At 60.2% G+C, this 55,296-nt stretch overlaps 2 protein-coding genes across 2 annotated transcripts; both read right to left on the minus strand.

Annotated features, from left to right (window-relative positions):
* Window positions 1-7,674: 7,674 nt before the first annotated feature.
* LOC119105770 (serine/threonine-protein kinase tousled-like 2) lies at window positions 7,675-19,393 on the minus strand (the record flags this gene model as incomplete). The annotated part of the gene is given in 11 exon segments (XM_037229272.1): window positions 7,675-8,186; window positions 8,676-8,783; window positions 9,427-9,538; window positions 10,220-10,358; window positions 11,000-11,111; window positions 11,507-11,746; window positions 12,327-12,530; window positions 15,583-15,790; window positions 16,729-16,976; window positions 19,237-19,374; window positions 19,376-19,393. Coding segments are annotated over 11 exon segments (1,782 nt in total), but the record flags the coding sequence as incomplete, so codon positions are not given.
* A 126-nt stretch (window positions 19,394-19,519) lies between these two features.
* LOC119106034 (uncharacterized) lies at window positions 19,520-50,373 on the minus strand (the record flags this gene model as incomplete). The annotated part of the gene is made up of 7 exons (XM_037229627.1): window positions 50,354-50,373; window positions 43,200-43,324; window positions 27,627-27,689; window positions 22,818-22,906; window positions 21,457-21,529; window positions 20,459-20,733; window positions 19,520-19,552 (listed from the first exon to the last, which is right to left on the minus strand). Coding segments are annotated over exons 3-7 (522 nt in total), but the record flags the coding sequence as incomplete, so codon positions are not given.
* Between the last annotated feature and the right edge of the window lie 4,923 nt (window positions 50,374-55,296).

Consider the following 55,296-nt stretch of genomic DNA (forward strand, 5'->3'; position numbering starts at 1 on the left):
GGTCCCTTGGTTGAGCCTGACCGCTGTGTGGCTGTCAGCTACAGCGCGATCAGCTGCATCGGGACCGATCGCATCCGGGTATGCGATACACGTTAGCTGCCAGGGGCGCCTCCAGGAGCAGTAATGGGTGGAGTTTGACCACGCATTGCCAAAGGCCCACGGAGACATTATAATCTTACAAGAAAAAACAATGCAAACCAGTCAATAACGGGGTACATGCAACTCAAAAATATCGTAGGCACTCTAGCAGGAACCCGTGCGCACGGGCGCCGCCAGGTGACAAGATTAGGAGGAGGCAGCGAACATTCACTTCGAGTTCCGACGTCACACGATATGGTGCAACGTCAAAGCTCGCTCTTGACAGTTTGCTAATATATTTTCCTCTTCCCTCTGCGGCTGCTTTTCTTGATGGTTTTTTGCCTTCTCTCCATAGGTTTTTTCATTTCCTCATTTTCTCACATTATGACTGTTGATCATGCAGATCGACGGTCATAATACCTCAGAGGCGAGTGCAGAGACAAACAAGGCTATATGGGCCGGCCGTACCGATGGGAGACAAACATGTTGATGCCGAGTTTTATGGCTTATGCTCTGAGGGTCCGTCCATCATTTCACCGTAATGTTGCGGATGTCCAACAAACCTAACAGGAGCATCACTCACCCTTTCCGGTAACCGATTTCAGAACACTTGAGCGATTTGTTTTGGCAGCAAACCTTGGCCGGATATTGCCTTAATCCCTAAATAAGCACACCTTCGTCCACCATCAGTCAAAACAGCTGACCAGCGTCACCCCCTTTGCGGCATAATAAGCGACAGTATGAGTCATCGCATCCCTGATAACACTTAAATATCAAAACCTCATAACCTGCGCTTCTACTCTCTTATGAACGTGCTTGAATCCACCATTGGCATATTCAGGACGCTAGTGTTTGGTAGGAATTCCATTTATTTACTATTTTCCTCACCTTGCCTCTACTATTCCACCCCTGTCCTGTCAAAGTGAGCGGGAAAGCTCAAGAAACCTTAAGCGAAGGTGAAGTTTGCTCTCTCAACTGTTCATTCCTGCACAGGCCAGGGACATAAAACAACGGATTACGTGCATAGTATGTTGCTCTATATGAATGCCTGAATCCCTTTTCTAGATTGACACGTCGTTTAGATCTGCTTAACAAACGTCATTGCAAAAATAGGTCCGATCGCGCCTTTGACAATACTTATAACCTTTACGTGCCGCGAGAGAGTCCGCGTCCAGAGAGCGTCCAGAGAGTGCTACGAGTTTTATCTCAGCGCCCTGGCTGAGATAAAACCGCAGGACAACAAAACAGGCCGGCAGACTTCGGCACCTCGGCGTCAGAATGATCCTCTCAAGATTCAACTGACCCCGTGTATGACTGAAGCGGAGCTCACCACACATTCGTAAGGTTAAGCTCTCGTACCGACCACCAGGACAGGTTAAGCCCAGCGATACTCGATACGATACGCATCGTAAATGACAGCAGTGAGTTATCGTAGCATAGATGCAGCGCACAGCATGCTTGACTACCAGATCAACATGCCATTTGTCAAGCCTCCGGTTTGACCTCCACATCGGGTCTGATCGTCCGGTTTCCTGTAGCAGTGAAAGGGGGCAAAATCAGTCACTCGTTGCGCCAGTTGTGGTGACACACGGGCCATTTTCGAGGCGCTTTGGATGCCGGGAGCAAACTAGAGGTAAAACCCTGGCCTTAAGAAGAACTATTTTATTCTGATAGCAGATATCATTGCGTGCCGTACTTGCAGACTGGGCTTTTTAAGCAAAACTCAAAGGCCGTTCTAAAGCCTGTTTTGGGTACGGAAGAACTTGAGCTCTCATGGGGGCTGAGCTGTTGCGTTAAAAATTATATCTCCAACAACGGGAAATAGAGTTAATTGCGTTCTCCGCACATTAGACCGATTGCAGTGGCTTCGACGTTCCATTCGCAAAGCTGTTTGGGCACTGTATATCTGTTTGTAAGATATTTATATAAGGCCGCGACCTAGGCTGGAAAGCGATCAGATTTTTCCCTACTTTCACTTGCCTGTATCTAAAAGAACGTGAGGCATTGTCGTCGAACTTAGCGGCCGCGGCAGCACCACGTCAACAGCCAATGAGCATCCACTGGAATACCTTCCATAGCCGTTTTTGACGAGCCTGCTGGCTTACCCATGTGGTCCACGCAGAAATCAGTCGCTCTAGTGCCGAAGAGCTGCGTCTTCACCAGCTGCCCAGAGGCGTTCAGCAGCCTGCTGCCCAGATACCATTTTCAGGGACGATGACAATTTGCATGAGGCGTTGCGCGGCGACCGTCACATCCCACAACTACCTGCAAACCTCACAAGAGCCTTGGGGACTCGCGTTTCCGTTTTCGAATGTTGTAATGTTCACAAAGCCATGATATAACGCAAACGACTGATGTCTGGACATCACCGGTGCTGATAAAGTTCTGACGGGTTCGAAAGAGGTCGCGGCCAAGTATTTCCGGAAATATTCGTTAATATTTCCGACCAGTTGCCCCAAACGGTTTCCATAATACCATTTCAGATCTGAGCAAAACTTGGTCTGTGAGGCTATCTCGTGCATTGACCACGAATCTGAGGTCTTTGTCCCCGCACCCAACCATTTCCCGTCGGTTATGACGTCAGTAATGACGCAATAATGGAAATACCGTAAGCCAAATTATAACTTCGCAACCACAGCAGCTGTTCCATTGGAAATCGGCGATGTGTGGGCAATGCTATGCCCTGAATGGTGACATAAAGGAAAGTTAATTTTTGGCGCCAAGGTTGAATAACTATGCTTTTCTGCCACGACACAATTTCCTACTTTGATCGCACTTTTGATTTGTTAAAAACCTCGATTTTCGGAATTTACGTTAAATTATTTATCGGAATTATCCTTAAAGGAGTAGAGACTCGCCATTCACCCGAACAGTGCGGATGCGATCACAACCGGGCGGACCGGCGCGGCGCGGCGCGGAGCTGCCGTCCGGCCAGCCCCGCGCGCTGCCCGGCCCCTGCCGGCCGGCCGCCCCGCGCTGCCCGGCCCCTGCCGGCCGGCCGGCCCCGCGCTGCCCAGCCCCTGCTGGCCGGCCGGCCCCGCGCTGCCCAGCCCCTGCCGGCAGGCCGGCCCCGCGCGCTGCCCAGCCCCTGCCGGCCGGCGCCGCGCACTGCCCAGCCCCTGCTGGCCGGCCGGCCCCGCGCTGCCCAGCCCCTGCTGGCCGGCCGGCCCGGCGCGCTGCCCAGCCCCTGCCGACCGGCCCCGTGCGCTGCCCAGCTCCTGCCGGCCGGCCGGCCTGGCCCGCGCCGATGCTGCCGGCAGTGGTCGGCCCGCTCCCGCGCTTGTCCAGATGGACGTCTCCAGACGGCTGGAGTCATTGTTTGAAAGGCGATAGCATCACGGTTATCGGCCCTCTCCCTCACAGCCAATGACATCGGTCGTCTCAGCTGTCGCTCAGTTAGCGGCGTGAGCTTCGTCTGGATAGACGGTTCCACGTGGACAGGGATAATGAACCACCAATTTACCGCAGAAGACAGGGTTTGCGTTGACTCGCTTAACCTGAAGCTTAAGGCGGCCAATAAAGAGCTGCAACCTGTCACCAAAAGGGTCATTGTTGGCGACCACCAGCTCCTGAGACTTGCACCAGTCAGTGACAAGGTGTGCGCAGAATGCTGCAAAGGAGGCCCCGATGAAGGGTGCTGAGGTCATTCATCTGCCACATACGACCTCGTCGACCAAAACCGGACCCGTCTCCGTCTGCCCATCTAGCTTGCTTGCACAGCCGGACGCGTCAAATCTGCAGGATCCGTTATACCGGGGCCCAGGGTTAGCTCCATACAGCGGCCTTCCTGAACAACCACCAGCCTCCTCAGCAGCCATGCGTGTGGACCTTCAGCATCGGTCACGCAAATGCTAAATTCATTCGAAGACGCTCTTAACAGCCTGATCGCCGGGGAGGATCTGGGTGTGTCATGACTGACATCGGAGAAACGCCGTTCTGTACTGCTGAACTGACAGCTGGTTTGCATCTGTCTGCTGCAAGGGAAATTCATGAAAAACCGTATCCAAGATTCAAGATTTACTGAAGATTAGACTACGTGATGAGGTATTCTTTTTTAATTGTCGTCTACGTTGAAAGGTTAATGCATCTGTGTCACGTCACTGGTAAGCGCGTAATCAATTTCGCACCAAAGTGACATTGGATAATGAACAAAATCAGAAATGTTGCCAATCGGATCTATAAATGTCCAAATCGAATAGATATCACATGACTGGAAAGGACACCCTGGGTTAAAGAGCGTCCTCCCGAAAATGTGCTGTTTTCTAAGTAACCTCAAACGACGCCAGATAATACAAAGGAAACGAGAGTCGGTGAAAGTAAAACATGGAAACAGCATTCTGTTTCATACGGGGCCGACATCGAGGAAAAAGACATGTAAACACACCTGTACATTGCACTGCACGACAAACTGATGGCGAATATTGTAAGCAAATTTTATCAACCATCCACACCATTCGCGACCAAACAACGCATTCTTTTACTGTGTCCAATGAAATCCAGAAAACTGCCTCCAGGTTTGGTGCCACGATCCACATGAGGAAAAGCACGCAAAACTTTGAATAAATTGACTGAGTTCTGACGGATCCGAAAATACATACGGCCAGCTGTGCATACTGTAAAACTATACGCACAACTTAAGTTGCTGGCATTTGTGTGAGCGATAACGAAGGTTCAGCTTCTCAAATAACTGCTGGGGAGGCTGCTGACTGTTCAGAAGACCGCTGTGCGGAGCTGACCCTGGACCCCGGTGTAACGGACCTGAAGATTTGAGGCACCCGGCGGTGGGAGCAAGCTCGACGGGCAGACGGAGACGGGTCCGGTTTGGTCGGCGAGCTCGTATGTGGCGGATGAATGACCTCGGCACCCTCCATCGGGCCTCCTTTTCTGCATTCTGCACATACCTTTTCACTGACCGGTGCAAGTCTCAGGAGCCGGTGGTCGCCAACAATGACTTTTTTTGGTGACTAGGTCGCAGCTCTCTTTTGGTCGCTTCAATCTTCAGGTTAAGCGGGTTAGCGCAAACCCTACCTTTGAATTGTATTGGCTCTTCATAATCACTGGCCATGTGGAACCATGTATTCGGACAAAGCTCACGCCGTTGACTGAGCCACAGAGACAGCTGGGGTGACCCATGGCACGGGATGTGAGGGAGAAGGCCGATTACCGCTGCGCTCTCATATTTCAGGCAATGAATCAGTCCGTCTGGAGTCGTTCTTCTGGGACGACAACTGACAGCTACCACCGGGAGCCAGCTACCGGCAACCGCCGGCAGCACCGGTGCCGGCCGATCTATGCTGTGACTGCAGAATAAGGGCCATTTGATGTAACAAATGGCATTTCCGCCATGACGTCATTTTCTGCATCATCATCAGCAGAAAACGACTATGCGCAGACGTCTAAAAGCTTTGAATTGGGACCAGAGCACGAAATAACATTCTCGTGATTTTTTTCAAGATATGATACGGTGGTATGCAAAATTACACATTTGGTGGGTGTGGAATGGCCGCGCCACAAATTGCACAAACTCGCAACCATAAGCGTACCAACCAGTACGGTCGATGGGCTCCGGATCCCTGTGGCTTGTGAGCAGACGCAGCTATTTCCGTGTGTTGATCATGTGAAATGGCACGAAAACAGGAGACCCAGTGACATTTGTAGTGTGCTTAGGACAACCATTTTTGTTGAATGGAAGATCAAATTGCACCACCACTTATAATCGGAGCAATATTGCTAGCAGAAGTGGACGTTCGCATCAAAAGTAATCTATGAAGCCAGTCATCTACCAGCCCAGTTTCAAATTACATGGCAACTGCGGCATATATGGGCATCCTTATTGTTTTTAAAATGGACGTTGGTACTTTCAGCCTGCCTGAAACGACGTTTTTCATCTCCTCATATGTGGCTCTCCTTGCATGGTACAAGAAAACCGCGAATTAGCTCCAAATCCATGGATTTTCCAAACTGTGATAAACTTTCAAGAGCAGTGGGGGACAGTACGCGAGTTTCCACAAATTTCCGACGGCTAGCGCCATCACATCCCGAACATACATCGCACCTGTACTTCCAAGCCTCGTTGTGAGATGGCGCTAAACGCGAAACATGGGCGCCGAGACACTCACTGGTGCTAGAGCCACGCCGGAAATCACTGCAGCCCACCCTGCCGCCCCAGTAGGCCCCACGAAAGATCTCCCTTCGACCTCCGGCCCAGACCGGTGTACATAACCATGTCGTAAAACGCGGCGGAGTACAGCGCAATGGAATGCGATGTAGTTCGCCTGCCAGGGCGCTGTAGGCGTCATTTGCACCAGGTGGTTAGCCTTTGCACCCGGACTGCCCTCCCGACGCACCGTCTCATGCTCGGCCCCTGTGGTCCCCATCCGTACTACCATTTAGACACACCGTCTCATCCTCGGCCCTCGCATCCCTCCCCCATCCGTATTGCTCTTCCGACACACTGCCCCATCCTCGGCCCTCGCATCCCTCCCCCATCTGTACTGCTCTTCCGGCACCCTGCCTCATCCTCGGCCCCGCGATCCCCCTCCGTACTACCCTTTAGACACACCGTCTCATCCTCGGTCCTCGCATCCCTCCCCACATCCGTACTGCTCTTCAGACACCCTGCCTCATCCTCGGCCCCTGCATCCCTCCCCCATCAGTACTGCTCTTCCGACACACTGCCTCATCCTCGGCCCCCGCACCCCCCCCCCCCCATCCGCACCGCTCTTCCGGCACACCGCCTCATCCCCGGCCTCGTGGCCCCCATGCGTACCGTTCTCCTGTAAGAGCGCCTAGCATACGTCTCGCACAGAGGTCCTTGGGCGGGGACGGGCAGGGAAATTGGACCTTCAGATCCGTCTGGTTCTGCCCCGCCGGTACCCGCTCCCCTTCATCCCGCATCACTGAAAGTTTCATGATTGCCGAGAGGGCTCTAATCCAAACGACCAAACCGGGCGAAGCCGCCTGCCGGCGCGGCTCGGTAGCGGACGCCTCCCGTGACGACCGCAGTCCTGCCCCGGATCTCATATCTCCCTCATGCCACAGCTCCCAAATGGACACCACTGACCGCAGTGGCTCTAATCGCAACCAACCCAAACCAGTTTTCGTACCGCTGGCTGTGGCATACCTTTCACGTGACGGCAGGAATAGCCCGTGGTTAGTGTAATGCAACGGACGCCGCGCCGCCATGACGTGAGCCCTGCTCCCCTGGCACGGCGCTGCGGCCGGCTGGACACGAGATTTTAATCCCGAGAGTATTATACGGTCTTACAGGGAGGGTCACATGCAAGTTGAGGCAGAACCGAGAGCATTTTTGTACACGTAACGAAGCAACTACTTGAGCGACATTAGCCCTATCCCAGATTCTGTAGACGCATTGTACTTCATTAATACTACCCACTACCTTTACCTGGAAAACGTTCAGTTTTCGTCGCCAGTCCACTGACGAGCAGGATCATCCTGCCACGGCGACGGAGCACGCTTGCATCAGCCAAGAAATGACCGCAGACCGCGGCGGGACAGCTCCACCGGGCGGACGTCACACCAACCTCTCCGCCTTCGGTCGGCGGTCTCGCACCCGCCGCCGCTCAAACGACGCCAACAAACAATTTTGATATATTTGACTGAAACACAACAAGGTCTGGGCCGAATCGGCCGCCAGTCTGTACATTGCATACGACGCCGCGGCCGCCGCCGCGCACACGCGTTAAATAATGAGTAAATTACGTACTTTCCCCGGCGGAGCTTCCGCCGAGCGTCGGCCGCCCCTTCCGACGCTGCGCACGCCGCGGCCGTCCATATCACACTGAAGTCACAGCACAGGGGGGCGCCCGCGCGCGGCGGGCCGCCGGGCCTCGCTACGAGTTGGACGAGGTGCTGACCACACCGGCGCCGCCAGAGTTGTTGGAGTTGCCGGCCGCCGTCTGCACGCTCGAGGCCGTCTGCGAGGGGGTGGAGGTGGAGGAGGCGGCAGCGGCCGCGGCAGCAGCGGCCACGCCGCCGCCGCCGCTCTGTCGCTTGCCGGCCGCCGGCTGCAGGTACGGGTGTTCGGCGAGCGAACGCACGCAGTACCGCTCCTCCTTGCGGTACTGCAGGCAGCAGCGGATGAACGCCTGCCGGGGAGGGCGCCACTGTCAGACCCGCCGGGCGCGCGGTGCGGCAGGGGGGGGGGGAGGGGGGGGGGGACACGGCGGCGGTGCGGGTGCAGACATGATCCCTGGCGAGACGCAGGGAGACGGGAGCGGGGGGGGGGAGGGGGGGACGACGACGACGACACGGCGGCGGTGCGGGTGCAGACATGATCCCTGGCGAGTCGCAGGGAGACGGGAGCGGTGCGCGGGGGACGACACGGCAGCGGTACGGGTGCAGACATGATCCGCGGGTCACGCCCTCACGAGCCGCGGCGAGGCAACAGCGGAGAGCCGCCACCACAGCGGGAATACAATCCCAACAGAGCGCCTGCCGACCGGGGACACCCATTACCAGGTGCGTGCGGCACTTGTGATGGCGAGCCTAAGAAGAGCCACCGCCAGGGCGCGGGGGCGGCACAGCGCGGGCATACGAGACGGACGCTGCCCAGAGCACCCGGCCGCAGCACGCACCTTGGCTTCCGAGTTCACGGTGGGTTTGTTGGGGAAGTGCACGTCCTTGGCCTTCAGAATGATGTTCTCCTCTAGGATGGTTGCCTGAGATTGGTTGTGGCCGAACGGCTGAAAGGCACGCATCGGGTCAGTGGCATGCAAAGGTTCGCCTGAGACGCCCCAAGGCCCGACCGAAGCCCGCTGCATGCATCCGGCCAGCGTCAAGTGAGCGTAAACACATCGGACTTTCCCACCTCAGGCAACCAGAAGACCTTGGGCGCCTATCTCTCCATGTCAGAACTGCGACCACGGACAATGCCGGACGCTTTGAGCACTTCAACACCATATTTGCACGATTTCTCGGCCTTGTTTTAACCCATTACTCCACCTGGCACGTCCAAGGCCGATTATCACCAGCCACAGAGCTCACAACACCCTTCTTGCCCTTTTTATGAGCTGTCCCACTCCGCTGAGAGGTAATGTCCTTTTTCAGAGCTCACAGCGTCCTCTTACTACCCCGGACGTTCACCCCGGCTGCATGCCGGGCTCCGGCGGGCCGACAGCCGTGTTGTACCCGCTTCCCGGCACCCGCCGCCAATCGCCTTAACTTCCCGCCGCAGGCGTCTGCCGCGCGTGCCGAACATTGTGATATCATGCCGGAAATCACGGGCCCTGCCAGCCAGCTACAGCCGCGCGGGGCCGGGTATACCCCGCGACGGCGCCATGGGCAAGCCCCACGGTGGCCGCGGAGAACGCCGGCGCGGAAGCTCACCTTCTTGCCGTACAGACACTGGTAGAAGATGATGCCCACGCTCCAGACGTCCACCTTGCTGGAGATCTTGGGCGGGTTCTTGCCGACGACGAAACACTCGGGCGGCAGGTACCTGCGGACGGCACCGCACCGTCAGAGAGGCGGGGCAGGGGGCGGGAGCGAGAGGCGCCAGAGCGACGCCCGACTGTCAGAGGTGGCCACACCGCCGGCTGGTGATAAGTAGCGCCCAAGGACGCACAGCACGGCTCATGATACACAGAGGCCACCTCTCAAACAAGGGAGCCAGTGGGCAGGAGTTCCGACAGGAGTACCCAGCCGGAGGAGTCCACCGACATGAGTGTCCGACAGGAGTGCCCAGCCGGAGGAGTCCACCGACAGGAGTGTCCGACCACCGGGCCGTGGGTTACAGTGGAGTTCACAACCGCAGCTAGCGACACGGCGCGACCCCGCCGCCGCGCGCTGGCCGGAGGGTCCCCGGTACATCGCCAGGGTGAGTCACGGCATGCGCTGACACATCGGTGGCAGACCAGGACAGCGCGGCGCTGGGATGCAGAGCTGAGGTCTTCGCCATCAGGGCACAGCGCCACGCACGAGACCGCGGTAGCATAAACCAACCGACATGGAGCCCACGGCACCCCGCCACGGTCTGTGGGCGCCGTGCCAGGAGGGCCCGGTGCCATGTCACCAGGCTGGGCCCCACGTCAGAGCCTGGAGGGTCATGTCGCGGGGCCTTGGTGCGCCATGTCGCCGGGCACGGCGCCATGCCAGAGGGTCCAGCCGTGCCGGTACGTACCAGTAGGTGCCGGCGCCCTGCGAGGTCAGGTCCATGCCGTGCTCGGGGTTGTAGTTGTCGTCGTCCATCACCTTGCTGAGCCCGAAGTCGGTGATCTTCACCTCGCCCAGAACGTCGCCGTCCACCAGCAGAATGTTACCTGCGGTCACAGGTCCAGGTCACGCTTGGAGGCAAGGACACGAGATGTGTCAAGGACGAATACCACGCTGAGGAATGGGCCAACGTCACGTCTAGTGCGATGCAACCAAGGAAATTGGTCGGCACCACGTCCCACAAGGAATGACGCAAAAGTCACGGTAATGCCGACGTTTGGCGAATACTACAGCACCGGACCCGGAAGGACATCTGACCCACAAACTAGCGGTCTAGTGCCTCGGAAACTAAACATAGACTTACACCGTGCTTACACATCGAGCCAACCACAAATCCCGACTCAGAACAAACACCTATTGGCGGGCGGCAATAGGCCGTAACGCCGCGTCCCAAGCCAGCGGTGACTCGGTGACGCCACATCCGGGAGCGTGACAAGTGACGCCGTCACGCGCCCGTCACCCCGCCCTTCGCCGAGCAAATCGACGCTTATCACCCCCGCCGTCGGTGCCGACAGGGCTACAGTGGCGGCCGCCGACCGGCCTCCGTCACCGGTCGGCGCCCCCCGCTGTCGGCCTTCGTCGGCGCTCGCCGCCCGCTCCGCCACTAGCGTTACTCCGGCGCGGCCGTGACGGGCGAGGGGTGACGGTTCCCCGCGGCGGTCGCCCGGCGGCGCGCCGCCACGCTCACCGGGCTTCAGGTCGTAGTGGATGACCGGCGGGTGGATGCTGTTGAGGTACTTGAGCGCCGACACCACCTGCATGATGATGGAGCGCGCCTCCCGCTCGCCGATCACCTTGTGCTGCCGGGCAGGGGGAGGGGGAGGGGGCGTCAGGCGACGGCGGACAGCTGGCGTCCACACCTGTACACCTCGCTCTCGGACTGCCCGGCCACGGGGCGGAGACGGTCCGGGAGCGAACGGAACGCGTCGACACCCGCTCCCACACCCTCCCGCCGCGCCAGGTCACCGGGCAGAACTCGTGTCGGGTCAGGGGACTTGCCGGCGCCCGCCGCCGAGCAGAGCTCGTGTCGGGTCAGGGGACCTGCCGGCGCCCGCCGCCGAGCAGAGCTCGTGTCGGGTCCGGGGACCTGCCGGCGCTCGCCGCAGAGCGGAGCTCGTGTCGGGTCCGGGGACCTGCCGGCGCCTGTCGCCCGCCCGCAGCCGGCGCCCCCGTCCGGCCGCGCCGGCTGCCTCACCTGCTTCAGGTAGAAGTCGAGATCGTGGCCCGAGCAGTACTCCATGACCGTGCAGAACGAGTTGGAGTCGATCTCAAAAGCGTCGTAGTGCTCCACCACCCGCGGGTGATTCAGCGTCCGGTGAATGTTGTACTCCCGAAGTGCGTGCTTGATGTAGTTGGCTTTCTTGTCGTCCTTCCAGTCCTTGTTCAGCTGGTGCACCTTACACGCCACGTACCGCTGCTTCTTGAGGTCGAACGCCTGGGGGGAGGGGGACGCGCCGTCAGCACTGTGACGTCATCTGGTGAGCTCCCAGGGGCTTCGACTACGTCTTACCCCCACAGTTAACACCGCCTTGTTCACAGGCTTTTCCCAATGCAGGCGACGCGAAAGCTAACGATGGAAAGTCTGCTGGCCCGATTCCAAGGCCGATTCTTCACGATGCAAAAATGAGCACCTGCCCCGGCGAAGCTCACCCTCCACACTTCACACGTCCCCGAGATGTCTTCGGCAGCGTCGTGACATTCTGTCGACACACGGCGCAGCGCCCCAAACTTGCCGAGTTAAATCCCACATGCCACACAGCCGTCGCAAAAATCTGCCGTTTTTAGGCGACACGACGCATGTAGCGCAACAACTCCAGCTTCCATACAAACACGGCTGACATTTCGCGCTACCACATCGCCGAACCACAGCTGCAGTCGTGAGTCACGGCCCCGAACAAACCGACCAGCCCGCCAGCCGGGCCAGCGGACCGCGACCCCAACACAGCGGGCGGCTAGCGTCGGCTCGGCTCGGCTCGGCGACCCCCTCACTTCCCTCCCCCGCCCCCGCCACGCACCTTGTGCACCTCGGAGAAGCCGCCCTTGCCCAGCAGCTGGATGAAGAGGTAGCGGTCGTGCAGCACCACGTGGTTGTTGAAGCGCGACTGGTCCTCGTTGTGGATGCGCTTCAGCTCGCGGATGTGCAGGTTGCGCTCACGCTCCAGCTTCTCCATCTCCAGCGTCAGGTCCGTGTCCTCCTTCTTGAGCGAGGCCTGCCGCAGCTGGCGGCAAAGGCGAACGACGCCGGTCACTTGATGATTCGGGCTTTAGAGCGCACCGACTACCCCGACTACACAGACGACGTGGGGAGCGACGACGGGCGCCGCAGCGTGTGTGCCGCGTGCGGCGGTCACTCGTTTGGACGTGCGCTTTGGAAACGTGGTCTGTTGGGTTGTGTGGGCAACGCTATACAACGCTCGTCGGAGCTAAGCAGACGGCGTGGACGAGGAGACAGGAGATCGCAGGCAATGCCGGCAACTACAGGACTGCGGTCCACAACTCTCTCGCTCGTCGATTCAGACGGCTCCCTCCCAGCCCAAGTTCTCCCCTGAAGCGAGCCACGCTGACGACTAGCGCCGCTCACCAGCCGTCACCAGCACAGCGGCCGGGGTCGGCGGGCGCCGCTGGGCAGCCCATCTTCGACACGGCGGCAGGCGGCCCGTCACCGCAGGCGAGGCGACATCTGCCGCCGGGCCGTCGGCGCGCGCGCCGGCCGACCTTCGACCTCGGTCGGACCCCGGTCACACGGCCCGCCGTGACCCACATGCAGCCGCTGCGGGCCCCATTCGGCACGCTCTGAAGTCGGGGCGGCGCCGTGACGTCACGCAATCCGATTAGCGGCGGCGCGACTTCGGGCACGGTGCGGACGGACGGCGAGCAAACGGCACGACCAGGGGCGTGCACAGGACCTGCCGGCTGACAGATCGCGCCGACGACGGCGGACGACAGCCATGGGCAGGGGCGTGCACAGGGCGCGTTGATGCGAACGGACGTAACAGAAGTTCCGGTATCTGGTCTTCAAGGAGCTCTATCTTGGTGCTCGGCCCACGCCAGCACCATTCCTGCACAAATCTGACGGCATATCGCAGCTGAGTGGGCAACCCGGACGTGAATGCAGTGCTTGCTGTCCGCTCAAGCAGTCCGGCACAGCTGCGCGATGGCCCAGCGAGCGACGTATCCATAACAACGCCGCACCGGGCCGTTACCATGGCGACACCACGCCCGGCGCAAGTGTGCCGAGCGACTATCATCGTCGTGAGCGCCGGACCGACCGTGATCCGGCCGTGCGGCGCCGGTTCACGGCGTCTGGACACGGCTCTCCGGCGGGCGGCTTTCTCCGCGCGCGGCGTCGGCGGCGCCACGGCCGGCCCTGCCCGAGCGTGGCGCGAGCCCGGCGCCGCCCTCAGCGCCGGGCCCTCACGCGGCCGGGCCGTCAGTGCTGGCGCCGAGCCGGCCGCGGCCCGGCCGCGTCCGGCAGCCGCCAGCACGCCGCCGGCAGCCAGCCGTCTCCGGAGCTGGCACCACGCGGCCCTATTGATCGGCGCTCGGCTGCGCTCAACATTACCCCGACGCCGGCCCAACACCGCCCACCGGCCTGACGTGGCGACGGAGCCGCCAGGGGGGGGGGGGGATGGGAGCGACGCGCCGCCCGGCCACCGTGCAGCGTCCCGGGCGGCGCCGCGGCCTACTCCCAGCCCCTGGCGGCCGTCCCGGGCAGCGCGGCGCTCGTCGTCCGTGGCGTCCGTTGTCCGTCCGACCACTCGTGTCGTCTTTACGGGGGGAGCCGGCCCTGTCGCGCGGCACCGTCCTCACAACAAGCAAGCAGGGATGTTTCCTGCGAGAGGGGACGTCCTCATGACCGCGGTCCGTCCTCACGAGCGAGGACCGTCCTCACGACCGGGGTCCGTCCTCATGAGCGGGGATAGTCCTCACGGAGAGCGGGGACAATCCTTGCAGCGAACAGGGACGGAATCTTACGCAGGGAACGGCGACGCGCCGGCCGAACCGCGGCGGCGGCGGCGGCGGCGGCGGCGGGCCGACCTGGCCGTGAGCCAGCGCTCCGCCGGCCGACGCCGGCCGCCGGTGGGCACCTTGACCCGTTAACACCGTCCGGGTGCATCGAGTGCCGCCGGCCCGGCTGCCCGGCCGCCCGACTCCGGGCCGGCGACGGCACAGGCGCCGCGCTAATTGCAGCCCCGGTCCAGGGACGCCGCCAGCGCTGGCACATGCTGAGTGACGGAGCCTCGACACCGCTCCGTCCCGCGGCCCATGTCTTCACACGGCAGCCTCGCACGCCGGCCGTGACACTGGGCCGCCAGATAATCCGTTCGGCGGACTCGAGCCCCCGCTGATCACTTGGTATGGTAAGCGTGCTGCCACACTGCAGTATTCGGGCCCAGCTTTGCCCGACGTCTATCCCGCCCAGTCGCCGGCCGCCCCGGCGCTACCGACACCTCGCTGTGCGCATTACGCCCTTAGAATCGATGCACCCAAAGGACCGCCAACACCCCGCGCCTTGATGGACGATATGTGAGCGAAGATGTACCTTAAAACACCAAACACTATCATCAGCCTAGGTGTTTATGCTGATGTCATCAGCCTAGGCACAACTCTAGTGACCTCTCTCTGTGTGACACATGACGCGCCCAAAGCAACCACTGACAATGCCGTCTGATAGGCTGTTTTGCTGCGCGTTACGCTGTTGCGGCCACCAGCATCCCCACGTCTGCCCCGAGGTCCGCAGCCGGGGTCCTATCCCGGGCTCCGATGCGTGAAGCACCGCCTACGACCATCACTAAATCACCAAACACGCCCACGCCCCCACCGTGATGGGCACCGCACAATCTTCCACACGTGCCATAAATCACCGCCTGCCGCCGCGACAGCTCGCGCCTGGCTGGGCCCGAGCCGACGCTCGACGCGCCCTCCCAGCACCGCCACCGCCGACGCGGAGGGCGCGGCGCCGCCCACCCCGCGTCACGCGCCCCTCCAGCACCGCCACCGCCGGAGCGGAGGGCGCGGCGCCACCCACCCCGCGTCACGCGCCCTCCCAGCACCGCCACCGCCGGAGCGGAGGGCGCGGCGCCACCCACCCCGCGTCACGCGCCCTCCCAGCACCGCCACAGCACCGCCACCGCCACCGCCGACGCGGAGGGCGCCGCGCCACCCACCCCGCGTCACGCGCCCTCCCGCACCGCCACCGCCGGAGCGGAGGGCACGGTGCCACCCAACCCGCGTCACGCGCCCGCAGCGCCCCAGCACCGGCCGGCGTACCTTGATGATTTCGTCCGCCTCGTAATACTCCTGGCCGCTGAGACGGCCGGGGTCCTCGGGCCGCACGAACTCGCCGCCGTTCTGCTGGGCCGTGCCGGCGCCGCCGCCGCGCTTCCGCGCGCTCTCGGCGCTCGTCGGCTTCCGCTTGGCCAGCAGCTTCTTCTGGCGGTCGAGCTCCTCCCGGGAGGCGGACAGGTCCTCCATCCTCCTGCGGCGACGGCGGCGTCAGACCCGCACCGGGAGCGCGGCGGGGACACGCGCAGCGCGGTGGGGACATGCGCAGCGCGGCGGGGACGTGCGCAGCGCGGCAGGGACGCGCGGTTCAGGTCGGTCGCTGGATTGGTAGGGACGGCGGCGACTCAGGCCATTTGAGGAGAGTGCTTCATTTTACAGCGCCAATGCGGAAGGGGGGGGGGGGGGGTAGCGGCGAAACACCAGGCTACCTTGGCTGTGAGGGATATGGAGACGGGCGTAGAAGAAGGCGGGAGGTGAAGCATTGCACAGCACGGAAAAGGACAGAAATGTAGCGGTCGGGGACGAGTGCGACGCGGTACGAATAGTGCCACATAGGTGACATGATACGGACAATATAGCGGGGAGAGACCGGCACGGACCGTGTGAGATCGATGATGAAGTCAGTACGGGGATGTGCTTCAGTATGTTGGCTACAGGCTGGGCTGTGAATCAGATGATGATAACGCATGCATCGTGCAGAGTGGGCGGCAGATTACCACAGGCCATCATAGAACGAGGAAGCGAATGCCATTCTGAATGTAGCGATATAGCCACATCGCTCGCCTATTATCACTGGGGCCTGGCCGGCCTGAGGGGCATTGACGCCCAAAGACGAAACATGACGAAACAAGTCGCGCGAAACCGGCAACTGAGCAACATATTTGCTCCACGCTGCTGTAACAATCTCACCCAGCCTTCACAGCAATGTCGCATCACAAGCACCACCACCACGCCTCTCGAATCGGATACATCACCGCCCCCCGCTTCAGGAAGCTGGCGCACAGCCACTCCTGTCTACGACACACTCTTCCACCGCGTCTGTGGCGGCCTCCACGCCGGCGCCTGGCACCGGCGCGCCGCAGCAAGCCTCGCACGTGCCCAGCGGCCGCCACGCCGCGACCGGCCACTCACTTGGTCAGCTCCTGGAATGCGTAGCCGTCCGTCCAGTTCTCCTGGAAGCTGGCCCCAACCCGCTGCGTCACAAACTGGCCCAGTCGCAGCCGGTTCTGCATGCACTTCTGGCGGCACTCCTTCTTCTCGATTTTGCTCTTTTCGATGAGCAGTTTTTTCACCATGTCCACACACTTGTCCAGATTGGACTTGTTCTGTTCGACCAGCTTCTGCTGGGCATTCAGCTGACGCCGGAGCTCCTCGTTCGTCTGCGGCAGGGGACGGCCGGTTAACGAGGTGTTAGCGGGCGCTTAAAGGGCGGTTAGCACAGGGCACTCGGCGTGAGCGAAGAGCGGTTGAGGAGTTAAGGTCGTTAACGCCATCTTAACGAGCTACTCCTACGCATTATTTGGCGGCGGGTGAGGCGCGTCACCACGCGGCTGCCGCACGCCTACCAGGCACAGCTCACGGGCCACGACAGCCATTCTCTAGCGTGGACACGGATCCCGACAGGGATATCGTCAGACAACGCTGATCACCAGACGTCACCAGAAGGGCACGACAGTCAGGCGCTCGGGAGGAGGGATGGGAGGGGGGGGGGGGGGCATGGCCGGCGGCAGACGCCAGAGAGCAAGCAGGCGTGACAGACATGACAGGCCCGCGGCTCTGCCGGCCGGTCCAGCTGACGCCGCGTCGACAGACCCGGGCCCGAACACATGACGGGCCTGCGGGTCTGCCGGCCGGTCCAGCTGACACCGCGTCGACAGACCCGGGCCCGAACACATGACGGGCCTGCGGGTCTGCCGGCCGGTCCAGCTGACGCCGCGCCGACAGACCCAGCCCTGACCCGGCCGGCCTCCCGGCGGCAGACGGCGCCAGCAGCGCCACCCAGGACGCACGCTCACAGCCGAGGACGGGGCGTCCCTCGTCTGTGCAGGTCGGAGCCGAGCTCTAGGCAGCGCTTGGGTGTCTGCTGCGCCCTGACTGGCCTGGAGCGGCGACTGACTCACAGCCGGTCTTCCTAGACCCCGTCCGAACCCGACGGCTAGCGTGCAAGGGTCAGGGGCCAGCGGTCCGGCAGCGGGCGCAACGACCCATCTTTTGAAATGACCGGCGGCGGGCGCGGCCTCTCCAACATACGCAAACCGTAAATAACATGAGAGCCCCGCCTGCACTCCTGACAGCTCCGCTGATTAACAGCGCATGGAACATCCTGTCGCGTCAGGTCTGTGGCTGAACAGCTATGACGTCACCACTGGCGTGACGCACTGGACCGTCGTCATGACAACGCCCCAACCGCCTGGCGCGCCGGGACGATTCAAAAGAGCCGCCCGAAGACCGACCGGCGGCGTCTGTGTCCGTGTCTGTGCCTGTCAGTGGCGACTGTGGGCGTCTGGTGGCTTCATGCAAGGCAAAACGATTAGCCCGCTCGCGTCGCGTTTTATGACGACAGTGCACGCTTTTATGATGCATGCGACCGATGGGACGGGCTTGATGCAGTCAAATGGAAACCGCTAGCACATGCCGGTCGAAGTACCTTCGCCATTCAAGGAAATTCTCGCGCAATGAGAAGAACAGTGTGTTGGAGAGCCCTGATGGCAAGGCCGAGGGAGTGCACCGCAGTTTCTAAACAGCCGCCTTCGTAGAACCTGGACCTGTCAAGCTCGATTTGCGTTATGGTTGTGCCGCCAGCCCTGTGGTTGTCCAGATCCACGCCATTGCTTGCGTCATTGTGATATGTTGCAATGACTGGGTCGGGCGGCTGCACCGCTGCCGGTTGGCTGGGCGCAGCGCCGGTCGACGTTACCCTCATAGAGCATCAGCGACACCGAACTACGTTATCAGCAGCGCATCAGAAGTAGCTTGCCATCTTACAAGCACACTCGGCTCACAACCCGGCTCGAGCACTGCCATGATGCCCTTGTGGTCGGGCAGAGACGGTGCGAAGAGCGCGCTTCGAAACATCGCGAGACCAAAACGGAACCGTAGCAGCACTCAGACCACTCCCGCACCGAGCGTTTTTAGCAGAATATGCCGCTGCAGCACCGCAGTGGGTCGTGACATCCAACCCACCTACCATTCACCGCTGGCAAAGAGCCTCGCACGACCGACAACTCCATGGGACCACCACTTTAGTCGGACCGGGCACGCCGCGCCACGCGAGCTCAAGCCCACCACACAACCCGGTGGGCTTCAGCCCCTCCCCCACCTTCACCACGCCGCGCCACACGAGCTCAAGCCCACACCACCCGGCGGGCTTCAGTACCTCCGCAACCTCACCAAGCCGCGCCACGTGAGCTCAGGCCAACCACATCACCCGGTGGGCTTCAGTACATCCCCACCCTCACCGCGCCGCGCCACGCGAGCTCAAGCCCACGACGCCACCCGGCGGGCTTCAGCCCCTCCCCCACCCTCACAGTTGACGAGCGATACTCCGCCGTTATCGACCACGGTTAGCTGGTGTTGTTCGCCTTTCAACACCGGGCAGCGTCCAGCCCGCGCCTGCCCGCGCCGGCTGTAGCCACTCACCCGACCCATCTCCTCTATCTTGTCGCGCCGCGCCTCGTCGTTGGACGCCGCCTGGCTCTCCAGCTCCCGAAAGTCCACGCCAGTCATCGTCGTTTGTACTAGCTTGCTGGTGGCGGGCGCCGTGACAGCGGCGGGTGACGGCGGCCACGGCGGCGGTGCTGGCGGCCGTGGCCAGCGCCGCGGCCGGCGAGGGCGCGCGGGTCGGCACGCCGGCGTGCGGAGCCGGCGCCGGCGCCACCCCGGTGGGTCGCACGAACGGCGACGGCGAGCCGTCCGCCAGGCAGGGCGGCAGCGGCCCGTGTGGGCTGGCCGGGTACTGCGGCGGAGGGTGGCAGTGTCAGCGGACGGCCTGCGGGGGGCTGCCGGGTACTTGCGGCGGAGGGCGGCAGTGTCAGCGGACGGCCTGCGGGACACGGGCGGCAGGGGGCTGGCCGGGGTACTGCGGCGGAGGGTGGCAGTGTCAGCGGACGGCCTGCGGGGGGCTGGCCGGGTACTGCGGCGGAGGGCGGCAGACATCGTGTGGCCTATTTATCAGTAAAACGCTCAATCGACATAGAACGAGCAACGAAGGCAATGCACATCGCCACATGCCATAGCACTACGAATACTCACGTCGTGCGAATAGCAGCCCGGGAGGATCGAGGATCAATCATGCGCGAATCCATGAGAAAACGTCACGCGTCATCCGACGACATAAATCTTAAACAAACAGAAAACCAAGCACCCAGCGCGGCGTAAACGCCGCTGATGCGAGACCAAGACCAGTCACGGCGTGCATCCACCAACTACACGGAGACGGCGACGCGGCCGGCGCAACATCTGCTGGGACTACGGCTCGCTCCGGCCGGGAGAGGCGGACTCGGCTCGCTACACCAGCCCGGACAGACCGGTAACGGAGGAAGGCCGCCGGCGGCCGCGACGGCCCCGAGGTCAGCCCAGGTCAGGCCAGGCCACAACTCCGCCACCCGGGGTGCGCCGATGCCACAACTACCCAACTACGATGGCCGGCCCGTGCGGGGGCCAAAACGGCCCGAACCCCGAGGCCCGAGGCCCGGGCCCGAGCCCGAGCCCGAGCCCAAGCCCGAGTCCGAGCCCGAGCCCGAGCCCGAGCCGAAGCCCGTGCCCGAGCCCAAGCCCCGGCCCGCGTCCGTAGCCGGGCGGGAGAGAGCGTGCTCCGCTCGACAGGGCGGCGGCATGCCGAGAAGGTCGGAGGACGCCTCACCGCCAGGAGCCGCGACGCCGCCGGCTGGTGCGCCCCGACGCTACGCACCGGGAGGGACGGCGCGGCGCGCACCGGCGCCGGGCCCACGGCCGGGCCGCGGAAGTACTCGTTGATCAGCTTGTTGTTCTTGCTGTCGGCGCGCTTGGGGCCGCTGGCACCGCCGTCGTCCGCGGCCGTGTTTTTTCGCTTGCGTTTGGGCGTGCGGGCCTGCGGCGGCGGCGCCGGCGGCACGCCCTTGTCCGGCGAGTTGGCCTCCTCCTTGTCGCTGACCGAGCCTGTAACGCCACCGTCGACATCACAGTCAGCACCATGGTGTCTCACATCTGCAGTGCCGCGATCAAAGCCTTCGCTGCCATCTCCCTCATGATCAATGTCATCATGTTCATCAGTATAACCTGCTCGCCCATCCGTATCACCGCTCAGATTTCACGGGGGCAGTAAGCCTTCTCAAGAACGCCAACATCATCCATATCCGACTAGAGCATCCATACCCGACCGCGCTGGACGCGCTCTGTAACGCCGGATTACGGCGATCACAAACGGCCCCACGCAAGACGCAGAATCATTCATTCATCATCAGAATCATCATTCATGTGAATGCATCTGAAAGGTCATTCGCATACTCGTGCCAGGCCTTGTGCGCGGCTGGTAGACGAAATAACATAGCGTGAGGAGCAACCGAGCACAACATGACCCGTCACACTTATAACCCGCACAGGATACGACTCAATACTCAACGGGATGCTTCTAAACACGGCGGGTCGTGAGCAGATCAGACCGGTACGGCTTAACACGCCTTGGACCGCTGATTGCACACATATCTGGCCGCACACCCAGCATCACCCACAAACTTGCAAGCCTTTCCAAGCCCCGTGGTGGCGATGATTTGACCGCAATCTCGTCAATAATCGCGCCCAACAACCCTTCAGATGGCCCTTCGGAGCCCGTTTATCCGTCCAAGAGTCAGGGAGCGCGCGGCGCGGGCTTGCGCCACTCACCGGTGCTCAGGTTCGAGCCGTCGTTGCCTTGTACGTTGCTGAACGGCCCGAGCGGCGGCGGCGGCGGGCCCACCTGCGGACACAGCGACCGGCCGTCAGTGACGTCAGTGACGCGACGTCCGCGCCGCCATCCGGTGACGCGGCTGCGGCCGGCGGCGCGGCGGCGCTACCGTCAGGACGGGCACTGCGGCCCGGCAGAGAAGCGACCGGCGACCGCGGCAGGCGGGGCCGGCGGCGCGGCGGCGCTACCGTCAGGACGGGCACTGCGGCCCGGCAGAGAAGCGACCAGCGACCGCGGCAGCCGGGGCCGGCGGCGCGGCGGCGCTACCGTCAGGACGGACGCCTGCGGCCCGGCAGAGACGCGACTGGCAACCGCGGCAGCTGCGGCCGGGGACGCGGCGGCGCGGCGGCGCAGCGGCGCCCCCTGGCGGACCTGCAGGAGCTCGCTCCGGCCGGCAGGCCGACAGGCGGCCCGGTACCACAGGCAGGCGGGCCGGGCACCACAGGCAGGCGGGCCGGGCACCACCGGCAGGCGGGCCGGGCACCACAGGCAGGCGGGCCGGGCACCACCGGCAGGCGGGCCGGGCACCACAGGCAGGCGGGCCGGGCACCACAGGCAGGCGGGCCGGGCACCACAGGCAGGCAGCCGGCGGGCGGTGCGGTCCGCTGCCGCGCCCTCGGTCCAGCTCCGGCATGTCGGGCGGGAGGCCGGAGACGGGTGTGAAGCCGCCGCCTCCGCAGCAGCGTCGGACGCGCCAGATGCCGCTCGCTGCTCTTCACGCGTCGCGCGCCGTGTTTACACAGAAGCGCCGGCAGTTCCACGACGACCCGAATAAGCCGCGCTCGCCTGCGGTGAGCCGAACACGCAGACGGCAGAACCGCCTATGATACCCCGCAACACCAGCCGCGCGACTACGGCGGCCGACAGCACCGCGTGGCATGCCGCCCACGCTGCCTGCAGCCCCGCGCTGCGAGGCAGCCGCCACGCGTGCGGCGGACAAGCTCCGCGGCTCCAGCTCGCGCTGCGGTGACGTCACGGGGCGACCCCCGCCAGACCCAGCCCCGCAGCGCGGCGAGCCCGACACGGCCGCGGCGCCGGCGCCCGGGACGGCCGGCACCTGACCGCAGAGCCGGCAGCCGCCAGCGCCGCGTATCGCCACACGGCAGGGTCCGGGCCGCTCGGTCCACCGTCGGCTAGCCGGTGCTCGGTCCACCGTCAGCTAGCCGGCGCTCGGTCCACCGCCAGCTAGCCGGCGCTCGGTCCACCGCCAGCTATCCGGCGCTCCGTCCACCGTCAGCTAGCCGGTGCCCGGTCCACCGTCAGCTATCCGAGGCCGGTGGCAAAATGGCCGCGCACTCACCCGGTTGCCGACGAAGCGGGCTTCGAGCAGCTCGGCTTTCCGGCGGTCCATCGCCTGCAGGGAGTCCATTTTGGCCGCGCTCACGCCACCTGTGGACAGACGTTGCCGGCATGAGCGACCAGTGCGCATGCGCACCCGACCGGCGGGCTCGCGTCGGGCCGGCCGGGCGCCGATCCGCACTCGCACACGCCGCCGCCAAACATGGCCTCCGCCGACACATGACGTCAGCGTGGACACGGGCGGCGGCGGCGGCGGCGGCGGCGGACACGGCGCATCCCGGCTCGGTGAGCGACAATTACCGCCGGCGCCGATCGATGGCGCGGCCTCTCTGGGCGGACGGCGGCGCCGGCCGACGGCCGGGCGGGCCGCAGGCAGGCGCCCCGGCCAACGGGCTGGCCGGACCACAACTCACCACACAGACGTCTTGCACAACCCGGACGGGCGAAGCCGCCGAGCGTGCGGCTCCGGACTGCACACACCGCGGACCCGGCACACTGACACAAACATACACAAACCGTCCGCGACATACACAGACTCACAACACACCCGCCGGCCCACAACGCATCCCCTCGACCAAACAACCCACCCAGACACGGCCGGCGGCCGCGTCCCCGTTGCGGAGCCTGCGCCCAATGGCAGCGGCGGCCGGCAGCGGGCGCCACACATCGTCCCAGCGGCCACGCGCCCAGCAAACCCCTCGGCACACAGCAGCCCAGTCCAGCTGCGCGGGGCGGCGGCGCGCCGGCCGCCATATTTAGCCGTCCGTCACAACACAACTGCGTCTCGCCCGGCACCGTGACGTCACGTGGGCCGGGGCGGCCCGGTCGCCTCCCAGCGCACCGTTCGCTGGCGGGCGGCGCGGCGCCGGCGGCGGGCCGCGCGGAGCAGCGGCGGCGCTCTGTCGTCACGGCGCCGCCGCCGCCGCCCGCGGCCGCCGCCGCGGCGCCCGTCCCGACACGGGTCGCACGGCGCGGGGAGCGGAGCCGGTCCGGGCGCGGCAGCCGTGTCTCCCGGACCCAGGTGCGACCGGCGACAGGCACGTCACCGGGCGGCACGGCGTCGGATCTCCGCCGCAGAGGACGCCCACACGGACTCGATGTCACCCATAGAGAGCTCGCACGCGCGTCCCGTTCGCGCACTCACTAGCCGTGGGACGCTCTGTGCCGGCGGCGCTCCAGGTGACGCCGGCAGGCTGCACCCACCATTGGCTGACGCCTCCGCCCTCCCTGGTCCGCTGCCGTAGCGCCGTCAGTGCCGACGCGTCCGACGGAGCGCTGCTGCTCACAGCGGCGGCGCCGGTATCTAGCCGGGGCCGCGGATCCCGCCACGATAACGCCCCGGCGGCGCCTCGAACTCGACCGCGCCGGGACAGAGTGGCGGCGCGCCGGGACAGAGCGTGCGAACAATGGCAGCACGCCGCGCGCCCGCTGCCGGCAGATGGCCGCGCCACCCCTGGAAGCATCAGCCGTTCGCGCCGAGCTGGCCGGTGACAGCGCTACGCAGTTACCGCCGCCGCCATCGCTGCCGCCCGGTGCCGGGCCGGGCGGCGGCGGCGGCGGCGGCGGCGGCGGCGGGCGGCGCTGGCCGTCGCGTCCACCACCCAGCTGAGCCTGGCCGAGAGCCGCCGCCGCCGCCGGCACGCGTCTGCCAGCTGAGCGCGCCCCAATCAATACCAGGTTAATCATCGAGCGTCGGCGGCGCGCCGCGCCCGTCACGTACCTCGCGCGGAGCCTGCCCCCTCGGACGCCGTCGGCACGGTCACGCCCGTCGCTCGCCGGCGATCGCTGACCTTTCGCCGCACACTGCCGGCCGCGCCGTCCCGCCGGCCTCTAAATTATCGATCGCGGGCGGTGGCGGCGGGCCGGCACTATTTTTCCAAACATGTCGGCCGCTAAACAGCGCGCACCCTGGCGGACCTCAGAAATAGCGAGCCGGCTGCAGGCGGCGGCCGGCCGGCCAGCGGAACGCACGGGCGCCGCCAGCGCACCGTCCCGAGGAAGGCGCCGCGCCTGGTCCGCCACGGCGCCGGGCGCTTCAAGGCCTCGCCGCCGGCGGGCAAGATTCATGGCAACCGGCGCGTCGCCGCGGCCGCTCACCCCCGCGTCACGCGCCTGGCGGCGCCACTGGGCTGCCGTGTTACTGGAACGGCTCCGTGAACACACAAAGGCGAAGCGGCCTCTGATGAATCCGCCGGTCGGCCGCGCGCGACGAGCCGCGTCAGCAGCTGGGCGCGCCGCGGCGCCCGCTCGGACTCCGCATTAACGGAAGCTTATCGCGGCGCGGCGCCGCCGGGGCAGATAATGTAGCGGGCCGCGCCGCCGGAGCGCACGGACGAGCGCCTGCGTCGCGTACGAAATAACCCAGCGATTGCATTTCTTGGGGGTACAAACATCCAAACTCGACCCCGTTCGACGCTTCACAGCTGTATCAGCAAAAGCCCGATGGTAATGGAACTGCGCTTGGAGCCGCCTCTGGTCAGCACCGCCGCAGCCGTCCCGTCGCCGCCCTGGTCACCGACAAAGTGCCGCGGACGCCGGCGGTGACCGCCCGGCGCCCCCGGGGCCGCGCGCCGCTCCTGCGTCTCATTTGCAGAACTGAACCGGATGAAAATCAATACGGCGGCGGCGACGCTCCTGCGACCGCCGCCGGCCGCCGGGCGTACCTGGGGAGGGGCACCGACGGGGCGCGGTGTCGGCACCCGGCCGGCGACGGAGGCGCCGCTCCCCGAACCCGGCGGTAGCGGCGGCGGCGGCGGCGGCGGCGGCGGCGGCGGCGGCGGCGGCGGCGGCGGCGCCCGCCGCGCCCGCCCACCGTGCATCCATTCTCAAGCAGACCGGCCAATCAATACGGGTCGGCAGCGGAGTCGCCGCGGCGGCGGCGGCGGTGGCGGCGGCGGCGGCAGAGACGCCCGTGCCCGCCGGCACTCATTTTTACCTGCCGGTGCCGGTCGCCGCAGCGACACCTGTCGCCGGCCGGGGGCACGCGTACTTGATCCGCGCGCGGCCGAGTGGGACGGCGCGGCGCGGGGGCCGCGCGGCCGGCCGGTCGGCGGTCGGCCGACTCACACAGCTGATCCCAAGGCCGCGCCAGGCGGCTGTTGCCAGAGGCGCGGCGGGCGATCGCGGAGCGCCCCTCCCGCGCCAAGACGACGCACACTGCACAGCGCGAGCGAGCGGGTCACTTCGCCGACGTCAACGGCGCGCAACGTGACGCGAGATGCGCCCGGCACGTCTGACTCGGGTAACTGGTGCATCGGTCACATCGGCTTGGCGGCGTGCCAGCAAATCGGCCGCCGGTTGGCCGGAACTTATTTTGGCGACGGTCACGCAATCACCGCCCACGACCGACGGCCGCGACAAAAGACCAGAGGGGCCACCCGCGGCGGCGGGCGGCGCCGCGCGACGCGTCTGCCGCGGCCGCGGCGGCGTTCGTAGCGCGGCTCGCGCGGCGCCAACGCCCCCGGGCGCTAACAACCGGTAGATGAGGAGAAAACGCATACTACCCGCTCTGCATTGGCATGTTCCAAGCAGCTGATTGCACAGTCGGCGAGACGACCCCAGCGAGCGCCGATCGCGCCGGGTCGCGGCCGCGGACGCATCGGACCCAAATGCGTCAGGCGGCCCGATAGCCGGGCGGTGGCGGCGGCCGCCGCCGCGCCAGATGTCGGAGCCGCCGCCGCGCGCCGCCACCGTACCGTAACACGGCGGTGGCGGCGGCGGCGGCGGCGGAACGGCAATGGCCGCGCCGCGCCGCTTCGACGGCGGCCAGCTAGACCGTGGTGACCGGCCACAGGACCCCGGGCGCCAGGTCGGGTCACCGCCAGAGGGGTGCTGCCGCCGGTCACGACGTTAAATCGTGCCCACGCTCGCAGTGCGACCGGACGGGAAGTCGCACGCCGGCCCGCGCCTTGGAGGCGCCGCGCTGCCGTGTCAACCAGATAAAACCGGCTCGCTGCATTCCGGAACGCAGCGCGCGCAACGCATTCCCGGCTGAGTGACCACCCGGCACGCGGCCACCGCAGAGCGTCGCCGCCATCGTGAAACCATGGGTCTGCTCACCGCGTGGGCGGCTGCTGTGACCGCTGGGTCTGGGCGCCGTCCGATGGACGCCCCAATTCCCGACTGCCTTCGAGCGAACTGGCCGGGCTATAGACTGTCAATGTCAGGCATCGCACCACCGGAAGCCTGCAGCCAAGGCCTGACAGACGTGTGACCTGTCAACGTCAGCTGTGACCGAAGCCCAACTCGGCCTGGCCCCGTCGCCGACGAAGTCTGCCTGTCTTCACGCCACGCGGCGGTTCTCCAGCGGAGACGCCTCCACGACCGTAGCGTCCGATCCAAGCGGGCGAGCCGGCGCGCCGGGCCAGCGGCTCCCTGCCGGCGCCGTGCACAGCCGGCGGCCTCTGCGACAGCAGCGGGGCCCGACACGGGAGCCGCGCCGCTGTCGGCCGGTCTCCGGGCGGCCAGGCCCGGACCAGTCCACCGGCCAGCGGCGGGGGAGGCCGCACCGCGCGCCGATCAAGCCGTGAAAGCTCGTTTGTTTCGAGTTGCGGAGAAAACCCGGCCGGCGCGCGCGCGCGCGGTCGGCGGCGGCGGCGGCGGCGGCGGGCGTGGGGGCACCGGTCGCCGGACCCGCCGCCGACACAACATGGCGGCCGATGACCGGCGCTTGGCAGCGGCCGGCAGCGCCGGTATAAATACGCTTCCGCTCCGCTTGTGTCGGGCACGAAGTGAGCGCGCCCGGGCCGCGGCGCGCGGGTGCGGCGCGTGCAGCGCACAGCAGCCGTGGCCATCGACCGGCGTCACTCACCCGGCGCTGCCATTCCGGCGCTGTTCATGTTGTAGAAGCGGCCCTCACTCATGCTGGGCGAGCCTGCGGACGGAGGAACGACGCGTCAGCACTTGGCGACAGAGAAACTGCGTTGACACGCGCTTCACCGATGCAAAGGTTCATCACACGCGTGAAGCGCGCAGCACAGGCGTCGGAGATGGAGAAACCCCCTTGCAAACCCTCCAGCCAGAGCGCACCATTCCGCGCCTAATCAATGATTCATTCGCACCCGATACAGAGGAGCGGCAGGCGACACAAAATGGCGTCCCAGCCGAGCCCCGGAGCGCGCCGGAAACACGGGGCCGGCATGGCTACCCATCCCCAGCAGCGTCACAACGGCCGCTGGAGGGCGCCGGGAGCGCCCTGGGACGGCCTCAGAAACCGATGTCATCCGCGAGTCACGTCCACTTAAGCCTCGTCTGCATCCGACCACGTAATTCCAAATGGTTTGTCCCCAACTTGCGACACCGGGGTTAATCCCAACTCGCCTGGTTCAGTCTCAGTTTCGAAAACAGCCGCTCGTTGTTACAGTCCATCCCTCCCGTCCACAATCGCCGAGGGTGGGGGTCTGTTCAGGCCCCTGTCGAGTGGCCCAAGGTCACGGCGATACGGACCGACCATGGCCGATGCCATGCAATGGCAGCCCCAGCGCCATGATCAAGGTGATCCTGATCCCTCACCCACGCCCGACCGGTCTTTCATGTGGCGCCAGGACCTCCATGTCACGTTCTCAACAACACCAGCTCTCGCTCACAGCGGCGTTAGCCTCCAGCCGTCGCTCTCGTGGACGGCCTGCGCCCGCCGGCTATACCGCGCCTGGCGGCTTCGTCACGAGGCCGCTGTTCAGCAGGCCCGATGAGAGCGGGACAAGGACAGGGACGGGGACGGGGACAGGGACAGGGGCAAGGGAGGTGAGTCCCAGATCAGTGCGCCGCCCCAGCGGGCCACGGACACAGCGCCGCCGCCGGCCTCTCCCACCACAGGTCAGTGGTCAGGGACACAAGCCGCCCGTCCCGTCCCGTCCCCCGTCCCCCGTCCCCGTCCCCGTCCCCGTCCCCGTCCCCGTCCCCGTCTCCGTTTCCGTTTCCGTCTCCGTCTCCGTCTCCGTCTCCGTCTCCGTCTCCGTCCCCCGTTACCATCCCCGTCCCCCGTTCCGCCCCATTCGCGCGTCACCGCCGGCGCCAGGCGTGTTAACCGGGCTGCGGCGGCGGCGGCCAGCGGCCACCCGGTATTGATCAGCGGCCGGCCTGCTGCCGCGCCGCCATCTGGCCGGATCACACACACACACAAACCTCACACACACACACACATACATACACACGGCCGCACAAGATCTCAGGCCGCCCGTCTCCGGCAAGCCCGGCAGAGGCGACGGCAGCGGCTGACGGGTGGGGCGGAGATGGAGCCGGTGCGCGAGGCCCGGTCCGCCGCCGCCGAACCGGCCCCCGGCCAAAGTCCGGCCCCGCTCCGCCCGACGACGGCACGCGCCAGCAGCGGCCCCCAGCAGCGCGCCCGTCCACCGGCGCCGCCGGAGAGCAGCCGCTCGCGGGCCACGTCACGCGGCACGACAGTCCGTCCGTGACGTGACTCGACACGTCACGAGAGCCGCGCCGGCCGGCCCACCGCTCGACGTCCCGCTTCCGCCGCCGCCGCCGTCGGCGGGGCGGCGGCGCGGCCGACAGGTGACGTCACGCGCCCGCTCGTGATTCGGCCGCCATGTTGGCCAGTGGCCGACACCAGACACGCGGCCGACCATTGTTTCTGGGCGCGCTGCTCGCCGTCGAGAGCGACGCGGGGCCGCTCGCGCTGGCAGGCCCGGTCACGGGGTCAGAGCGCATCACGGGCTCGGCGCGGGCCTTCTCAGAAGCTCCGGAGCGGCGGGTTCATGTCGTGGCGCCGGACGCGACATGAACCCTCGGCGGGTTCGGCGGGTTCATGGGGGGCGCCGGACACCCGAGCTCGAGCGGTCATTGACAGCCAGCGAGTGGCCGACACGGCAGCGCACAGCGTCCAAAACTTCGCCGTAACACGCGCGAAAACAAGCAGCCTCGCGCATGTGAAATGCCTGACACCGCAGTCGGGATCGCAGCCCAGCTCTGGGTGCGTGGTATCATCCGGTCTTGCGAAGCGTTTCGCATCGCGCGGAAGCCCGCGAAACACGACACCCGCGCTCCCCTTTCGTCCCGATAAAGGCGCGGGGCTGAGACTCAAGAAGGGCGAGGGCGGCTGCCGGCTGGTGGGGACGCCCGGCACTGAACTATCCCAATTAGGTTCAAGGCCATCTGGCGGCTCCCAGCCAGCCCCCGCCAGACTATCGCGCTGGTGTGACGTCACCGTGGCGTTGTCAGCGCCTCTGTGGGCCGGCTGCAAGCTTATCTTCTCTTTGCCACCACTTGAGCATCTCCCAATAGTGCTCTAGATAAACCCACTTTGGTTTCGGAAACGCGATAAAAACTTTCATGGTGCGCTATTTTCGTCGAATGGGAATGCTTAAACGGACCAAACCAGTTTGCAAAACCTGTCCGATTCTCGCAAGCGTTATGCTATATCATATGTTATAATGCGTTTATGCTACATGTTATAACGCGTTATGTTATATGCTATAATGCGAACGCCAAGATGGCAGCATCGGCCACGTTTCGTAATAACTGATGTCCTAATGAGTACGCTTCCCGGCAATACGCGGCGTGACCGAATAAAGCACTTGGGACCAGGGTTCGAATTCCCCCCACGACACGAATTTCACCAGTCTCCACGGCATAACCGGGGTGATGCTACTGACGCTTCAAGTGAAACGCAGATATCAACTGTTCATAACATACGGACAAAAGAGCATGCCTTAAAAAGGTCGCTGTGGGCTTGGGAAAAGACGTCAGATGGCGATCGACACTGCACCATCCAAACCCGTGTCCACGAAGCTGGACCGCGAAAACGAACGTTATCAATGGCGGATGCCACAAAGCCCGCGCCCCGGATGACGACATCCGTCAATAAAAACGGCTAGATAAGTACCTGCATCGATAAGGCATTCCAGGTTTATTTTTTTCCGAAGCTTCGCGGGAATAGGACCACAGCTTAATCTTGCATGCCGCACTCATCAGCCTTGGATAAACCTTTGTTCCGGCAATGATCGCAAACCATCCCGCCAACAAACCGAGCGGGGTTCGAGCGGGTTCGAGCGGGGTTCGAGCGGGGTTCGAGCGAAAACAATCGGATCAAAACAGCACCATGACCACCACGACTAACAAGCGCGATCTGCTTAACGCCTCTCCGCACCTAATGTACCTCGACTTGATTTGCCCTCGATGCGCCACTGGAGGCGGAGCGGTGAGCGGCTCCCCATAGCGAGAGCGGCTCCCCACAGCGGGAGCGGCTCCCGACGGCGGGAGCGGCACCTCACAGCAGGGAGCTAATCCCCACTGCGGGGAGCTGATCCCCACAGGCGAGAGCGGCTCCCGACAGCGGGAACGGCTCCCGCAGCGGGGAACTAATCCCCGCAGCGGGAGCGGCCCCCCACAGCGGGAGCAGCTCCCCACAGCGGGGAGCGGTGCCGCAGGACGTCGCCGGTCCTCCTGGCCGGGAGCGCGGACCCGGGTCGCGGTCGGGCTGACGGAGCGCCGCAGGTCACGATAACGAACACGGCGCGGCCGGCACCGGCCGATACGGGCACGGGCGCCGCTGAACGGCTGATGGGCATAGGTCGGCACTGCTCGTCGTCCACGGGCGACGCGAAGGTAAACGAGGAGAGCTCACGAACCGAATCAACTGATCAGTCGGGGGAGGAACAGGATCAGTCAGGGAGAGGGGCTACCAGGCCAAGTCCAGACGACCGACGGCGTCGAGTCGTGAGGCAGAACAAGCGAGTCCGAAGGGTGGGATGTCTGCACACTGCGTGTGTCGCGAGTCAGGGCAGACTCGCGTGATCTCACCGATGCGAGCTGAACGAGCTTCATTCCAAGTTTGGGGCTTCGGAGGGTTAATGGTGCCCTTTCAGGCAAATGGTGGGAAAGGGCGAACTTGACCGGTTCCGCCGTCAATCGCGCCCTCGCCGCTCCCCCTCCTCGCAGAAGAAAAACGCCAAAGTGGAAAACAGCTCTTCCATACTACCACGTGCTTGTATATGCTTCAGATGCTGACCTCACGACTACCATAGCGTAGCTCGTCTCTGGCACCAAACCATGGTCTACCAATTCATGCTATAGGGCACGGAGACCAAACAAGTCCAATGTCAGATGTCCTTTCCTACTAGAATCATCACATCAATCAGTAGCTGCCGAAATCCGGCAGACCTGCAGTTCGCACGCTACCGTGCCGCCGGACGGCGCACACCTGCTGTAGTCTCCAAGGCGAGGCAGACAATAAGACCCAGTCCCAATCTGGGGAGACCAAAGTTTCTGTGGCGCAGACCGTACGTCTGTCGGACCACACAGCTTTGCCAAAGGGATAGATAGGATGTGCGCACACGACGCCTCGGCCTCGGATGTCGCAGGTCCCGAGGCGAGACGGGACAATGACCACGTTAAAAACCCGCCAGTGCCTCGGGCCCGCTCAACCGCCGCGGTAAACAAACACCAGCTCAGCTGGGTCAAGAACAGAGCGTCCCACTCCTCAAGGCTGCCGACGGTCCTTTGGCGTCCCACGGTCCCGCGCGGCGCGTCATGGCACGGGTAGAGGCCACACTCAGCCAACACCTGCATCACGCCACGCTGCGTATTAGGATAAGAGCAGAACATCCTGCGACTTGGTGCGGTGTCGTAAATGAGCGAACCTCCTGGGGATGGGGATCAGAAGAACCATCCGAAAAGATGGCCACAGTGAGAAGACCTGATGACGTCATCCTCTCCCCAGCTTTACAACATAACAAAAACAGGAACTAAAACGCAAAATAAAAAGGCAAGCTTGCAATACGAAGACAGCGTTCACTTCAAGAAAGGAGCAACCGAGACCAACATCCCCACCGAAGCATGTGTTGCTTCGAATCACATACGAGTGCCACTTCAGCAGACCGTGTGCACTGCTATTGTGCGTCTCTCCAAGTCCAGACAGGCAACTGCACCAGCCCAGCATCCGAAGAGACCCGAGTTTCTATGGCGCAGATTGTAGGTCTAGCGGACCACACACGGTCCGCTAGACGGATAGACCGCGCTGCATTGATGCTCGTCGCCTCAAGCGGGCCATTAACGTCACAACATCTGACACCAGCTGCCCGTTCGAAGCATTGGAAATTTAGCCTGGACAATCCCATCGCGCAACAACATGCAACATGTAGCCATATAACCCTTGGCGACGTGGTTGGTAGATTCACATTCCACACGTGAGTTGTGGACCCATGCTACAGCACAGCTCCAGGCACGTCCCATGTACCGGTACGGCGTTCGGTGTGACGGCGGCGCGTCTCGTTAGGCGCGCGGGTACCGCCATCTCCAGGCTGCAGACGAAACATCGCTGCAGCCGAGGCGAAAGCAGGCAGCTACGGGAGACAAGTCCGACGGCATAAAGATCAGATATATGGCTGACGAGGGGTCATGAAGTCTAGTGTGACCCTTTGCATCCGCAATGACCATGAATTCCTCGCTCTTCCGTGCGCACATTGCAGTGAAGTTCCAACTCAAGACAATAATTATTTGCATTTCCTTTCGTGTTTACAGGGGAAAAGCGTTAACAGGTTTTAATGTTTCAATGTTTTTTTTACGTTTTAAGTGTTAAATGTTCACGGGTTTACGTGTTTCAATGTTTTCTCAATGTTTAAAGCGTTCAAGGGTTTTTTGCAGTGTTTTAAGTGCTTACGTGCTTACAGGGAAGTAAAGGGCCATACGTGGCAGCTCTCGGCTACGCCAAGTACCTCTCGGCCGCGATTACAAGGGTGACACTGTATCGTGAGTGCAGTCCAATCCATCATCTTTGCTAAACCGGCTGATCTGGACACACCCCTGCTACATCGCTCGAGTCATCCTTCGTTATGCTTGTGGTCATGAATCATGTAGCTCTCTTCGGACCGGGGCAGGCAACCGCGCCAGTCCCACACCCGAAAAGATCCCTACTTCCGGGGCGCAAACTGTACGCCCGACGGCCCGCACACGGTCCGACAGACGAACAAACTGGGCACCGCGTCTATCCGTCCCGGACGTCACAGACCCGCCGGCAGCGCGGGACGCGCGCCGCGGCGTCGTCGATGGTGGCCACCGGCGAGCCGCGACCGTCCACGCCAGGTGGGCGGAGGTGGTGCCGGGATTCGTGAGGGGGCGATCGGGACGTCAGAGATACGGGCGCGTCCCGTCTGCCGAGCGCCGGCGGACCCGAAGGCGTGGTCCGGCAGGACCGGGTGCCCGGCTCGACGTTGTACTTGTAGGGCGTTCCCGCAAATACGCAATACGTGTTTCAAAATACCGCGCCCGTAACATTTCGTTGGCCCTGCCGCCACTTAGCTGCTTTTCACTCGGCATCGCATGCCAGTGACGGTTACCACACGCGCGTCACCCCTGAAGACCCAATGTTACAGCCACACGCCTAACACCTGGCCGCCCACCCGTTGTGAGTCTGATCCACGCAATGTTGCAACCATGATGATCTAAGCCCAGCCACCTCCAGTGCTGCACCGATTACGCCGCGTGCGTTCGCACATGCAGTACGTCCACCCACGAGCACGTGCAGTGCGTGCGCCTGCGAGCAAGCGCCGCGCGCAGCTGTGTCCGACCAACAGACCGGCTGGGCTCAGTCACACCATACCAGCGGGTCTGTTGGCCGGACTGAGCGGCCCGACTAATAGACCCGCTGGGCTCAGTCACACCATACCAGCGGGTCTGTTGGCCGGACTGAGCGGCCCGACTAATAGACCCGCTGGGCTCAGTCACACCATACCAGCGGGTCTGTTGGCCGGACTGAGCGGCCCGACTAATAGACCCGCTGGGCTCAGTCACACCATACCAGCGGGTCTGTTGGCCGGACTGAGCAGCCCGACTAATAGACCCGCTAGGCTCAGTCACACCAGACCAGCGGGCCTGTTGGTCAGACCGAGCGGCCAAACCAACAGACCCACTGCGCACCGCTCAGCCTCAGCACACAAAGGACCACCGTCGTTATACGAGCACACATCTGTGGGCGACGCCCTTGTTCTTAACGCACCGGGGTAAAGACTACAAGCAAACACGCTGAACTACATGCAGCGTGCCATGCAATCCACACCAGTCAAATGTAAACGTTGAACGATTTGCAGCCGGCATGCATTAAACATGAGCACTACTGACAGGCTGGGATTTGAAAACCCCAGCCCACCCTGCGCCAGCTGTCGACAATACCACCAGTCACTAGTCCACCGGAGCGGAGCATGAATTGCAAACAATGAATGAGCTCTGCAGTCTGACGAAGAGTAAGATCATTGTGGGCCGCTCCGAGTCGGGACAGGCGGCGGTGTCAGCCAGCCCCGCATCCAAAAAGGCCCGAGTTTCTGTGGCGCAAGTTGTAGGTCCGACGGACCACAGACGGCCCGACGGACGGATAAATCGCGCACGGTCGCTGCCTTTGCAACCTCAGTGGTGCAGCACACACAGAATGACGCGCACCTATGGCGCCACCGGGCCGACAAAGCCACGCCTCACCATTTTGTCAGCCGGCCGTTGGCACACATGTGCCCTCCCTCCCCCCCCCCCCCCCCCGTCTGTAGATGAAATGTGGATTCCGCGGGCGGTGCTGAGCAGGTGCGTCAGTTTTTAGTGATTGTGGAAGGAATAAGCCTTCCGTAATGATGGCACTGTTTACTATGCCACACGCGATAAGGACGCTGAACCACGCCCCGAAGGACAGTTACAAAGGCGAAAAATCTGAAGCTCTTCGAGGATTCCGTGAAACATGTGGAAGTTGAATCGCGAAACTTCCTGTGCTTTTAGGTACATTTCAGTCGCATGCTGGGCAAAATATGAGTCCAGGTCATCCCTACGTTACTGACGTCGCGTATCACGTGCCAAACTGCGCCATTCTTGCCAACTACTGCAACTGCAGCAGATCAATAGCACACGCATGCCGCTGTGCACTTCCGTGATCGGACACGCCTCTGCTGTCTCACAATTTCGAAGCTCCAGCAAGCGACCTTAAGTGAGATTAGCTCCAGCAAGCGACCTTAAGGAGCACTTTTTCGCACTTCGTGTGCATATATGATATGAACAGCACTTACTCGGCATGCGAGGTAAACTAAGTACAATAGAGGCACCAACCACATAAATGCAAGACCATTGCCATCCCGGGTCAAAGTCATGTCACGTATGACAAGACTCGCAGCACTGTCCTGATCAGCACGCCATTTTCCTTGCACCTTAAGCTTGGAGTGGCCTGGGGACGCCTTCCTCAGACAGGGCCACACGATGTCCGTTGTTCGGTGCAGTGAGTCAACCTCGCTGGAATCGACAACTACGACCCGCCGAGCTGGCCTCGGTCATTGGTAAGGCCGTGTATAGCCCAGAAGACCTTAGCTGACTTTTGGTAAGATCCATCCCCAATAAAGATGAAGGTATCGTGGGCACAATTAATTCACTCACAACGCTTCCAGACCACTTAATCGCGTAAGGAAACCTGGCCCAAGCCGTTTACAGTGCATCGTCGTAAGATACCTTCATTGGTTTCGCCTGCTGTCGTGCAACGCGAAGAAATGTAACTCCCACTACCCGCCCACTGTAATGGGTCAATATTGAATGGCTTTTGCCGTACGATCTCCGGCGACCTACGTGCTGGCATGCATGCAAAACAAAAGATGCTCAGGAATGTATGCAACTATGGCACCCAAACACAAGTTGTCATTTACTTCCTAGCATACATAGGCCTTGGGATTTGGAGGCGGGAGGGGGATACCGAGAACCGGTGGCAGAACGGGACCGGCGCAGCACCACATGCCTGCGGAGACTGGGGAGCGGGTTTCTAAGCCGGATGTCGTTAATTGGTCTGCAATTCGCCTGCGTTTAAACATTCGCAAAACCCTGAGCAGATTTTCGACCATTTCAACAAACGCGGAAAAGCTGGGCAACAGCCGCTTTGGCAATTTGTGCTGCATTTCAAGGCGCTGCAGCGTCATGATGTGCACAGCTGCCAGGACGGTGTCACTGTAGGGCATAAGCCCCGCACCGGCCATCTTGCCCGCACTGGCAGAGCTTCGCCGAAGTACTGCACCCCTGACAACGACCGGCGAGAACCATAATCGAAAAAAAAAATGAACCACACGATATAAATCGGGACGAGCGGCCAATAACCAGCCGCCTGCCTATAGAGAAAGACCGGTGTGACCCTGAAACTCCCTGCCACCGACACCCGTTCGCCTTGGTCCATGTTCGCAGCACGCCTTGCGCGACGACCTTGCGCGACAGCGAACCAGCCAGTCGTGCCCCGCCACACTGCCACCGGTGGCACGGGCACTGCCACCGATCGGGGCGGATCACCCCCGATGGCCCGCCGGGAACAGGTGGATCGCTCGCGGGGCGTTTGCCAGCCTTACGTCTGCCTGAGGACGCGTGATGCGGGCGCGTGTCGTAACCTGGTGCAGCCAGGCGGGGTGCTGGGGAAGCGGTGGGCACGTGATGAGGTGTTGGGTACCCGGGGGGGGGGGGGGGGGGCATCTTTGTTCGAGCTATTGGGCGAGTGCAACGCCTCCGTCTAACCTTGCGATTACCCGCGGCGTTGCACCCAGGGCTTGTGGACATCAAAATTCAGATTTGGAGTTGAAAATACACATTTTCAGGCGACTATGAGCTCCCAGTTTTGAAGTCCTTCCGCTATCTTCGTCCCCTGTTTTGTCAGGATGCGTTGATATGCCCACTGATTTTGGTGTCCTTGGGGGCTCTACCGAAGATACTCCAGGTGGTCGCCATGGTGTCTTTTGCTGAGTCGATTTTGGCACTTTAAAGTGCTGGGCGCCTGGCCTAAACGAATGCCAGATGAACATGTTTTTCCACTACCTCCAGACTGACATGCGCGGAATGCCATACAGTCGGGTCCGCGTTCCAAGGGCGTCAGCATTTTATCCCAATGGTTTGCTTCTGGCTTGTCATTACTTCGTTCATGAGACTAAAATGAAAACTTCCAACTGGCTCCGCACGTCTCCTACGGAGCGAGCGCATTGAGCACTGGCACAGTCTCGTGACTTTTCGGCGTGCCGTCCACAGCTCGCCACCGTACATCGGCGCGCATAGAAAACTGAAAAAACCGAACGGCATACGCCGGAACGCGACCGAACCAGTACAGAGCGCACAAACCTTATAATGCTTTTACGAGTCCTGCGTGCGCATTCTTCGCAGCCCGCACACCTCCTCCCTGAAGGGCAGGCTGGGCGCGCGCCTGGCGCCGCCCGGCTGACAGTGGGTCGTGCAGACCGGACCCGCCGTCGGCCGGCCTGCCACCGAGCCGGCGCCGTCGACCGGCCGTCACCAGAAATAGGCCGGCGGCGAGCGGCGGCGCTCGGGCCGGCCGCGCCCCGCGCACCAGGCGCGGCCCGCGTACAACGAGCGGGCGCACCCTCATCCCCCCCAAGCGCGCGCCCGTCTCCCGGCGCCGTGTCGGTGGAGGTGCGACCCCCCCCACCGAGCCGCGCGCTCCGTTGTCTTTTTACGCTTGGTGCCAGGGTTGGTCGTTTGCTCGAGCGACGTCGGCACCATGCTTCGCCGGGCGTAGACAGCCAAGCAGAAAGCAAGCCCGTGATTGAGTCACCCAAGCTAAAGGACAACTTTCCCACCCTCTAGTTTGACGGACACTGATTTTCGTGACGCGAAGTATTCAGGTCGCCGAAATACGCTGTCGGGGAGTTTTCCATTCCTCACTGCGTCTCACGACTGCGGCTGACATTTGTACAGTTACTGTTGAGGGATGCGATAGCACATATCAGCGTGCCTTGCGCTCCACATTTGTCCGCCGTGCCATCTGACGGCGCCTGGGCTACATCAACTGACATTTGCCGTAACGGCCCATGCCAGCCTAATCACAGACCGTCGCCAGCTTCTCGGCCACTGCTGCCACAGAGCGCAGACGCGCGCCGAGCAGGGGTGGGGGTGGGGGATGTGGGCAAGGCCCAAAAGACAAGAAAAGTAACAGAGTTTTGACGAATTTCACACTCTTCGAGTGTTCGAGAAACGTCACGCCAGTCAGCATCTTTTCCAGCATAGCCACTCACGAAGAAGCAATCTCTGAACATTCAAAAGTGCTGGGTGTCCCAAAATTGATGACCGTCTTTCCCAGATGGCGACAGGAAGACAAACCAGGCGCGGCGCACGGCTCAGTCGTCGATGCCTCCTCGGCGACGTGCGCCCTCACACGCTCCGGCACGGGCCTCTTCAGCGGGCCGGAGGTGACAGCGCGCCCCGCTGGCCGGACGTCTCTGATGAGGGTCCGCTCAGACGTGGCCGGCACCGGTGAACCGATCTCGTCCGGCACGGCTGACCACAAGTTCTCAATTGGTGCGAGGTCGGGGTCGTTACCAGACCCCGCCCTATCGTCCGGAACCGTGCAAGGTCAGTTCGTCGCCATTCCTGCCTACTTGTGTTCGGTGCGCAGGAACGCCATTTTGCTGGAAGACGGCCTGTGACATACCCCACACAGATCAGGGCTTGTACGGCGGGCCTGGTTCCTTCTGCTGGCGCATCGCACGCGCCGCCATCTTCTTCAGCACCTCCTTCACGTCATATTCGCCTGTGATGGCTGCCCTCGGGGACTGCACGCACAAGTCAGACAACCCGCGGAAGCCAATGGTCCCCGCACCGATATCTTCAGAGGCGTCCGTTTCACCGTCAATCGATTGGAAAATGATCGATGATCACCGATGATCGGGACTTAAAGAGCCAAGGTGCACACAGAGCCGGTTGTTCTAACGACTGCGAGAATAGAGTTCGCAAATATGCCTCCAAATATCTCTGTACCGTCGACTTCAACACCGGGCGATGTTTTGTCCACAACCTTCGACATGATTTTTCTGTAGACTGATCACTCTTCGGGAATGATTTATAATTTTTTCGGGCCTAATTTGGTCGCCAAGGTCACCAAGCTCTCCCCCCCGCGACCGACGCCGTTTTCAGCACTAGCACAGCCCCGCGGCCGGCGTCGTTTTCAGCACCAATACAGCCCCGCGACCGGTGCTGTTTTCAGCACCAGCACAGCCCCGCGGCCGGCGCCGTTTTCAGCCCCAGCACAGCCCCGCAGCCGTTACTGTTCTCCAGGTCTGTCCGCCACGGCCGTGAGGCATCAGCATTTGACGGTGTTTTCCCTGACGACAGGTTCTCGGCGACGGAACCATACGTCATTCCACACATCACCATACCAACCGGACGACAGTGGGTCGATATGACCAGAGTCGATATGACCAGTGGTCGATATGACCTTTGACCAAAGCGAACACCGCATGAGGGAGTTACGCGCTCGCCCGCTGCTATGGTAGTGCTCCCGGCCAACGAGTCTGCACACGCCGGGAGCCTCCTTGAAACTGACCCTCGCTGACCCTCTTCACAGACCATGTCGCGTCACTCAGCGGGGTCACGTGACCGATGGGCCCGTACAGACGCCCTTGTGCCGGACGCCACTAAAACCTCACTCGCCCTGCCACCTAGCGACGGGAGTGATCTGGACGCACAAGGTGGTCATCGATTTTGTGGCGGCCTGCGGCAGCCGGGCCCGCCCACGCTCGTCAGCTCCAGCAGCAGACGCCGGGCGCTGAGCCGCGTCTGGAGGCTCCCAGCGCTGCACACGGGGCTACTCAGCACGCCTCCGCCAGCTCAGCAGCTCCGCGTGGACCGGCGAGCGCTGCTCCCATGCCGCAGGCGAAGAGCGCGCGGCTGGCTCATGGCCACAGCAGCCGGAGCCGGTGCCTCCTGACCCGCGCGTCGCACGGGCGGCGCGGCAGCGTCACTCGAGATACGCAGACGGTCAGGGTGGAGTCGTAAGGGCGTTTATTATGGGCCCCCCACCCCCCCACCCGGTCCACAGACATCGCGTCACCTTTCAGCACGTGTCTGTCTGGTGGCCGTCCATCGGCTGACATCACCACACGGCGCTTGATTCAACCTGATTCACCGCGTTGAGAGGATCACACCAGGCGTTTGGACATCGAAGCAAAAAAACAACAAAAAACAACAACAAACAAACAAATAAGACGCCAAAATGCAAAACTGAACAGGTCAAATTTCGTTGCCTAAAAACTTATTTCTGTCACGTGGAGCCTCAGAAGCCAAGCATGCCTGTGTTGCTCCACCTGAAAACCGACCCACTTCAAACACAAGCACGCGAAAAACAAACAAACAAACAAACACACAAACCCGTAATTCCAGCTGAGCAGGCGCGCGAGAAACATCGGCAATTCGAAGCGAGTAGTTCAATTCATGCTCGGGTTTCAGGAGCCACCCATACAGGCAAAACAATTTCAAAACTTTACTGCAAACACGCGTCTCCAGACATCGTTCCTAAAACGTGACCGCCGGTGACATGCTTTTAATTTCACGTCGGACTGCGGCACTGTAAACTGGGTCCCCAAACCTAAACACTACCACAAACACTTCTTACTGAACTCGGTCACTTGTGGCAGGCCGTGGAACATCACCGATCATGCTGATACCAGCATTCGCCCCAGAACAACTGCTGGGAGGAGGGAGCGCCCAACCGTACACTCCCGCGGCCTTGAACTGAGCGACGGCGAGTGTTACACGATGTTTACTGCATCATCACTGATAGCGGAGTGATCCGGGTCGAAGACGCGACAGTTACCATGGAAACCCCGAACCGCTAGATCCAGAACCGCAGCACCATGAATTGCCGCAACGTTAAGAGCATGTACAAGGTCATCATATCTCCAGTACAATGATTGCTAGACTGTATGTAGCATACCGACTCTTACACACAATGAACGCAACCCAAAATAGCACTTCTTTCTGTGCCGCAGCAATAGATCCCAACTTAGTTTGGTAACTCCCCCCCCCCCCTCCCCCCAGACGCAGCAGTTTACCAGCAATATTTTCTCTCGTTTGAAGAACAATTACGGTCTAGAAGTCCACATTTCGGTAAAACACTGGTTTTCCTCGTCGACCTGTTCGACACAGACACACTCATACCAACTGTCATGAATACCGTCCATCACGGGATACCCACCAAAGGCATTCAGCGTAGCGAGCTGTCACTGGTGGCCGCGCTTGTGCGAAAAGCTGAGAAAGCACGTGACAACTGCAAAACCAGAACTGATTTCCGAAAATTCAAAATAATGTGGAATAGGCTCAGATAACGTGCTTGTATAGCTGACCATGGACTGGCCGGCTCGCCCGTTGGCCGCCAGTCAACCTTCCGGACACACGCACGCGCAAAATTACCCATTCAGACACAAAAAACACGCGAGTGTCGCCAGAATTTGGATTAGTGATAGATTTCAGCGAATGAAGCGCATACGTCATTTATGTAAAAATGCATTGCGCGCTGAAAGTATGTGCCTTCTCGTGCCATGCATATACCACTGTCAATTACATAAGGTGGGTGTGCACGGTCTGCGTGTGTGAATGTGTGTCGTGTGTAGTTTGAATGTTAACAAACGCTGTCAGCGAGCCCTTAACACTAATAAACAACAATAAGGCCAATAAACGAGAAAAACTACGGACCAGCGCTCCGTTGACCGCCGCCTGGTGGCGAGGCGCCGAAGAACTATCCCGCGCGCACGTTTCGCCACTAATGCAAACGTTGACGTAGACGAAGCTCTTACTGTCATTTGGTGTTGGAACAACGTCAACGGCGATGGGCATTCTACGCTGTTTGCTATGGTTGTACGTGCACGAGTAGTACCATGCCGTTATGTCACTCATCGTTATGTCACCGTCACAGACAAAAGTCACTGATCTCAGTTACGATAAAGGGGCATAAACGAAATTGTGCAGATGGGAAGCGGCAACGGCAAGGCCCACATAGGCTAGATCAGATCCCGCTGACGAAACCATGACGGGACTGAACCACTACGGCCACATGGTGCACCGCTGCACGGCACGGGTTTACATAACGTCACCTCCCTGAAGCGACGGCGACTACATCATCTGGTGCCCCCGGCGGTAAGTAAGACCTTGAGCACGACCGGTGGAACGCAGAAGGAGAAGACGGCGGGCTCCACCTACGTCGTACCCCGGCAGCACTCCCAGCGCCCCTCGCTCAGGGTCACGCTTCCCCCCCCCCCCACCCCCCTCCTCCGCCCCCGCACGCCTGGCGCCGCCCATGCGCCGCCACCTATTAGCTGACTGGTCCCGTTCTCAGCCGCCTTGTTTATTCTCCGGCAATCCATACACACCCACGTCCACACACACACACACACATACAGAGCAGCGGTGCCCGGCCGTCGGTTGCCGGCGGCGCCGCCAGGCGCGCTGCCTGTCGCCACTTTCTCCGGCGGCCGTGCCTCGCTGCACCCCGCCGGCGGCGCGCGCGCCCCCACCCCGCGCACCCCTGGCCACCTGCCCCCTCCCCGGCGGGACGAGGCGGGGAGGCGGCCGCCGGCTCCGGGTCAGGTGGCCGGGCGTCAGCCGGCGGCGGCGGCGGTTCGCATCGATCGCCGCCCGTCGCGTCACATACCTGCAGAGGGCTGACTGGCGGTCGCGCGGGAGACTCTCAGCTGCGGGCGCGACCAGCCCGCCGCCGGCCCATCCAACGCTGGGCGCGCGCCGGCGCACGGGGCGTGCTCCGCGGTCCCCACCGGCCTGCAACGGTCCACACGGGGCGCGCGTCAGACGGAGCGACCGTGCGCACGTCCACACCCCACCGTCCGCTGGCTCAACTGGCGCGGCGAAAAACTCGGGGAGATTCCTGTCCGATTTCCTGGGCTGAGCTCGCCGTATGCGGCCGCGCGTTGGCGGGAAGTAAGATTGGCGCCGGCGCCGTGGCGCGCATCGCAGGCGACGGGGCAAAAACGGCGACCGGCCGAGGCGTGAGCGGACCATCGTCCAAATTCCTGCGGCGTGGCTGCGCCCGTGGCTTCGTCAGCTCGCCGCAGCCGGTCCCGAAGCCGCGGCCGCCGGCCGATTCATTCGCCGCCGCGGCCCGTCGTACAATACAGTACGGCCACGCGTGCGGCGACCCGCCGCGTCGGCGGTCGGTCCCGCCGCGTGACCTGGCCGCGCCCCCGGCGGCGACGCGGCCGCACTCAATCCGCCATCGACCGCGATCGAAAGCCGCGACAGAGGCGACGGCGGCGGCTCGGCCGGCGGCGGCGCGCCGCGGACGCCGCGCGGCGCCCGTGACAGTGACCTTGAGCTGGCCGGCCGGCCGGCCGAGAGGGACGAAGGGGAGACGGGGCCCGGCGCCGGCCACGTGCCGGCTGCGGCGCGGGTCCCACCAGGTGGCGGCCCTGTTTATCACAAGATGGAGGCGCGCGCTGTCCTGCCGCCGCCCGTCCGCTGGCCACGTGCCAATTTTCCAGCATCGCGCCGCTGGACCCGGGCGTCACTGATGCCGGCCGAGGGCCGTTCGCGCCACCGTCGCCTGCAGGCAATGGCGCCGGTCCGATTCACGGCGCGGACCGTTGTTTCGTTCTCGTTCTCCGCCGGTGCCGCCCCGGGGGCGCAGCTGCCCGAGGCTGACGTCGGGTTCAGGTTATAGACACGGCGGCACGCCCCCGCGCCGCGCGACTCCCTGATGTACCTCGGATCACGCGCGACCGAGTGTCTGTCGCCCACCCGCCGCTACTGCCATCCTTTGGCGACCTTCGTCTCCCTGTATCCGTGTTTCCGAGCAGCCTTTGCGCCCAGTATGTTGGTGGTGCTCTGTTGATTGCTGCAGGGACGTAGTTCCATAAACTTGAGGGGGGAGGGGGGAGAGGAATGGACGGCTGAGTAGTGAAAATGACGTGGCTATCTCCGAAATGTGCCAACAAAAAGGCTTTTTTCCGGGTTTGGTCCACTTCCTTGCCAAAGCTGGGGAGGGGGATGGGCTGAACACCTCACCTTGAATAGCACATTACTTCCCTGGATCACTGTCAGAAAGCCAAGACTTCTTCGATACAGGTGTGTGGTTGCATAAAGCAAAATTCAACTATTGATTGATTGCATGCATAAAAACACGCACATTCAGTATGTACGTCACGGGAAGCTGACCATCCGCACAGGAATTTGAGCAGAATAGTCCTCGCAGGGCCACGTACTTGCCAGCGAGATTTGCCTCCACGCGCGACCGAGTGGGCCGCCAAATCGGTAAGCTGGACCGCTCCCCGCTTCATTCAGCCACAGTTATCAATTCCGCACTCGGAGGGGATGAAGGGATTTTTTTTAGCTGGGAATGGCATTTGGAACCAGACGACTCAGGCCGCGACGGGAGGTCTCACATGATCCGACACATTCACCGTCCAAAGACTCCCATACAATGATCCGACACACTCACCGTCCAAAGACTCCCATATAATGATCCGACACATTCACCGTCCAAAGACTCCCATATAATGATCCGAAACATTCGCCGTCCAAAGATTCCCATACAATTATCCGACACATTCACCGTCCAAAGACTCCCATATAATGATCCGACACATTCACCGTCCAAAGACTCCCATATAATGATCCGAAACATTCGCCGTCCAAAGATTCCCATACAATTATCCGACACATTCGCCGTCCAAAGACTCCCATATGTTACGCTTAGCTTGACACCATTATCTGGGAACTGATATCAGGACTTGGGACAAGTCTCGGCTTCACCCTTGACGCGCGCACGGGTCATGTCTGCGTGACGAACCGAGCAAAAACAAAAACAAAACAAAAAACAAAAAACTACTGCAAGCATACGTCTGGGGAAATCACGGGTTTTACCGGAGCTTTGCCACCGATACCAGTATCGGCAATGTCGGGCTTGCTGAGCGGCCTAAGCCGTGCAAGCTTTACGCACCCAGTCTTGTTGCCACATTCAAACCTTCTTCATGGCACCGACACACCTGAGCCCCTTTCTCTCATTTTAACGTGGCGGCTGCAGTAGCCGCACCTTTGCACACACTTCCGACGGAGAGACAAAAAGGAGCAGAAGAACCACGTGCCTTCGGAGCAAAAGACCAGTCCTCTTCAGGTAAAGAGAAAAGACTTGCATATCCACGAGTCATCTGTCAGTTTTCCCCTTTCAAAAACACTGCATTTTTTTCGACGGTCTCGCAGATATGCTACACATAGTGCGGCCGCGACCATGCCACATGGTTTATCTCTCTCCTTAAGTAAAAAGCGGATCCCAATCATCCTGAACAAGTCCCCATTATCGATCACCAGTGGCTGGTCGGCTGGGAAATGTCATCGACATTCACTCCCTGTAGGACCAGTTGGGGTAAGCATTCTCACATCTCAGCACGAATGACGACCTTTTTACTCCTGCGAGAAAACACAACCCGCAGAAAGCACCCTCATATCAATCAGAAATAACCACCCCAAGAAATGTAACCTGTCGTCGATTTCCATTCAAATGGCACCATTTTTGCTGCGTTCTAAAAGACTTAGCTATGCGTGGTTTTACCACGTTAAACGCGCGAAACGACCGACTGCGCATTGCAGTGTGCCAATATTCGGCCCCTTAGGTGGCAGGGATGCCGATATTTTTTCATGCTATAACACCCCGGCTTTGGGCTCACGCCCGCGGCCCTCCCATTACCCAAAATCGGCCAATCAGCATCCGACCGGGCGGTTGTCAAACCAGTATCCATGCGCCTCAGGCTTGACAAACGGGCTGAGTGGGTCAGATGTCTGGGTCGGGGTCAAAGGGCAACGGATTAGCGCCAACGAATTGCGTACGAGGACCGCCGCAGAGCCACGATTCCCACAGCATGAGCTTTGTATTTACAGCCTGCACACCTTACGGGATGAATTTTGGAACACTGGCGCATTGTCTGGTAAAAAAATGAAGCGTGGCCATTGGTAGTTAGCCGCAGGGAGGGGGGAGGGGCACGACAAGCCGGCCTTGCTGGGGAGGGGTGCTGTTGAAAACCCATGACTAAGGACTCGACACGTGGATTAGGGATGCCTAAATAAATTCCGCTAGCTATTCGACCACCATCACGTGGTCGAAAAGCTAGCGAAGTTTATTTACGAGCCTCCATGCGCTAAGCTGACAAAAGTTTGTATTTGCAATTTTTGTATTACAAAAGGGTTTTATTTCATTATTTTGCTTACAAAAGTTTGTAATTGCGAGCAATTTGTCAATATGTTAGACCCTGGGAATTTGCGGAGGCCTTTAACAAGTCTCTAGTCCCCGAGTTGGCATAAGACTACTGATGGACATTATAATTTGAATAGCTTTTGGTTGCTAAGCATCGAATCCTCACCTTTAAAATCTTGTTAACTAAATATAACCCAACATTCTAAGAACAGGGCCAATTTAGCACTCTGCTGTCCTACAGGAAGCGAATGCCATGGACATTCGCTTCCTGGTCTGCCAACGGTGGTCAGCAATGGGACTTGTTCAAGCTACAAAATGACGCTTGTTAACTTGGGACTGGCTGGAGCCATTCTTCATGTTGGTCTACATCTAAATACATTTTTAAGCACGATGATGCAATACTCCGCACCAAAAAGTGGCTCAAATTCTGGGGCCCATCATGAGTCATTAGCTATCCGAGCTTTGCTTCATGACAAGACAGCACGAACCATGGAACCAACTTTGTCTGAAAATGTCCGTCCACCGCCCGGCCCCGGCCAGCTAGGGACGCAGCCCGCAAGCGCCCGGTCGTGCCACCATGCTGACACAACGTTAACCCACAAACGTCAAGGTATGTGCAATCTGGATTTTGTAACACGTTTATTTCATTTTAAGCCTATGCACCACGTGTGCATCAAATATACGATCAGTACCTTTCAGTGCATGTCTTTCTTTGCTTAATACCAGTAGTGGAAGCGTGATAGCAGCAACAAAAGCACCTTTGACACTTTGTAGCATCTAATTACCGTTTAAACACTGTGACGCCAATTGTTAACTACACATGGGAGGCAACATGGTGCTCCGTGTTAGAACCTTGCCAAAATTGACCAAGACTTTCGCCCCTGTTCCTCATTTCAGTAAATCAAAGGCAAGGTTTTCTAAAACTGGCTTAAATATGTTGATGGTCTTGCACTGAAGAGTAAAATAATGTATTGGATATCTTTGAATCGTGGGAAGTCACCTCACTTCATTTCAATGCACACGAGCACAATCCGAGCCTTATGGAAGCTTTAAGCCAACAACCTTACGAAAGTATAGTGATAGTATTAAGTATAGTATATAAAGTATAGTATAGTGAAGTATGTGACACTACCGCTAGAATTGGGCATTTTCAGTCCGTCTACCTCACAGAACGCGAATGCGTCATAATTGATGTAAGGCCGCAATCCGGATTCAAGAAAGAAATTCAGGCTCTGGTGGTGTTCTCTGTCCTAAAATGGATGCATCATGCAACAGTACGGAAGAAATACCACGCGGCAGCTCAGAAATGCTCCATGTTTCCCGCTTACCACCATCCCGTTTCTTTCCCGAGCGGCCGTCATCACGCCTGTACAAAGTCAGCAGCAGGTTTGTTCAAGAACGATGCCAGTGCCACTCAAGTGTTATCACTTTGGGCAACGCCCCAAAATGTAAGACACTGTTAAACGTGCAAGACTAATTCGACGTAAAAAACAAAATTGAGCAACGCATATTGTAAGACAACTGGCCACATAGCCTGATGACCGCAACTTTCGGAACTGCATCGAATTGCCGTGGCATGTTGAACCGGAATTTTTGCCACGAACCTGTGTACGGAACACAGGCCATGATCGACTTGGGATGGGGAGAGATGGCAGAATCAAACAAAACAAAAATATTTGAGGCGTGTATGTTGAAAATTAATGGCAATCACAGAAATCACAAATGACATCGTGCGTAAGAACTTCTACTGCCCCTGCCGTAGATCAAATGTGCTTGTATGAACGGAAATGTGCGTGTTTAAATATGGACAATGAACATAGACAAACTCTGCATTCTCACCATCAGAACTTTGTTAAATGTTGTGGATGTAATATATGAAGAACTGCGGTCTTCATTGATCAGTGAGCCAGGCTAGGGTACGGACAGTGTGACTATTTCCCGGACATTTCATACATTACAAATTGATTCTGCTCGTTTTGTGTATAAAAGAGGAAACTTTAGGTGCACCTCGCCCTCACAACAACCAGGCGTAGTATGTCGCTATGTTTACATAATGGACCCATCAAGCTATTCAATGAAATCGGCCGGAGTATTGATAAGTTGGGTAGTTATTCCCACATTTCTTAGAGAGATGTTTCCCCCAAATCGCTGACATTGCGCAGCCTGGTTGAATGGTGTGTCGTGTCTGCCATGTTTTTTTTTGTCCATTAGGACTGTTTTCATAAAATTGAAGGACTTGTTTTCAAACTCGTATTGTACGTTACAACACACAATCTGATTTTTGGAAGGGTCTGATCTAGGTACACGACTTTTCAGCCCGCCAACCAGCCAATTTCTGACCCGCAAGAACCCGCGGGCTTTTAGCTGGATTATGGGACAGACCCGGCGAGCTTCTGCGGGCCAAGAAAATTAAAGCACGCAAAACAGTGCATTTTGCCATTCCCGAAGCATTAAAATAATCTCAAAACCAGAATGTGATGCCAAACACAAAACCATCACGAAAAAAACGTATTTCTTTGTATACAGCAAGAGCACCAGTGACATGAAACCCATGGCAAACATGATACACCAGGAAGCCAGGCTGCACAAATTTCACAGCTTTAAGCGAACATCCCACGGAAAAACTCCAAAACAAGAACCCACATTTGTCAAAGCTATAGCCCGATTTCGCTGAGCAGCGGTTAGGTGGGTCCTTAATATAAACACAGCTACCCACTGCACTTGGCTCTTATTGTGAAAGTGTGGTGCATTCAACCCTTCTACGTTTACACAAGAATTAAGTGTGGATAATGAAGAGGAAAAATGTGGATCGTTTCAAAGCTACCATGTGGTTCTTATGCGGTGTGGTTGCACACTGTATCCACTAAAGGACAGAAAACACCACACAGGAGGCTGGCTGTGGTTCATCAACGAGAAATATGACATTGTGGCAACTGTGATGCAGCCGAATGATGACTGAGCCTGTGTGTTTTGTAATGAACTGACACTTCCCGTGACTTAAAACATCCAAACAATTTTATTCAGTGCAAAGTCAGGACAAAGCTATCAGTTGACGCATGCTATTTTAGACGAAATGGCCTGCGGTTTATTGAGGTGAGGTGGAAGGGTGGAATATTTAGAGCATTTTGGTGGAAGACAAATTCCATCTCCACCCCCTTCCTTCTCATTTGTAGTTGGAAGCCGCTGTCACAGTGCTTAATATCTACTTTGGTGCATTATAAATCCATGGCGCAGGTGCTTTGACAGCTGCTCTCTGAACAACATCCATTGGTGTTAGCCGGACAATGCTATGCACCGCATGACACATGCCATTTCATGCACACTTCAATGCAGGGGTATAACAATGCAGTGAAATGATAAAATTCATCTTGCCATAAATTAGCACTTGCGGGTTAATGGCCGATCAGCATTGTAGCACAGCGGGCCTGAAAACTTGCGTCTCTGATAAGACCTTCAACACTTATTGGAGCGATTAGGCATGCACGCCAGATACGAAATTATTCGAATTAAATGAACATTTTTAAGGCATTGACACATAGGATATGCCGATCAGACAAGTTTCGCCTGAGTTTATGCGACGCGGATCAGAGTGCGGAGGTTCGTACTTCCGCTTCACGAAGCTGGGTCCTTACGAATGCGGCTGGGAGCCGCCGGCCCGAAAGCCGATCAGCCGCGATCTGCCTTGTTCTGACTATACAGGCTCATCTCGCATTGTTAATGCTGGACTCGCCGTACAGAATCGTCCAAACCTATGGAAACGTTACAGATATAGGTCAGCGTGAAATGGCCATTGCAGTCATCGAAGTGGCCAGATGCCCAAACCACCAATCATCATCAGATAAACTTCATATAATCGTCTTACGGACGCAGGTGCACACAAATGCTTAAACCTCGAAAGGACACGGTATATTGTAGCAAGATGTGCGTTTCTGCCCATGCTAGCAGCAATCCTTCAGAGAGGGCTTTGACAATCGGGGAGCGTTAGTGCTGTTTCCGGCCGCAGGTGGTTACGGGTGGAAACCTCGCGTCACAGGAAGGGAGACGGGCTCAGCCCCAACACGGCTGGCTGAAGTCCGCCCATTGCTGGCCCTTACAATCGAGCCAAGCCACAGCGACTTAGACAAACTTGCAACAAAATGTTACTCAGGTTTATCCAACAGTTGACAAGGTATATGAAACGAGCAGCTGGCCACACGCATCCCGACATGGTGCTGAAACGCCCGATAGGCAGGACGAACATGGAGCCACAGAGGTTATGAACCATATTGCGTAATGAGGAAACAGGGCACGCCCCCGTCAACGACGTCCGCTGGCCATCGCACGTCGGCGGCTGTGGGCTCAGGTATGGGCGACTGTGGGCTCAGGTATGGGCGACTGTGGGCTCAGGTGTGGGCGACTGTGGGCTCAGGTGTGGGCGGCTGTGGGCTAGGGTGTGTAGGCAGTGGCTGTGGGCCCAGGAATGGGGAGCTGTGGGCTCGGGTATGGGCGGCTGTGGGCTAGGGTGTATAGGCAGTGGCTGTGGGCTCAGGAATGGGGAGCTGTGGGCTCGGGTATGGGCGGCTGTGGGCTCAGGAATGGGCAGCTGTGGGCTCGGATATGGGCAGCTGTGGCTCAGGTATGAGGGCTATGGGATCAGGCATCGGCGGCTGCGGCCTCAGGTATGGGCAGCTGTGGGCTCAGGAATGGACGACTGTGGGCCCAGGAATGGACAGCTGTGGGCTCGGGTATGGGCAGCTGTGGCTCAGGTATGGGTGGCTGTGGGTTCAGGAATGGGCAGCTGTGGGCTCGGGTATGGGTGGCTGTGGGCTCAGGAATGGGCAGCTGTGGGTTCGGGTATCGGCGGCTATGGCCTCAGGTATGGGTAGCTGCGAGCTCAGGAATGGGGAGCTGTGGGCTCGGGTATGGGCGGCCGATTTCTGACAAGAGCGCTTACCTGTAGATAATTGAAACAGAAGCCGAACGCAAAGAAAATGTTTGATATCTGTAAACGGGAAATGTGGGCCATCCCCACGAGTTCTAACATCAACATGTGAGAACAAAACACGTGAGTTCATTATCCATATGCTTTGTCGTTGTGTTGTTTCAGTATTGCATATTGAAATATGACGTCAATTTACACAAACATCGATGAAAAATACGCTCAGAGCTTTGGACGTTTTTATTACACATTGTGAAAACATCAAAAGTGAAAATATCAAAACTGTCTTAGACACGGCTATGAAGAATGTTTGTACAGAGTTGCCCGACGCTCCCAGCAACAATGACTGAGCTATGGCTTGAAAAGCATCGGAGCGCATGTTTCCTGCGTCCAGGTGGGCCGAGACCCACGGCAGCGGGCGGCGAGGCTCCCGTCTACCACGGCAGCGATGCCGAGGGGAGGGGAAGCAGCCGAAGTTTGTTGTGCGGTCTGAGACCGCACGCCACGGCGCTATTGATTGCCGTTTAAATTTTCAATTCAGCCGACCGTTCTTGAGATGATCAGGGTGGGGGAAAAATCTGCCCCCCCCCCCCCCCCACAGGCATGGTGCGTCGCTGAGGGGCGCGGCCAATGCGGAGTTACCTGCATCCTAAAAGCCCCTCAATTATGACTAGGCGTGAGCGCAGGCAAGACGTCCATTGACGACCAACAAACACATTGTGTTGAAATTTAACATGGATGCATATCACGGGGGTGTCGAACAGAATAGAGCTCAAGCACATGCGCGCACATAATATTCCTGAAAACGAGCCTAGTCCACCCACTTTGAGAACACTACCGTGCAAAACCCCAGAAAAAGTTGCCGGAACTGTGATGACCACATTCATATACAAATACTCGCCACATAGACCAGGGGTTTGCGCTCGCCTCACACCACGGAGGCAGTTGACCCCTATTTCGTTACTTATCTCCTCAGTTTTAAAAACGACGGCTTAATCCTTGTCAATTTTTAGTTTTGCTCTCAGCTCTCGATAATCTCTTGTCATGCAACACCGACTCAGCCACCACAGATGCTCTACCATGACTTATACATGTCGTAACTTCAAGTTCAACACCCGGCCGCCCAGCCATATCTGTCATTTCGCACAGACTGACAACAAAGCCATGGAGCGCCGAACTGCACTTCACTAGCTCCACAGCCTAATCAATTTGACCTCTCTCCCGTGCGTGCAGTTCTTCGCCTGAGTCAGCACGCACGCGCTCACGCACATCGCGCACCCGACGGCCCGGCCGTGGCAGGGGCGTGCCCAGGACTCGGGGGCGGAGCGGTGAAGGGTGGTGCAGCGGAGTCGTCCCCAACACGGGGACTCCATCTTCCTGCTGGAGGTGCCCATGATTCCATAACATGGACGGAGGCACACCTGACAGCTCGGCCGCGGCAGGGGCGCGCCCAGGAGTCCGGGGCGGAGCGGTGAAGGGTGGTGCAGCGGAGTCGTCCGCAACACGGGGACTCCATCTTCCCGCCGGGGGTGCCCACCATTCCACAAACTGGACGGAGGCATCGGAAGGCGCCCTGCAGTAAACGGACCGCGCCTGGCTATCGCTGGCCGCGGGCCTTGTGTGACGGTGCGGCCCCGTCCGACAAGTGGAGTATGTCAACACGAATCCTATCCACGAGCGGCGGCCGCGTCAATATTGGACCGTCGGCGGCGCCCCATCCACGGCCCGGCGGGCCTGCGGTGTCACGCCACAGCGGCGTGCCGGCTCCGCCCCGGCCAGTCAGCAGCGCCCCAGCCCCCGGCGATAGCAACCCACGACCTCTGACACTTCCCAGCCCCGAAGCCACGCGACGGCGGCCCGGCACAAAGATGACGTGTCCACATGACCCTCCCCCTCCCCGGCTGTCCCTCCACCGCGGCGCGGCCGACCACTCCACCGCCGTCCGCCGCGTCAGTAACGCGGCCCTGCGCCGCCAGGTGACGCGCAGACAGCGGCGGCAACAGCGCCCGTCGCGACACGGCAGCCGCAGCGGTCCCGCCTGGGAGCGGCGGCTGGTCAGTTGGGCGGTACCATCGTGGCCGCGCCCGCTACACACAGTCATTGTCTAGTACTGCCCGCAAAATAATGCACTCAACCCTTCCACTGCGTGTACAATGAAATATCCATGCTATTGCATTTATAAAAAGATATCCACTTCAAGTTCAAAAACTTAATCAGTGTACGCGACTGCAGCATACTCCATGACATTCGACGGGAAATTTCGAGGATTTCATTCGGTGATGCACCGATATTTTCCAGCTGACCTTCGCATCAACACTGGCTGCAGAGGAACATACCATGGACATGCGTCACTGCTCTATCAGGGATGAAAGTGAGATCTGGAAAGGAAGGCCTAAAAGGTCACGTTTCACTCCATCTTTCCTTCTGCGCAGTGCACAGAACCTAAAAAAACGCGACAGGCGAACAGGAGAGTCCGAGAAAGAAGAAATTGGAGGATTGCACTATACGGAGGCCGGGGCCGTAAACAGCGGGCTGTCAGCTCACATCCGCGGCAGTGAGGCACGTTCCAGTTATGAGGCCACACTCTCCCCCTCCCCCTGCAAATGTAGATACAGCTGTGGCTCATGTTCAGCCATGCGGTATACGCACCACATTCATTCAAAGCGCATAGCAGCATTGAAGCCCACTATAAACCTCCTCTTTAGTCCCTCGCTCCCACACCCCAGTAAGCATAATGGCCCCCCGCGCCGTAATTCCAACCTATAGCTGCAACAAAAGGAAAGCACGATTTCATTTGTTGCGCAATCACGCAATGAAGACCATTTTTCGACAATTTCGTCCTCTGTATGCATATCCAGAATACTCCACACCAAATTTCTAATGTTCTGCTGCATTATGCCAATGTATTAAGTACATATCCAGTATTCATCGACCACCGTAGTTCTGTCGAAATCTGTTGCTAAACGTAGAACTATGTGGAATCAAAAGCATCTTTGATTTTTGGATTTTTGAATCAGGATGAGGGGCCCCAAAAATGGGGCCCCTCATCCTGATCCACCATTTCTGTTTGTCATTGTTTGCCTGTGCCCCCCCCCCCCGCCCTCCTTCATGATCCACTATTTCTGATTCTTCAAATTTTGAAAAAAAATTATTTTGTCTGGAAAAATTTAATGCAGTGCTGTGTTGGAAAAATCATCAGCTGTTCTCAAAATCTCTAGGGGTTGAGCCAGCACCTCTTCCCCAGCTTAGGATCCACAGGAAGCCCAAATGGAATGCAGCTGACACAGTCAATTTTCCTATAGCATAGTAGGTGTTTGTTGCACTTACAACCCACCTATTCATCAAGACTCTTGCATCAGTGTGCTATTGCTGGTCATTGCAATCCATTGGAAACAAAAAACAAGTGTTGGTCACAAAACTGCACTTGATTTTGACTATGAATTTTAGTTATTTTATGCTGCCATTGAGCAATGTTATGGCCCAAAAGAAGCAAAACATTAGCATGCTGAAATGCTTCTTCTGTAGAATGCTGTGTAAATTCTTACACTTTTCAGCTTGCCCACACTATCAATTCTTCAATCAGTGGCTCTGGAGAGTTATCTTTTACCAATATTTGGGTCTTGGAACATC

Source organism: Pollicipes pollicipes, unplaced genomic scaffold (genome assembly GCF_011947565.3).
Source record: "Pollicipes pollicipes isolate AB1234 unplaced genomic scaffold, Ppol_2.1 Scaffold_6138;HRSCAF=7277_pilon_pilon_pilon, whole genome shotgun sequence".
In the NCBI taxonomy this organism is placed as follows: Eukaryota; Metazoa; Arthropoda; class Thecostraca; order Pollicipedomorpha; family Pollicipedidae; genus Pollicipes; species Pollicipes pollicipes.